The following is a 72,089-nucleotide window of genomic DNA, read 5'->3' as shown; positions in this document are numbered from 1 at the left end:
TATCACATGGCTACTCTATATCAGGGTGCATTGGACGGAGGGTGGCTGGAGTTTGATTGGGTAGCTGTGGGATAACCTGGACATGTATTCTGAAAGCATTTTTCTAAAATGAGAAAAGATCAAATTTTTAAATGATGTTTCAGATCATTTTAGATGACCTTGGAGAGGAAGATCTACACCACAAAGTATTTTGATGAAAGATCTCTGTTTTTTATTTTTTTGACAGAATGGGGAAGGGGGGTGGCATACCCAGGGATGCTTCTGGAGAAGTTGCTTGGGGCAACTTGGTAGTAGGGATGAAATGTGGGGCTCCTGTATGCAAAGCAGCTGCTCCCATCTCTTGAGCCATCTTCCCAGCCCAAAGATCTCTGATCTAAAGACTGGTGCCAGCAGGTCCATGATAAATCCTAACTTCAGAGCTGCCACAGGAAATGGGGCGATAAACTGGTATCCACATTCCAAACCGGGAATGTTTCACAAAGCAGCCTCACATTTGGGAGTATTTGATCATTCAATTCACACATGGATGTAGAAAAATTGGGTATCTCACGCAGAGAGGTAGCAACAAAGATCCAAAGGCAACTTAACAAGAAAATTGATCCACACAACTGAGTTGGGGGAGATTAGAGGGAAGAGGATTAGGGTACGAGAGGGAGGGACACAGATACACTGGTGATAAATGTGTTGTTGAAATTATGTCCATGAGAAACCATTATTCATAGCATTATAAGTCAAAAAATGATTTGGAATAAAATGTTTTTAAAAAGAAAAATTGGGCATCTCGTGCTTTCATTTCAAATTGACATCCTTCCCATTTCATCAGAAGCTTGGCTGGGGAATAGAAATAAGTGAGGTCCTTTGCAAGAAAGCATTTACTGCTCTAAGAAGGGTGGACTTTTGTGAAACCATAGAGCTCTGCACACAAGTTAAATAGTATAATAAAGGGACCCGCAACCCTGCAAGGAAAAGACAGTACATTCTGGTCTGTGTCTACCATGAAAGCCCCCAAACAGGCACAGATAAATTTCTGCTCTTCCCCTGGATATGGGGAATGCAGTGAGGAGTTACTCCATCTGCTGTGCTCTTTGACAGTACCCCTGAGACTGAACTCCTCAGAGTGTGTTCGTCACTGCACTTGAAAAACTGCTCTTTCTGGCAAGGTAGGAGAATCAAGAGTTTTAGTTAACTGTTACAAACAATATTTTAGTAATGTTAGCAGAGACAATGTGTGACTATCTCTGCTGAGATCTACCCTGCACCTATGGACGAGGATGACACTTCTGCCCCACCTCTAGAAAGTAAAAGCATCCTTGGCATTGAGTTCATTCTGATCCCTCCGATCTTCTATTTCCAGCCCTTCCTTGGGATCAAAGTCGTTGTAGTCTACAGGTCATGGTATCAATAGCCCAGATGGCTTATTAGTAGTCATAACTGCAATTATCTTTCATTCAAGAACATTTCCCAGTTTTCACCACCCAGTCACATGACCTGCAGGTTCCTCATTTGATCCTTATAAGACATTGCTGAAGGCCAGAACTGTCCCCAAATGTCAGATAAGCAAGCTGAATCTTGGAAAGGATCAAAAAATTTTCCTAAGTCTGCTTATTTGGGGCTGGAGCAATAGCACAGCGGGTAGGGCGTTTGCCTTGCATGCAGCCGACCAGGTCGGTGCAGTTTCGATTCCTTCGCCCCTCTCCAAAAGCCCAGCAAGCTACCCAGAGTATCTCACCCTCACAGCAAAGCCTGGCAAGCTCCCCGTGACGTATTTGATATGCCAAACACAGTAACAAGTGTTACAATGGAGAGATTACTGGGCCCACTCGAGCAAATCGATGAACAATGGGAGGATAGTGACAGTGCTTATTTCAGTAGCACTGTAGCACTGTCCTCCTGATGTTCATCGAATTGCTTGAGAGGGCCCAGTAACGTGTCCATTGTGAGACTTTATTGTTACTGGTTTGGCATATCAAATACATCACGGGTAGCTTGCCAGGCTTTGCTGTGCGGGTGAGATATTCTTGGTAGCTTGCCGGGCATTCTGAGAGGGGCATAGGAATTAAACTCGGATTAGCTGGGTCGGCTGCATGCATGCTTATTTTAGTAGTGGAAAGAAACCAGGTCATCTCTCCCCATGTCCAGTGTTCTCCTCCATTCTCTGAAACTGGTCAGGAGACCGCAGTCCATTTGTCCTGGATAAAACAAAGGAAATAATCCTTCCATCTCCAAGTAAGATAATTGGCTGCTTCTTAGTCTATGTCCAACATGCTCCAAATACTTCACCAATATTCTCTCTCCTGATCATCACCTTAAAAGAAAAGTAGTATTATTCATTTTATTAATTAAAAATAGAGGTACAGAATCACCCAATGACTTATTCATAGTCCCATACAAACAGTGTTGGTGCCCAGATTTTATAGGAGCTGGGGGCGGGAGGGGGGGTGTTGGAGGGCCAGGCTCCTAACCACCACAGTCAGTCCCCTCCCACATTGGGCTTGATCCTCAGCCCATTCATCAGGCAACCCAGGCCGGATCTGGAGCCCTCCAGGCTTTTGCTAGGTAGCAGGTTAGCTGATTGAATCAAGCTGAATACTTCCACCCCATCTGTTAATAGCCCTTCAGCAACGGCGCATTAGGGGCCTAAGAGCCCTTAAACCAGCAACTCAAAATCCCCTCTTTCTGCAAAATTGCTCTTTCAGATGGCGGATAAACTCCTTGAGGACACAGAGACAGATTCCTCAAACAGAGTCTCACTCGGCAATATAATTAATAAATGTCCTAGAGAGGGTCAGGGGAAAAGATTTGCTGCCGTTTTGCTGGGCACCTGGGGAGTGAAACACAAGCAATTCAAATGCATTTTTTATTTCCACTTATTGCTTTTGTCAAGAGATTCTGTATTCCATAGACCAGATGGGTTAGGACTTGTTTTTTTAAATACTTTTGTATTTTAGTGAAATAGAACTCCACCCCCTTCCACTTCCACCAAATAAAAAGAAAACTACATATAAAGAAAGAGAAAAGAAAAAATAATAATAACTCAAAGTCTCGGTTGGTCTCTTGTTGATAAATAACATGGACAAACACTTTCCATTTTTTTTAATGACTGAGTTTCGGTTATATAATGTTCCACACCTATCCTTATACCAGTGTACATTTCCCACCACCAATGTCCCCAGTTTCCCTCCTGACCCCCGCCTGCCTATGGCAGGTACTTTCTCTCTCTGTCTCTCTGTCTCGCTCTGTCTCTGTCTCTGTCTCGCTCTATCTCTGTCTATGTCTCTCTCCCTCTTGGGCGTTATGATTTACAATACAGATACTGAACAGTTATCATGTATATCTCTCTACCTACTTTCAAGACTCAGTTCTTGTCCAGAGTGATCATTTCTAATCATTATTGCCAGACTGGTCCCTTCTAGAAATCACTTTACTTTCGCCTAAAGGAACTAATGCTAAGAATCAAAGTTGGTGGAGAGAAATAAGTTTGCAATGAATTTTCCGCACCCCAACCCTCCTCTACCACAATGCATTGATATTGAAGGTGGAATTTAAGAGTTTGGAGATTTATGCCAAAGAAAGAAACTCAATCCCAATTGAAGTTTCAGTCCTTCAAGTCCCCGAGTTGAGCCTTGGGTTTTGGTGCTCTCCTTAGAGACTCCAATTGATAGCTGGTGTCCCTGCAGATACAACTTGAACTAATTCCCAGGATAATGGCTCCGACTTCCATGATTTACTAACCTCACTGCCTGTGGCCGCCCCATCAAGAGGGTTAATCCCTTAATGGTCCCTGCAGTGTGTCCGGACTGCTCTGAAAATTCCACAGCTCTCCCTGGAACACTGAGGGGCATTGAATGCCCTCCCTCCCTACCCCCACACCTTCTCACCCCACAGCCCTTATCTTATCAGGTAGCTAATTTCCACAAATTATTGTGTGATTCAGACAGAAGAATGAAATTGCTCTCAAATCGTAAATTTGTCACTTTCTAGACAGCTGCTAAATCAGGAAAATCTTGACCAAGTGGAGCTTAGTCCTGTTTTGAACAATTAAGACCCATAAATGCATCTGGCTCTCCCTCAAAGCAATGTTTATTGAGGAGAGGAAGAAAACAGTTTATGGAGAGGTTTAGCCTGCTATCCATTCTTAAGTGGACTGTAATCCTTCTTCAGGGGTAACATGACTCCCAACACATAGTCCCAAACAAAATGACTCTGTGACCCAAGGCACCCCATTCACTGGAGCTGTTCTGAGTTTGGTCTTTGCCTCCAGATGGGGATCCGCCAAGCTCCCTAAATCTCCTGACTCAGAGCTGAACGCCACTCTTAGGGTGGCAGGGAGCACAGAGCACCTGGGGTTCCAGGAGCACTGAGCCCCAGAGAGTCTGAGAGGAAATTGTCTTTTCCATGATCTATCAGAGCCCACCTGCTTCATTGCAGCTCTGCCATTGTCAGTTTGTTCCAGCCATGGTCCTCCCTCGCCTGTATCATAGTAAGAGTCTCTCAGTGGTCTCTGTCCTATTCATCTGTTCTACAACCTAAGCAGCCTAAGATATCTCTTTTAACATGTTTATATGAAGATAAAAATTAACCCCTACACACACATACACACACAAACACACACATACGCACAACATTTTTTTAAAATTTGAGACTGAGACTCCAACCCTGGAGGCATGTACTCTGTCACTGACTCATGTCATTGTCCCAAAATGAATATTAATAAAATTTTTTAAAATTATTTTTTGTTTCTGGGCACACCAACAGTGCTCAGGGCTTACTTCTAGCTCAGTGATCAGGGATCACTCTTGGTGGTGGTTGGAGGACCGTAAGGGATGCAAGGGATTGAAACCAGGTTAGCTGAGTGCCAGGATCATACGCTACTCACTGTACTAACATTCTGGCTCCCAAATATGAATACTTCAGTATGTTCGATTTGGTGACTTTTGGTGTGTATGCCAGGTTATACTCTATCTGTTTCTAAGGTGTTTTCATTTCTCTGGAGGAGACCCCTACCCACTGAGCACCCACTACTCACACTCCCCTTACCCTCATTTTCCACAACCACTCACCTGCTTTATGTCTATGGGGTCACTGCTGCTGGACCATGATGGGATCATACAATACGTAACTTTTGTTGTCAGACTTCTTTCAATTAGCACATTTTTATCTTACCCACATTCCAGCACAAATTCATTCTTTATCATTTTTATAATTGGATCATATTGCATTGTGTGCATAGGCCACATTTTATTTATTCATTCCTCAGTTGATGGACATATGGGTATTTCTTTTTGGGGGGAGATCACATCTGGCATTGCTGGCACAGAAGCACATGTGGTGTTGGGGACTGAATGCTGTATCTCACAATTGCTAGGCATGTACTCTACCACTTGATTGATATTCCTCGCTGGCTGTTTCCACCTTCAGACTATTGAACAGTGCTGCTATGAGCATTCTTTGCAAGTTTTTGTAAGAATACCTGTCTTTAATACTTTAGGTATATGTCTTGGATTGGAATTGCTGGATCCTTATCCTTCCAATTTTTAAGTCAGATTGTGTTATTCTATGCCTATATTGGGAGTCTTCTTTAGGTTGCTTTTGTTTGTTTGGGGGCCACACCTGGCAGTGCTCTTGTTTTACTCCTGGCTCTGTGCTCAGTGGTAACTGCTGGAGGTTGTGACTAGAAACCATATGTGGTGTCAAGGAGTGAATCAGAGTCGTTTGCATTCAAGGCAAGTGCCTAAATCCCTGTTCTCTCTCTCTCTCTCTCTCTCTCTCTCTCTCTCTCTCTCTCTCTCTCTCTCTCTTTCTCTCTCTCTCTCTTTCTCTCTCTCTCTCATCCAACACAAAGTACATTGGGCTATTTACTCAAACAAATATCAACTCCTTCTTTATGCTTATGTAATAGATTAACAAAAAGAGATTAAGTGATTTTTTTCATAGTTTCACACCCAGTAAGCTACACAGTAAGGATTTAAACCCAACAGAATACTTGCTCTAATGCACACTACTCTAACTACTCTATAATATTACTATTTGAATACATTGAATGAATTATTTAACACCCATAAATATTTTAGTCTCGGAGATTCAGCTTCCCATTTCAAATATCAAAATGGCTTACACATTTGCTATGGTAGGCATGGGTATTTAATCATATCTTTTGAACAGCTAGAGTTTTGAATTGTGGCAAGACAGCTATGGAAGACATAATAAAACTGACAGTGGTAGGCATGTAAAAGCAACAAGCACAACTAGAAAGTCAAAGGGCTGTTCATTCATCTCATAGATACTTGGAATGTGGGTTTGAATTTCAATGCATACATTCAAGAGCAGAAGAAGCATAACTCTTTTTTACCTGGAAGAGAAATTAATTTCTATGACATACTTGCATGTCTGCTCTGGTGACTGTTAAAGGTTCTAGCTAAGTGTTAGGGGAACACAAACTGCCAAAAATAAGGAAGATGATGTCTCTGCTATTCATAGAATATGTGTTTCCCTGTCTGCTTCAACCATCAGTGGGCACCATTAAACTCCTAGCAGCTCATCTGTGCCGTTCCACCAATGTGTCTGCCTAAAACATCACTCAACCACCCCATCCTGCATTTTTTGTCTACATAACCAAGCCCCATTTTCTTATTATTCTCTTTTCTATGAAGGAATAATTTTTTCAGAAGAAATTTCTCTTTTTAAAATTCAGTGATTTCTTCTTGGCTGTTCCATTATTTCACTCAGCCACAAACACAAATATAATTATAAATATCCCCGGGTTTTGCTAGCTGAAAACAATTCCAAAGAGGATATTTAGTTTAATAACCCATAAGTGAAAATAGTGTTCAGCATCTGTTTTACAGCAGCTATAAAGGCAGCAAGAACCCTAGGTCAGGAGAGGGTCAACACCATGTTCCTGCCCTGGGAATTTTATACCGGCTGTATATTCATCAAATCATTTCTGATTTTATGACATGTTAATAATATTTTAGGTATTCTATGTTGTTTGGTATGATTTGATAGGTTATCTTTGAGGTCTGGAGCACTCAAAATTTTGATTAAAATTAATGGTAATTAATGCCACCTCAACTCATAAGAGGTTTCATAGGAATACACTCCTTACAGATAAGGAGGGAACCTGTATACATAAAAACTCCAAAGAGGGACCACTGGCCATTTCTTCTTATCATATCTGTTTCCTGAGGAGAGAACTCAGGGACCAGTTAGGGAGGAGAGAAACAGAATGCTTGGGGGGAAAATCAAGGATAATATTTCAAAAATAGTATTCTGCCATGTATTATTGAGCATATATCGTGAGCCAGACTTTGTTGTGAGTGGTAGGGAAACAGAGCTGAACAAAAGCTACCCAGTAATACATTAGTTTTCTATTGCTGCGACTATAGCACTGTAGCACTGTCCTCCCACTGTTCATCAATTTGCTCGAGCGGGCACCAGTAACATCTCCATTGTGAGACTTGTTACTGTGTTTGGCATATCATATACGCCATGGGGAGCTTGCCAGGCTCTTCCATGCTGGCAGGATACTCTCAGTAGCTTGCTGGGCTCTCTGAGAGGGATGGAGAAATTAAACCTGGGTTGGCCACATGCAAGGCAAATGCCCTACCCAACCCACTGTGCTATCGCTCCAGCCCATTGCTGTGACAGTGATCACAAATGCAATGGTTTAAAACAATTAAAACTTAATATACCCAATTTTGCTAACATCAGTGGTTCAAAACAGCTCTCACAAGGCTGAAATTAAAGGCAGAGTTCTTTGCCTTCTAGAAGCTCCAGGGAAAAATACATTTCCATGCCTTTTCCAACTTCTAGAAACTCTGCTATATTTGTCTGCTTTCTTTATCGTATATTCTTCTTGAGTTCTGACTTGTCTTTCTTCCTCTGTCTCTTATAAAGGTTTTCACCCTGATCACTAAGTCAGTGACGGTTGGAGAGATCAATCAGGATGGGAGATGTGTGCTGAAAAGTAGATAAAGGACCAAACATCATAGCCTCTCAGTATCTGTATTGCAAACCATAATGCTCAAAAGTAGAGAGAGAGTATGGGGGAAATTGTCTACCACAGAGGCAGAGGTAGGGGTGGGATGGGGGGATAAAATATTGGGGACATTGGTGGTGGAAAATGTGCACTGGTGAAGGGATGGGTGTTTAACCATTGTATGACTGAAACTCGAACACAAAAGCTTTGTAAGTGTTGCTCAGGGTGATTCAATTTTAAAAAAAGACTTTCACCTTGATTACCCCCAATACCCTCATTCTGGGCTAGAGCGATAGCATAGTAGGTAGGGCATTTTCCTTGCACTCGGCCAACCTGGCCAACCTGGGTTTGATTCCTCTGCCCCTCTCGAAGAGCCCGGCAAGCTACCAAGAGTATTTTGCCCGCATGAAAAAACCTGGCAAGCTACCTGTGATGTATTAGATAAGCCAAACAGAGTAACAACAAGTCTCACAATGGAGATGTTACTGGGCCCACTCGAGCAAATTGGTGAACAATGAGAGGAGGGTGACAGTGACAGTGACCCTCATTTTAAAATTCTAAATGCAATCACATAGACAAAATATCTTTTGGGGGGAAATATTTCAGAATTACACATTCTAGAGATTAAGATATCTTTGGGGCATCATTATTCTGCCTAGCACAGAGGATCAAGGTTAGAAGTTCTGTGCCATAATAGGAAAAATATTGGACTGCATAATTCACATAAACAGCAAAGTTAGGGTTCAGGTGATACTCCTCTGTTTAGCCTGAAATTTGGAAGATAAGTAAGAATTTGAAATGTTGAAGAAATAGAAAAAGAAAGCTGTAGATGGAGGAAGAAGTGTTCCAAAAAATCATAGAAAAACAGGTGTAAGATGATAAACCAATTAGTCCTCAAAGTCCTTGATCTACATTTAGTTCTCTCTACTGCATTTACTTGCCTTCAGCCTCCAGACCCCATCATCTGACTCTAGATTATTGCAACAACCTCGTAATCCTTTTCTTCACCACCATTCATGAACCCTCATGTCTATATCTGTGCAGCTACTAAGAAGGCTTTTCTGAAATAAGTCTTCTCACTTCATCACCCTTGGAATTAAACCAATGTCATAAGGTTAGTAGGATTTTTAAACATTCCAGTCTTGCTCAACAACTTGCAGCTCAAAAGACTTTCCCTTGCCTTTCGTTTTTGGACCATGCCTAGTAATGCTCAGGGTTTACTCCTTGTGCTGTTTTCCTGGAGGTGTTCAAGGGATCATATATGGTGCCAGGGATTGAATCAAGGGCACTTGCATGCAAGGCAAGTAGATGTCTTATCCCCTGTATTTTCCCCCTGACCTCAAAAGACAATCTTGATTCTCTTAGATATGAACATAAGGAAGAAGAACGAGTCTAGAATTGCCACAGGCAACTTTTTGTCTGGGGGCCCCGAAAAAGAGGAGAAGGAGGTGTGAAGGGAAAGACCATGAGTTCTTGTTTAAGTATGTTGACTTGGTTCCTGTGGGAAATGTAAATGGAGATTCCTAGGGAGAAGTTGACTACAGCTATATCACTGGGTACTTGTGATGATAAAACAAAAATGATTCATGCAAAACTCTTAGCTCAGTACTGCCAAAGCCAGCATTTCTTCATAAACTTAAGATATTTTGTTATTTATTAGTTTTTAATCAGGTATGATATTTAATAAACTATGTCCTGAGACTCTCTTTGAGAGGGAAATGGAGAGAAAATGAATTAACGAAAGAACAAGAGAAAGGATGATTCTGTAATGACCTAATGTCCAAGCTCTCACTCAGAAGCCCATGAATTAACAGGGAAAGGAGGGTATGGTTTGCTTACAAAAAGAGAGACCTCAGTTAGCATTAACAAAATGCAGAGAAAATCGAACTACCCTGAGTGCACCTGCTTTTGCAGTCTCAGAGACAGGCAACCACAGAAAAGGATCATTAACTGGGGAATTGGGAATTCCCCATTCAATGTTATGAAGAGGAGGAATAGCTAGTATTATATCTAGTATTATGATGAGTAATCTTACCTCCTGGCTGATTTGTTTCTAATAGGAAGCTTGGTGATGTGAGGAGCAATTTTATCTCAACAACAGCAACCACAGCAGAGAGTTTATTCTTCTCTCTGATTCCAGTCTAGCTAGTATTACTGCCAAAGAAAGTTTTCTTTCTACACATCTGAGCACTGAGGCACTTGAAGACTAGAGGAATTTCTCCCGGTGGTTTAATTTTAGCATTTGCTCCATCAGAGGGAGAAATTAATTAGAACTTGCCCCATAGAGACAGGAATGAATTTTCCTGGGCAAGAGTACCATTTGGTACAAGGGAAAGTCTTATGATTTATGAGGCACCAGAGGCCATTTATTTCCCTTTATGTATTATTATAAATGCAGTAACTTCATAAGAGAAAAATGGAATTCAAGGAACATTTACCTCTAAATAGTTATAGCCATTCAAATTCCTGTCCAGTCTTCAGCATCAGTAGAATAACTGGGAAGTTGTGAACACAAGGTCAGAAACTGTAATGAGAAATATCTAGAATCTTGTTGGATGTTTCGGGGCTTTTTGTACGTTGTCAGAGTCTAAGACTGGAAATGTTAAAAGAATGCAAATTTTCCCACATTGAAAGGTCCTTAAAATGAGACCAGAGACATAAATATCTTAAAAACATAAATATCAAAGAAATACCCAACTCAGTTAAGCAGTAAATTTAAAGGTGTGATGTCAGTGAGCTGGGACCAGAGTTAAGAATTGGATCCCCTGAATCCAGGGAGCCTGAGATCCAGGACTAGTGGGCCCCTGCTGTCTCATGCACTGTCCTGAAGTCAGCATTCAGACTGAACCACATCAAAGGGAATCCCAAAAGTATTTTAATATAATGAAATTGTTTCCTCAGACAGTAAAGTTTTCCTTAAATTATGAACCTCCTGAGAATATTTCATGTTTCAGTATAGAAATGGTAAAATAATTAAATAAAATTATCAATGTATTGTTTATTTACATCCGTACATATTTTATATGCTAAGTGCAATATTTAAAAGAATTTGGTTTTCCAAAGCAGACAGTTTTACAGTTTATTTTAAAATGAATGACTCAATATAGATGTGAAATATTTACATTGAACTCTGATTTATTTTACAGACAAGTTTGAGTGTTTAAGCATCAAAAGATTTGTGAGTTTGATATATTTAAAAGAATTATTTAGGCTTTCAGGAAGGTTTTGTTGGTTGAATTATATATGAAAATAGATTTTTGTTAGTCTTTATATTTTTAGGGTAATTCTTTTCTGTTCAATGAGAAGCTACGAATAGTATCAAATTACATCTTCTATTCCTGGAACAAACTTTCTCGAATCATAGCACACAATGCTATTGATATGTGTTGCTTTATTCTAATTGTCACCATTTTAAATATAGTTCTTGCATATTTTCCCCATGGAAGACTAATTTAAATGATTTGTTGGTGAGAAGGCAAGAAAAAGAATACTGTGTCTTTGTCAGAGTAAAGTATCAAATTCAGCTCATACAATAATCTCAGTTAACAGGTCAACCCCTTCTTCTGGCATTTTGGATGAATTTATACAATAATGAGATTATTTATGGTGCAGTGGGAAGAGCACTGATTTGTAAAGAAAATGGGACTGTTTTGAGTGTCAGTTAGCCACTCACCAGCTATGTCCTAGCAAATTACTCCACATTTGTGACCTCAGCATTTCCTCTAGTTTAGAATCAATGAATGGGGATTTGACAGAAGCCTGGTGTATCCTGATGACATTTGGATGATGTACTGATATAAAATTTTCCTTGAAATGTGTCAGGCAACTGTGGATACATTCGTTATATTATTTTCTGGCACACAGCACTCCTGGACATTCATCTTTGCCCCTGTATTAAATTTCCCAAAACTGTGGCTTACTGCAAGAAAAATTGATTGATTTTCTCAAAGTTCTAAAGGCCAGAAGTCTGAGGAGAAAGGATATTGGCAGGACTGGATCCATTCTAGAAGTTGGACAAAAAATCTGGTCAAGGGCCTCCCCCAGGAGCTGGAGCGATAGCACAGCAGGTAGGGCATTTGCCTTGCACACGGCCGACTGGGTTCAATTCCCAGAATCCCATATAGTCCTCCAAGCACGTCCAGGAGTAATTCCTGAGTGCAGAGCCATGAGTAACCCCTGAGCATCACTGGTTGTGACCCAAAAAGAGAAAAAATAAAAAGCCTTCCCCCAGTTTCTGGAGGAGTTTGCCTGCAATCCTTGGTGTCCCTCCGCTGGGCCACACCCCAGGCTCTGCCTCGATCTTGGCATGTCTTTCCTCTCATCAGGAGACCAATCATATTGCATTCAGGACCCCAGTCTACTGGAGTATAACCTCATTTCAACTGGTTACATTTGCAGTTGACTTTATTCCAAATAAAGTCACATTCTGCAGTGCCTTGGAAGACAGAGATTCAGGCAGTGGGAGGTCTTATTTAAGCCAATATAAATACCCATATTCACTCATCTTTGGAAACCCAATTACAGGCTAGTAAAATAAGTACCTTGACTCAGGGAGATGGTACACAGAGCTGAACCTCATGCCTGATATGCCAGCAGCCCTGAACTTGATCCCCAGCACTGCACGTGTCCCTTCACCTTCAGCACTGCTGGGAGTAACCCAGCAGTGTACCCAAGCACTGCACCCTCTGGTCTGTGCAGAAAGTGGTCCTCGGCACTCCCCTGAACACTTCTTGGGAGTCCTATCCCCCAAATAGGCCATATTTGTTGCCTGTGCTTTGCAGACAATGTGACACACTCAGAAGGTGCCTGTCATAGTTCTGCCTTGGGCTGAATGACCTTGGGGAGTATGTCTAACCTTTTTGACCTCATTTTAAAAAATGTGGTCAGGACAGATGATATTGAAAGTCCCTATTAGTTAACTAGTTACATGATTTCTCAATGAAGTTTTATTTGCACAGGGAAATCGGGGATGAGCCACTGGGAAAGGATATCAGAGGCTGGGGAAAGGGTATACATTGGCATAATCAGGTGTCACGGTTGGGGAGCACCTCAGCATCACTGTAAATTGTAGTGGTTGGGAGGGGGAGGTAAGTCATTACAATTCAATTCCGGAGCAGCTCAGGCTGTGTCTATTCAGAAAGCAGCTCTAAAGGTGCTAATTGCCGATTAGTACCAGATGAACCTCTGCCCTGTGGGATTGTGCTCATTTGGAGGCCTTTACAGGCTACTTAGATTCTGAACTAGTCTCATTAAACATTGAAGTTTATCTATCACTATGTGAATGAAAGGCATTATGGAAAACGTAGGCAGATGCCTCTGAGCAGAAATCAAGAGAACAGATTCCATTTACTGAAAGTTGCCAGGCATCTGGAAGGCTCCTGCATGGCCCGTTTTATTTAATCCTTCAAACAAATCAAGCCATGTGCCAGTTCACTGTTATTGCCTCTCAGCTCCAAACTGACCCTTGAGCACCAGCTCTGCAAAGAGAGACTGGGTCTCGGACTTGCTCTTTGGCATTGAGCCCTCTGTGAAACTCTGTCAACAGAGGGCAATGGAGAGACATGGTAGGAAGAAAGCGGTCTCCTCCTAGCTCTGGTAAGATGCTTTGCTCCTGCTGTATCCATCCATGCACGAACAGGGGCAGCCATTCTTTTTTTCTTTTTTCTTTCTTTTTTTTTTAATTGAATCACCGTTAGATATAGTTACAAGTTTTTATGTGAGTTACAATCACACAATGAGCAAACACCCATCCTTCCACCAGTGCACAGTCCCCACCACCAATATCCCCATTATACCCCCACCTTTTTCACCCTCGTCCCTGCCCACCTCTTTCATTCCTTCCCTCGACAGCTGGGAAATGCTCAGTCCCAGAGTGACTCTCATCCTGCATTTGGGGCTCCAGTTTGCGTTCTCATGGTAGGTCCTGCTGGGACATCTGGAAGACAGTTTTGGTGTAAGTTTGGCTCATAGGTTTGAAGGAACCCCAAAGATCAATTTCTGGTCATAAACACCCCCCCCCCCCCCCAGCACACACTCTTTTAGAGACTGGAGAAATAGCACAGGAGTTGCAGTGTGTGTTTTGTGTGCATATCTGACCCTCTGAGTTCAATCCCCAACACTTCATGATCCCGAAGCACCACTAGACCCAAGCCCCCACTACATCTCTAGACCTATATACCTACTTGTCTAGCCTGCACTGTATGACTGAGAGTCACTGCAAGTTGCCCCGAGACCTCTGAGAAACTCTGGGGAGTCCCCCACTCACACACACACAAAATGATAAATCTACCTTCGTTGGACTGGAGTGATAGCACAGAGAGTAGGGCATTTGCCTTGCACACGGCAGGCCCTGCAGAACCGAGTTCGATTTCTCTGCCCCTCTCAGAGAGCCCGGCAAGCTACCGAGAGTATCTTGCCTGCACAGTAAAGCCTGGCAAGCTACCCATGACGTATTCGATATGACAAACACAGTAACAACAAAGTCTCACAATGGAGACGTTACTGGGCCCGCTCAAACAAATCAATGAACAATGGGAGGACAGTGCTACAGACAGTACTACCTTCGTTGCTTTTATTGGATTCCATTTGAAACATAGTCATCAGATCAGGAACATAACCTACTGTTTGGAATATATTAGTCAGTGACACATCTGGGCTGTGGCTAATTCTTACTCTAATTCCTCTGAACCTGCAAAATATGGACACCAGAGTTGGGAATGAGACCCAAGTGAGATCAGCATTTCAGGTAAAAGAAACAACTTCCCAGCATACTGTGAGCATTTAGTGGTAGTAGCTGCTATGATTTAACTTGTTGTGTCTAAAGAGAGTTGAACAGGTCCAAGAGTCAAAGGACTGAAAGCTTAGAACAAGATGTGTTCCCAAAGATACAAAGAGCAGCATGATGAGTGGCCAAGCCAGGCCTCAAAATCCAAGTATCAAACCCACACTCTAGATTTCCCCGCTTCTAATCAGCAGGAAACGGTTAATCCTTGCACCAGATTTTGCTTTCTGACCAAAGTTAAAAGAACAATCCTCAAGGAAGATCATTAATATTGGGTTTTGTTATGTTGAGGCTAATTAGGGCTCACATTGCTGTGTTCCCCAAGGGCTAAACTGAGAGGCAGCAGGAGCGTCATTTCCAGGAATATGGAAGCTGTTACATGTTGCCTCTGAGCACAACCCCAGCGGGGACCAGAGTTCCTTGGAGCTGATTGGATGTGCATCATCTAGAAATGAGGCTGAACTGAGCCAAAGTCAAATACAGGCGAGACCCTAAACTGGGACTTCAGCTTTCTCTTTAGCAAAACAAGGCATTTTAGCAGATAAGAAAAAGCTGGAGAAATTGGCAAAAATCAAATATAAGCCTCAAGCTAAATGTATTTGGAGCAGAATTTTGACCATGTATAAAGTGTGTAGACATGAATTTTTAAGTAGATCTCCCCACCCCTACCCCTGCTTTTTCCCTGCCCGTATGTTTATTTTGGCCATTTGCTCAAGATGACCATTGACATTCTTGACTTGAGAATATTTCTTGAGGAGCTGGCTCCGTTTTCGCATTTTTGGCCCTTGTTATAATCTGAAACACTCAGGATATATAAGCATAGGAAAGAAGGTGTGGGGGAGGCTGACCTATCCCTCTGTCTTATGTGGTATATTTACATAAACTCCTGATTAGTGGAGTAGAACAGCAAAAATGAAATGTGTCTATAGTCCTGGGTTTATGTCCTGTTCTTCCAGCTCCTCATGATACTGAGTAAGTCTTTTTGCCTTTCTCAATCTCTTTCATCTCTTAAAACAATAATAGCCTTTGCTTGTATCAGTCTGGATCCAATAAATGGACAGAAATCAGAAAGTGGTTTTAACAGGGATGGTTCAATTAACCTTAAAAATAAAAAGGCAGGACCAGAGTGATAGTAGAGTGGGTAAGGTGCTTGCCCTGCCTGTAGCCAACCTGGGTTTAATCCTTGACATTCCATATGGTTCCCAGGGCGCACCATGCATGATCCCTGAGTGCTGAGCCAGGAGTAACCTCTGAGCACCACCAAGTGTGCCACCCCCCAAAACCAAACAACAACAAAAAGGCATTACATTCTGATATGAGGTGAGTGACTATAAATGTGTGAATATAAATGTACTGAAGGGAACCCAGGGCTGAAGGACAGTGTACCTGAGAAAGGAAAGGCTTGAAACAAGGATGACTTCCCTGAAGTTGGGATTCATAGTGGTGGAAAAAGGTAAGATTGTAACCCCCCTGGAAGGCAGAGAACTTTGTTGGATTTTTGGTCCAAAGCTGGTACACAATTAGTGACCAGAGAATAGCCATCCTATGCACAGGTGTGCCGAAATGGGTTGGCAAAGGAAGGAGGGTTTTGGGAGTCAGCTTTCTGGCATCATGATGCTTGGCCTAGGGTTTGGGACCTCACCGAGTGGTTATAGGGCTATTCCTGGCTCTGTGCTTAGCAGTGATCTCTGGCAGTGCTCAAGGGACTGTTGGGTGTTGGGAATTTACATTGGGTTGGGCAGGATGCAAGGACATTACTTTGCTATCTGTACTATCTTTCCAGTCAGGGTTTGTGATAATGATGTTGGAAGCCCATGGGAAACAATCCGCCAGGCAATAAGCAAAGTGAGTAGCAAATGGGAACAGGGCAGTTAGGGAGACCAATGAGGAAGTAACCTTAGGAAGTAACATTAGGAAGTAACCTGCATTCTGGTTACTGAACTCCAGGTAGACTAAGGTTGCTAAGGGTCGGAGTACCCTGTACTGGATGAAATACAATGGCTGAAAATCTGGAAACAACCCAAGTGTCCGATAACATTTTTGCTGCTCTACTCCACTAATCAGGAGTTTATATAAATATACCACATAAGACAGAGGGATAGGTCAGAAATTGATCTTTGGGGTTCCTTCAAACCTGTGAGCCAAACTTGCACCAAAACTGTCTTCCAGATGTCCCAGCAGGACCTACCATGAGAACGCAAACTGGAGCCCCAAATGCAGAATGAGAGTCACTCTGGGATTGAGCATTTCCCAGCTGTCGAGGGAAGGAATGAAAGAGGTGGGCAGGGGCGGGGGTGGGAGGAAGTGAGAGACGGGATGAAGACCAAGAATGACTAGAGAGAGTAATAACGTTCTCTACATAAACAGGTGATAAAAGCTGATAACAGCAATGACAAAGTAAAAAAATAAAATAAAATAAAAACACCACTCAGAAGATTTATTGGCCGGCGAACATAGAGCTAAATCCCACAATAACTCGGGCTGATAAAAAGGAGCAGGGCACCAGCCACATAAACATGCAGGCCACTTGGAAGCTTCCGTGTATATTATGATGACACGGGTCTGTTGACACGGCACCATCCCCCTGACCCCAGGCACCAGGAGTGGTGCCTGACTCATGGGGGATGGGGGCTGGGAGGAAGCCTGGATGCAGGGCTGACACTGACGAGGAACTTTTTCAGGCAGACAAGTTATCCTTGACTGGACGCAGATGGCCCAGTGAAAAATGACATCTGCCAGCAAAGGCTGCCTTTATCAGCCGGAGGAGTGTAGCAGGGACGAGACTTCCCCACCCAGGCCGCCTGGGCGAGCCTCCGGTGTCAGCGCCATATCACGGTCTGGTCGAGTACATTCCTCTACTGCCGCCCCTGAAGCGTCCACATCACATCTTGGTTCTCCAGGAGCATCCTGGTCAGCAGGAGTTTGGTACCGGATCTGCATGCTGTTTGTGTTCCGCCCCCTGGATGAATGCTGACCAAGGAAGGGAGATCCCCCCTCATCAGGTAGAACTGGAGGCTCTGCCTGAACGGGGCCCCTTTCCATTAATCCTTCGGACCCCCCTTTGTTGTCTTCTAGCCATTGGGGAGCCCAGGGAAGGCCAAGAGATCCCCCAGTGTGTACCAGACCAGAAACTGAGTAGTGTCATGATGTTATACAAACTAAGAAGCAGTGGAACAAGCAGTGGAACGTGTCTACTTACTTATTCTTGTGGGGTAGGAGGGGCACTTTTGCGGGTGCAAAAGAGCTACACCCAGCAGTGCTCAGGGAGCCATGTAGGGTCAGAGATGGACCTGAGGACCTCACCCAGGCAAGACATGTGCTCTCACATTTGAGCCACCTCCCTGGGCTGATGACTGTGTATGAGCCAGGAACCATGCAGAACACTTGGCTGCATGACCCAGTACAAGTCTTGTGGAGTCAGTGTTATACCCACCTTAGACGAACACGCTTAGGGTTAAGCCAACCTACCCAGCCGGGGCTGGTAAATGGTAAATGCAGGAATATCAAATCAAAGTACTCCTCGCTACAGCACTTATGCTCCTCATGGGACATACATGTAGGAAAGGAGGCAAGAAGAGTGCAGTTATTCAGAGACATGGCATTAAAAGCTGCATACGGGAGCCAACTTCTATCTCAGGTTGAGCAGCATTGAGGTGACAGCTGTCACTTCCTCAGTGGGTGGAAATTTCTTGCCACTTCCCCTGTGAGTCCAGGGACAGCATTGCTCATCACCAGTCTCCCGGGTGATTGTAGTCACTGTTTGGCACTCCAATTCAGGTAAGGCAGCCAGCCACTCAGGAGTCAGCAGCCTCCGAGGCTTCCAACTGGTGAGCAGAGGCTGTGTTTGGTCCCTGTTGGGGTGCACGGGGGGGGCAATCCCTTAAAGAGTGCTCAGAAGGTCTGAGGGCCCCACTCACAATTCTCAGTTAACTGAACTGATTCAATGCCAGGCCCCAAGAATGTGGTACCTCTCACGCTCTGTGGTGCTCAGGGGACAATGTGGTGCCAGAGACTGAACCAAGGTTATCCTTCTGCAAGTCAAGTGTGTCTCATTTGGGATGGAGAAGCCAGTAGGATGCACTTTCACAGACACCATATACCATCTGGGTTCTGGGACTGAGAGCTGTTGAGAGGGGTCTCAGCCAGTTCACAGATGCCTCCCCCCTGAGGTGACTGGTAGAGGAGAGGTGCCCAGACCCCCCGTCCCTTCAGCCTGTTAACTCGGGTAGGTCAGATGAGGCAGACAGACACAAGTGTACTGATTCTAGCTCCTGTCTGCATCACTCTGGCAGCCTCCCTCTTCTCTGCGGTGAGGTTGAACCCTCACGTGGGTGGGGGTGGGTCATGGGTATGACTTTTGGAAGAACTTTGCCATGAGACCTGGCTGCTTTTTCCTGGAGTTCTGGGGGCCAAGCATCCCCTGCAGTCTATTGGACAATCCCGAATGTGCAACTGACATTCACACTGAACATCTCACTTAAGTTGTATCTGGTACTGAGAATTGGACCTCAGCAGCATATATCCACTCCATGGCTCTTCCCACAAACTTCCTCCTTTTTATTGGTTCTTTGTAGAATGCACTTGTCAGGGGTTGACTCAGCAAACAACTATTGTTTCTTACCACTAGGCTAGATTGTACTAAACGTTTTTGGGAAAGAACAGGGCTCCCAAAGTTCATTTCTCCTCAAAGGTTTCTCTCTGGGCTGCTACAAATGGTGGTAGCATGTCTCCACCTGGCGTCAGTAGGCACCATCCCTGGACACCCATGTGATGCCCAGCCCTGAGTTCAGAGGTTTCTTTATCAGGAGAGAGATGAGCTCTGTCCACTCCACTGGTGCTGGGCTATGAACAGACACCCCATTTTCTCCCCACAAGCCCTGACTAAGGGGAGAAGTTTGTTGGGGTTGGTGCTGGAAAAACCCAACTAATGTGGGTCATGTTTGTGGACCTCATGAATATGCAACAGGAGAATGTATGTCTCTCTGGCTTTTCATGTATGAATGTCAAGAGCCCAGAGACACATCTACAGAAAACACAGGATGCCTATGGAGACAAAGGGACTATCCTATCCCTGAACTGGATCGGTAAGCTCTCCCCTCCCCCCACCTCTTCAAACCAACAGCTTCCTCCTCATCCCGCTCTCTGACACTTTGCTCCTTGGGAAAGCAGGATGCTGCTTTTGCAAAGCACCCATTGACCTCGAACTTCGGAATGTTTCTCAGATTTCCCCTTTTATCACTGTCTGACTAACATTATGCGCTGTCATTTCATAAGTTCCGGTATTTAATACACTCTTGAATGGAAACATATTTTACAAACAGGCTTTACAACTGGATCCAGGGGAAGGAAATACTTTTAGCACCCGCACCTTTCATCCCCCTGGGCATCTGACCCTCATCATGGCTAGTATCTGAGCAAGCGCAGCTGCTGCCAACACACCTTGAGACAGGGACGAGGCACAGGCTGTCCAACAGGAGGGGAAGAGAGGGCTCTGAGTTGGATGACAACTGGAAATGTGCCACACTGCACTGCCAGCTCTCGGATCCTGCTGTGCTATTTTCTGAAACCTTGGTTTCTTCAGCAGTAAAGTGGCTATGGCACCCCATCAAAATTCATCTCAAACAGCACCAGTCTGTGCACCAAGATCCATGGAAAGGTGCTGGCTAATATTCTTACTCCGTAAGCACTTGAGCATCGCCTGTTTGGGAGAAGTCCTGGGAGTGGGTTTGTGTTAAGAGAGCTTGTGCAGGTTCACATGTGGGTCAGGTCCGGTTAGACAGAGCACCCCCCTTCCTGTCAGACCTCCCTGACATCCGCACTCCATTCCTCATCTGTCTCATCTTTCTTCCCAGAGTTGCCCCTCTTTCCATCCCTCCTTCCTCTTTCTTTTGGAGGGCCCTGTCGGTAGCCCTCGCATCCCCACTGTGTCAGGCAATCCTTCTCACCCAGTGTCAACACTCCCCGGGCTCCTGGGATGCATGAGGGGGAATGGTCCTTGTTTCTATAAACCCACTCACGGCATTTATCTCTGTCCCATTTCCCAGGCCTCTCTTCCAATCCTCACTGGCTCCATAAAAATATCTCATCATCTCTGAAACTCACGTGTGAATATGGTCTGTCCATACCACTCATATCTGAGATCACCTGGTCTGAAGCTTGTAGAATGGCTGATTCTCAATCTGAATTTTAAAGACACTGAGTGCCCCACCTGGGTCCTTAGGGGCTTTCCTCAGTATGGTGGGCTTCCAGATTTCTAGGAGATATCTCTTTTCTCCTATGCCATTCAGCACCTTCTTCCCTGTTTCTTGCCCCCCACCCCGTCATAATCTGAAAACAAACGAAAGCTGGATTTGGCTTGGAAAAAAAAGAGTAGTCCAGAATCCTGAACCATAACAACTTCCTCAGTTCAAGGAATAAAATTGAGTGTGGTTCTCAGCATCAGGATCATGGAAATTTATTAGCTTTGCAGAGATTTCAACCATTTGATAAACAGAAGTCAGTAGAAGCAAAGACTTAAATACAAAGGCCAAGACCTTCCCTGTTTTCTTAGGAATGTTTTTCTTATATTGGCTTTATGCATTTAATGTGAATATGTTTCTAGAAGCTACTGCCTGCTTTTAAGATTGGGAGAAAATTATCCCCAGATGAATGACTGAAGATGTGGCTAAGTGGCAGAGAAGACCCTTGGTTCAATTCCTGGCATAAGTTACTCCACTCAGCTTCCCAACCCCAGCACTGCTGCCCAAAGCAGTGACCCCAGGCCCCAGAGCATCAGCAAATGCTCACACACACACACACACACACACACACACACACACACACACACACACATACACAAAAAAATTAGGGGCTGGGGACATAGCTTAAAGGATAGTAGCTTGAACCTTGCATGAACTAGACCCAAATATATCTCAGGCATGCTTGTATCCCACCTACCAGATGATTCGCCTTTCCTCATCACCCCCAGCACAGGTCAGGGTGGCACAGACAGGCCTCATAATACCAGGAATAGCCTCTGAGCCTCTTGGATCAAAACAAGACTCCTAGGGGCTGGAGCGATAGCACAGTGGGTAGGGCGTTTGACTTGCATGTGGCTGACCCAGGTTCGATTCCGAGCATCCCATATAGTCCCCTGGGCACCGCCAGGAGCAATTCCTGCTTTGAAGCCAAGATAACCCCTGTGTATCACCGGGTGTGACCCAAAAAGCAAAAACAAACAAACAAACAAACAGGACCCCCAAACTAATAACCTAACTACCAGAAACCTGGCCCTAATGAAAACCACTGTTCTGTACTCACACATGCCCCTCCTGGAACAGCTGCCAGGCCCAGACTCGTGGCGCCAACATCCTGTAGGAGGACAAGAATCCAGAGGCCGTGGACTTTGCTTTGGTCACCAATAGGGCTGAGCAAATGGTACTTAGTAAGGACATGACATGATGAACTCTGTCCAGCTGCACAGCTGCTGCAGAAAAGAAATCGTCCCCTAAGTTCTGAGAGGGTACTTGCAGCAGAAGAGGTGGCTCAGGGCTGAATTTTCATGTAAGAGCCCCAGGTAAAAAATCTGGTACAGCAATGCCCCCCATCCCCACCCCAAGCACTACCCTGAGATACCCCTCCTATCAAAAAATGATTGCAACTGGGGCTGTTGAGAGTTGGGGGTTGGGGAGGTTGAGGTCTGTTGCAAATATGTGAATGAAGGCTAGCCCAAAGACAGGAAACTCGTGTGTGACTATGCATTAAGGGGTCCTTACCTGGGCCACTGTCCTGATGTGTGCAGTGTCCAGCACAGGAGATGGGAAGATGCCTCGTGGCTCATTCATCCTAGATAACGAGCATTTCCAGGCAGCAAGAAATATCCTGACTCATGGCCCCATGAGCCTCTGCAGCAGAGACTCGAGTCCTTTTCATGGGTGAGTCTGAACTACTTCACTACTCCAGCAGGTTCACCCGCCCCAGGTTTGTCAAGTACAAACCTCACTTTCTGAGGTCACGCTTTAGGGCTCTGACTCAGTCATGTGTCAGGCACAGCGACACAAGGAAGGAAACGTCTGAAGCTTGTTGCAAATACAGACACTCAGGTCTCTCCCCCAGCTCCCAAATCTAAGTCTTGCACTTAAGCAAATGCCTCAGCTGGTAGCTACAGATGCAAATGACAGAGAAACCCTAACATATGGAGGTATGCTTCTCTTCGAAAGCTCACATTTCCTTCAGGAGGCCTTGGTTTAAGGACAGGAGACAACGAAGCAGAGTCCAAGTCTACATCAGCAGGCAGGATTTGGTCGGCAATGTGCAGTAACTGCTGCTGCAGCCACTGAGTCTCCCTGAGCCTGAGCCCCAGAGGGGAGTGGTGGGGTTCCGTCACTGAACCCGTCACTCTAGCACACGAAGATGGGAAACACCATGTGGGGAATAGTCCCTAAAAGAGCTGGTAGCCCTGGCTCCAGTGAACACCCACTGACTAACTTTCATCCCGAATGGTCTGCAGATGGTCAAGATGGAGGGTCTCAAACACATGCCAGCAACATAGGGGTTTTCAAAAGCTCCCAGACAACAGATGTGGTCCCTGTGAGGAGGCTGGTAGTTTCTCACTGTTAACCTTAACTCTGCCCTAAGGTCTTTCTGCCGAACTGACCTATGAAGATTGTGGATACTTCTGAAGATCCCGGGGGTGGGGGTGGGGTGGAAGAGGGGGTGGAGAGAGAGAAAATGGGCAGTTTTGGTTTCTAGATGATGCCTATTAAGCCTTTGCTATGTTCCAGATACTTCCACCCCAATTATACAACCCAATTATTCTCCACTAAGGGGCAGGGATGCTCTTATTACCACTCCACAGAAGAGGACACTGCAGGTTTAGAATCTGCATTCAGGTGGGCTGGCTTTCCAAAGCCCGTGACCCTGACTGCAAAGCTAAGCACATGTGGGAGGGGGAGAAACCGTTGTCTTCCTTGAGTGGTTAAAACAATGTGGCTCTGCATTTGTTGTGAAACCTGGCTTGCTTGCTCGGACTCCCTGACGTTTGCCATGCTTGTTCTGAGCTTCTCCAGAGAAAAGCTGTCTTCTGGCAGGAAAAGATAAAAACGGCTGATACAAATGAGTCACCGCACTCACTATAATTAACAGTGATGCAAGAGCCAGATGCAAACTCAGGGGCCTCAGAATCTGACTTGAGGGTGGCCCAAACTTCAATGCACAGAGAACTCTGTGGCTGCCGCCTGCTTGGGATACCTTTCACATGAAGACATGAAACCTGGAGAGCATGCAGGCTCCAAGATAATGGAGCCAGGAGAGGCAGCACCAGATTAATCTCCTATACAACTGAAAAGCCACCCACCAGAATCAGAGTTTATAGTTCGTAGATAATGTAGACCTTGGCTTTAACTGTCAGCTGTCCTGCAAGCTAAGCAGTCTGCAATCTTCTGAGCTGATGTATAGTGACTACAGTTTTCCATTCAGTGGTATTAGGAGTTCAGCTTCTACCCTCCTTCCAGTATGAATGGTTGAACATTTCAAAAAAGTAATGCAATGAGTGCTGGTTAAAATAAATCTCAGATAGAGAATGGACCATTATGACAAAGATAGTTAGAAATGATCACTCTGGATGGGAACTGCATGCTGAAAGTAAGTAAAGAAACAAATATGATAATCTCTCAGTATCTGTGTTGCAGACCATGGTGCCCAGAAAGAGAGTGAGGGGAAGGGAGAGAGAGTGAGTGAGAGACAGAAAGAGAGAGAAAGAGAGAGAGACAGAGACAGAGACAGAGACTGGAATCACTGCTGATGGGAAATGAACATTGGTGGAAGGATGGGTGTTGGATCATTGTATGACTGAAACCTGATCATGAACAGCTTTTTAACTGTGTATCTCATGGTGAATCAATTTAAAAAAAACATAAGTAATTAAATAAAAATAAATCCCAAAGCACAATCCCCACCATGCCATTCATAGCACCCTTTTTCAACCACAGCAAAAGTACAACTACTTTACTACAGGAGATGAAGGCTGGGCTCCATGATGGTTTAAGGGATGAATCAGGAACCCTCCTGAGGGTTTACAAAGTGATCGGGACCTAGAAAGCTTTAACTAGTGGTCCTGAACATCCGTGGTACATTCTTACCTGCATAACAGAGGTTCAACTGGCTGCCAGATCTGAACACAACACAGCTGACAGAATCTTGTTACTTTCCTTTTGAATTGACTTTAATTGAGAGCAAAGTGAAAAATGCAGGTTACATTTTAGTGCTATCATCAGTACGTTGTAAGATCAACACCAAAAGAGTGATGCCTCTAACTTTTATACATTTCCTAATTTTAGTTGTCAAGGAGAAAATCATTACCAGATATATATTTACATAACAGTTTCAAGCAACAGTAAATAATAAAAACTCCCCCTTAAAAAAAAAAGCACATACACACCCAACCACCTTTAAACAATGGATTTCCTCACACTAATCTTTTTTTTTTCCACATAGATTTGCAGACCCAAAGTTTTTTTTAAGTTATTTAATAATCTTAACAGTGGAGATCCTAAACCAGTCCCTACTATTTTTTTTTGAGTCACTTTAATTTTTACAACTTGAAGCCACATAAGTAAGTGGTTCTGTACACCAGGGACGCCCCAGATGGTAAAAATGAACTCCACTTTCTCTGTGTGAGGAGCTATGTACATCTCTGAAGATAAAGAGGATCACAACTCAACAAAAGTCCAACCTAAATACAAACACAACTTCTTAGATCTTCAAACACGATTTCTTAAGAGCGCTTTGCTCATGTAACCATGGCATGAAGTGGATGGCTAAGACCCATTTACACTTCAGTACAAAGGTACTAGTTAGCTCTGAGTTGTTGTTCTTGGCTGTCTGGCAGGCAGGAGTGTTTCAGTGGCCTGGTAGCCCTGCATCCTGCCTGCAGGTCAGCAGCCAGCCTAACCTCGGCAATGTCAGCTGGCTCACCCCACGGCCTTCCTCTCTGATTTATTTCTTGCTCTTGCTGTTAGTAAATGGAAACCATGACAAAGTTTACATTAGGAGACACATACACATGCCCTGGCCTATAAATATTCTATGATGGAAAATGGTACGATGACTCCATTCCTAGTGAAAATGAGGGTAAAAGGAGGAGGAGTGAGTGGGGGAACAGTCTCCACAATAGCTCTTCTTACAGTGGGAAATACAGACCAAGTGGTGATCTGTTATTGCTGTTGTTGTAATTTTGTAACTAACCAGATATTACCAGCCACTTTTCCAGGGCCTATGAATTGGCTAAGAGCGGGCCGAGTCCCATTCCTCCAGACAGAGTGGGTGGGATCCAGTAGCACAGGCCAGTGTGGTCTCTGAAGCTGGATAAAGAGAGGCACTGCTGTTCGCTTCTCGGGAAGGTGAAAGAGGAAGGATTTGAAGTTGCCTGTGAACGCTGCTCTCTCACATCCTCTGGCCACAGGGCTGACCCGCAGCCCCTCACAGCGCCAGCTGCAGTTTGGTCATGTTCCTCTGGTGCATGTTGTGGTGGCGAACCAACTCGTCGGACCGAGCAAACTTTTTCTGACAACTGGGCCACCGGCAGCTGAAGGGTTTTTCACCTGTTGACACAAATACCCAATCAGCGACACTACAGTGGGAAGTTTGGGCACAAGTTCTACTACTAAAGGCCCCGAGTTAACTCCTCCCCAGCACTCATGCCAACTTTCTTTTCTCCCTTTTCCCTCAGCTAATGATGCTGCAGCCCTCAGGGTGGGAATCATTAAGACTCTAAGTTAAAGAGACTAAGTTAGTGGGCATGTCAGGGTAACTCATATTTAACAAGGTTGGGGGAGCCTTTGAGTCTACTGCTAGGATTGTTGTAAACTGTGGGAATGTTTCCCCTTTGCTGTCTAAATTGGGAGTCACACTTAAATAGGTGGCAAGAACTTTGGAAAATCACCTTGAATGTTATTATTAATAAAGATGGTGATGATTAATTGATCACCATTTGATAGTAGAGCCAACTGTCGTTATGTCTTCTAGGTTTTATTAGAGTTGGGCATTTTAAAACAATCAAAGATAACAGTTTGCACGATATTTGCTTCTAAGTGTTACTTAAGTCATAACCTCTGTAACACATAAGGTGGTAGCTGAGCCATTGTTTTTATGTGAGCGTGTGTGTGTTCTATTTTGGTTCTGGTGCTAGGGATCAAACCCAGAGCCTCATACATACAAAGCATACACTCTATCACTGAGTCTCAAATCTGAGTTCATTAACAAACGTGTCCAAAGAGAGAAGCTTCTCAATCCAAAGATGTCTACAAAACTCCTACCAAGCATCCTTCTTCATAGACAAGACAGCTGGTATAATAAATGGCTACTCTGAGTTAAGTCTTGCATTGGACATTTTGTATATACACATATTCTCTTATGAGAGTCAGGAAAGAGAAGCATTACCATACCCCTGCTTCAGAGGAGGCTGGCTCAGAGGAGGCTGTTCACTAGTGAGGGGAGATCTGGTCAGACTCAATTCTAACACCAACTCCAGAGCTGTGCTACTGCTACCAGCTCTTACCACAGTGAACTCTTAACTGGCTTTCTTTAATGGAAACATGCTCTGAATCACCTGGATTTGAGATTTCAGACAAAATATTTCACTCCTGTGTGTCTCAGTCTATTTATAAAATGAGCACAGGATACTCGTTCTACTCTTTTGCTGTTATTGCTGTTTGCTTGTGTGTGGGGGGGTGGGATTGGACAACACTGGACTGTGCTCACATATTGGTAGGTGTACTCTGGACCATATGTGGTGCCAGGAATTAAACTGGGATGATCACACACCAACTATCTTAATCCCTGTACTATCTCTGCAGCCCCTACCTTACTTTTCTTGTAAGAATACTATAAGGCTCAAAAAAAAGTGGGGGGGTGTTGGAGTGATATAGCACAGTGGGTAGGGCGTTTGCCCTGCACGCAGCTGACCCGAAGTCGATTCCCAGCATCCCATATGGTCCCCCGAGCACCGCCAGGAGTAATTCCTGAGTGCAGAGCCAGGAGAAACCTCTCAGCATTGCTGGGTATGACCCAAAAAGCAAAAAAAAAAAAAAAAAAATATATATATATATATATTTTAAGGCTACAAAAATGAGACCACACTAAGCCTTGGCTCTCCTTACAAAGCTAAGGGGTGGGGGGAATTCACCACAATCGAGGTGGTGCTATTTCTATCATGAATCAACCAGCCTTGTGGAGAAGTCTGTTCCTTTGACAGTGGTGTGTATGTTTCGTCTGCTTTGCTCGGAGGAAGAACTATTATCTACAAGCTGTGACGAGTGGAACAGAAACAGGACAGCTCCTGGGCTTTCACTCTGAGCAGTCTAAGAACCTATGCTAGGAAATGTGGACTCTCAGAGAAGCATTGTCTCTGGAACTGTTGCTGCTGTTCTGTAAGGTCATAATCCCAGCCATGTGGGTAACAGAAATGTGACACAATAAACTGGGTAGAGTAGGAACCTGGTGCATCTCTTTCTTTACCATTCTCATGAAGAGTTCTCGCTATTCTCTTTGCCTGCCCAGTCCAGCCCCTTCTGAACTACGCTGTTGCTTAAACTTGCCCCACATTGTCCTTTCTGTCCTTTTGAGTCTCAGCCTATTTAGCTGGTTTATACGTCTTTCCCCCTCTCTCCCATAGCAAGCCACTTTATTCAACTGTATTATTTTAAAAATAATGAAAAATAAATGTGAAGAAAAGTTTACGCACTTGTTTTACCTGTATGAGTCCTGGTGTGGGTCTTCAGGTGGTCGGACCGGGAAAACTTTCGCTGACAAGTTTTACACTGGAATGGTTTCACACCTAAATGGACAGAGAAGGTCTAGCCACGGCCCTAACAATGTGGGGGGTATCATAGGCCTGGTTCTGAGGAACGAAGCATTTCCAGCCATGGTTGCAGTGTCTACCTCTCACTTAAGTTCCCCCCAAGTTCCCAGGCCCAGCAAAACCACCTGATTCTGCACAGCCAGTTCTGCACCCTTGAAGGCTTCCTGTTGTCAGGAATTATTATTCCTTAACCATAATCACCAGCTTCTCAATGAGCTCTCAGTGGGATCTAAGACCAAAACAGTGAATCGCATGCCACAAATTGGACTTGCTCTCACCACTATGTTCCAGCCAAGGATCAGCATCACCTCAGCATCAGTTCTCAACAAACTGACAGTGGGATCTCATGGTGTGCGGGGAAGAAAATATAAGATGTTTCTCCCCTCCTGCCCTATCTCTGTATTTTCTGGTTGTGGGCTGAGTGGACCAGAAAGTTTGATGGTGGGAGAATCCAGGACCACACCCAGAAGTACCAGATGAGGGAAGAGGAATTGAATTTAGGGTTTTGCACATGTAAATCATGTGCTCTCCCACTTGAACTTTCTCCCTGCCTGCCCTTTTCCTTTTTTAATCAAGAACAATAACTTCCAGAGATTAGAGGCAAGGGATCCAAATGGTCGAATCCACGTTCAATAACAAAATCCACTGTGTTCCAGGAACATACTTGCAGTAAGGGGAAGTGAACCTACAAACCTGTATGTCTCCTTTGGTGTCTTTTGAGCTGGTCTGAACGAGAAAACCTTCGTTCACAGTCCTTGAAGTCACACTGGTATGGTTTCTCACCTTGGGGAAGACAGATTCCATTTGAAAAATGGTCCGGAACTGGGCATCTCTTCTACTAGAACTGAAAGGATCCTCAAATGCCCAGGGCACTTGGGTGAAGTTTATTAGGGGGGATACTGACCATGACAGTGTGAGGACCAGCCCACCTATGTTCATGGACAGTGGGTGTAGAGCAAGATAGGTTGAGAGGGCTAGTCCCTAAATTCACAGCAGGAATTAGCATGAATGAAAACTTTAGTGCTAGTGTCTGAAATTAGGACTAAATTCAGTTTTATCACTTGAAACTCTGCTTTTTCCTTCTCATGAATTGGGGCCAACAACCTAACAACACCAAGGATTTATGAGATTAACCATTCATGTAAAGGAATCAGCACAGTGCCTAGCACACACACATCAAAACTTGGCAGAGAATATTACTGCGAACAATAAACCAAAAAAGATTTTAGACTGAATTGAAGGCAGGATTCTGGATGTACCTTGCAGAAAACCATGAAATAAGTGTTTCATGTTTTATGGCCTAAAGATTTGGTGTTCTTTGCTACTGACTTCTCATTGCAGCATAAACATCTCCACGATTATGAGACATTCAAGTTGAACCAGAAGCCAAAATGTTTAGAAAGTTCCTCGGCATCCTTCTTATCTAAGCAAAGTCAAGTCAGGGTTGATTAAACAATCGCCTGCCTCAGAAGGGAGAAGTCCCACCCCTGTTCTCCAGTGGAGGCTTTCAGCCAAACATTGGAACTGGACTTGAGGAGTGCACTGAGCAACCTCAGTTCTTCCCTCCTTCTTAGGAGAATTCGGAGTCACGACTGCTTGGGACACAGCGCTAGCCTTCCTGGAGGTTCTTCTGCTGCCAAGAAGTCCTTAGTTACTTCTCCAGACTCTATTTCCATCCTCCATTTCCCGAGTTAATCTGCTCTCCCATAGCTCACTTGATCACTTGACTCCCTGTGACTCATCGATTTGCTCGAGCGGGCATCAGTAACGTCTCCATTTGTCCCTGTCGTGTGCTAGTGTAGCCCAATGGTGTCTGTTTGTTCTAGGAACATGAAGAGCCTCAAACCTATCGTTCAAGGTCTCTCTCATAGCTCAATGTTCCCAAAATTTGCCTTACACTCTGCTACCACCAAATGCTCTTAGTGCTCATTTTTATATTCCTACCAGTTCAAAAAGGCCTACCATACAACCTCCAAATTACACTTCCTTTGTGATGCCTTCTTGGGAACTTTATGTTCAGATGGAAAGACTTTCCTCCTCTTGATACAAAATCTATTGTAGAATCTTAAATGTGGTGGATTGCATGCAGGCCTGCCTTTCTCTATTGTCTGGATAAACTTTCGTGCAGGAGCCTACACTGAACACTGTTTCCATCTAATCCAATGTCTTATTTCAGTTTAAATTCTTTTCTCAGCCATTCTGCTTCTGCTCTGTCTTTCCTTTTTCTACCCAACCTTACCAACCCTGTGATCGTTAAGACAAACCCTTCCTCTTTACCAAAAAACCTTTTTGGATGACGTTGGCTCAAATTCATATCCTCTGGAATTTTTTACCTTTATTATCATTTAGTTTAGTGCATGAATATAATACATAATCTGTGCACTCGTAGTTTTTTTTTATCTGTGCATATCTTAGCACAAAAACAGACCAGAAATTCTTGGAGAAGATAGATTGTGGTGGGGAGTTAAAAAGCATGAATTCACCTTCCATTTTAACCTATCCAGCTGATTTTTGTTTCATGTTTGAATATTCCACAAAATAATGTATCTAAGAGAATATCTAGCACTTAGCATATATCTAATGTAAAAATACTAAATAATCATCTCTATTAGTATTATAAACAAGATTACATTATTTCAAGAATGGAGTCACAGAATTGTTAAATCCTATCCCTTACTTGTTTTGCACTTAGAAGAACTTCTAGAAGGTTCCTGTAGATCTGACATCTTGACTATCTTGTCCACTGCCTTCCCTCCACATAAACACTGCGTCCTCACTACTATCCTAAGTATCCCTTTCCCATTAAAAAGATACACAACCATATTGCCTTTGTTATTCTTCCTTGTATTATTACTAGCATAAATTTTTCCCTGTAAATTTATTTTTCAAGTGAGTACACCTGGAGACATATTTAAAAATACAGTTTTATCACTAGTTCTCTCAAACAATGAGTCCTACTGTGAGTATACTCTGGTTTGTGCTAAAATCCATTTCTGAATGCAATAACCTAGAAAAATCTAATGGTCTCAAGAGGTCTGAATGTAATTTTCTTTCTTCTCCAGCTTCCCAAAAGTCAAATCAGCAGTAACAACAGAATAATCCTAATAATCCTAATAATGAAGCTGCCCTGTTGCAGAAAAGACACGAGCTCCCTTTCAGGAAGACCCAACCACAGGGTCTTCCCTTGTGTCCACAAGGCCAAAAGGCAAACATCTGTGAAATGACTTTTCACATTTCAGGTGCCCAATAACCAGATGAGACTGATTATCACTGTCAGCAACAGAACGTTTGACATGAAGGAAAACTGGTTTTAACAGTATTCTGGATATGCACTCAGGAATTATTCCTGGCAGTGCTTAGGGGACCATATGGGATGCTGGGGACTGAACTAGGTCAGTTGCATGCAAGGCAAACACCCTACTGCTGTACTTTTGCTTCTGCTCCCATTCCATTTTAAGATCCAATATAGTTTTAACAATTATATATAAGATAGGCATTTTCATCTCGATTTACCATGTAAAGCAAATGAAGTTCAGAAAAAGGTTAAGGAACCAGCTCAATGTCTCATCTCTTGGTGGTGGAATCCAGGTTCACATATGTCTGTCAATTCTGTGAAATTCTTTTCCTACCACTCTCCTCTGCTCCTCCTGAAGACAACCAGAATATGGAACATTCCTGGAGCTTTTTTCCATCACCTTGAGACCAGATTTCTCAAAGTAGGGCCTAAGTTCCATCCCATAAATCACCTGATTTAGTGGCATGACATTAGGGAACTACTGAGCCTTCCCTGACCAAAGGCTGCCAGGACCCAGGAGGGACAGACACGCTTACCAGTGTGCTTCCGGCTATGCATCTGTAAATGGGACAGCTTGAAATATCTCTTATTGCAGCCTGGGTAAGCACACATAAAGGGGCGTTTCTCACTGGTCTCAGAGGTTGACCGCACAAGAGTTGGGGTTACTCCAGGTACACGTCGAACATCCTGCAGGTAGATCAGAAGAGAAATGGAGGTTTGACACCACACTCGAGCAATTGTGTCAGTCCTGAGAGAAAGCAAGCGTTGGAGTCTACACCCTAAAAAGGAAGGCAGACGTTCACAATAGACATACTTAGCACAGAGCAGGATGTACAATGCAGGGCACTCACAACATTACTATAGTTCAACCAGAACCAGTACTAAAAATAAAGTTTCTTTGGAGTTGCTTATCCAGAGCAGCTGGGGAAAAAACTGAAAGATTCCATAGCATAGCTTTTCCACCAGAGGCAGGAAAGTAGGGAAATTCAAGCAGGAAGTAAAATTCTATTCTGTTCCTCCCATCTGGAGACATGGCCACCAGACTTTGAATCCAATCTGCAAGTGGCGGCAGGAAATCCTACTCAGGAAAATAGTTGAGCCCCTGAGATTGGGGATTCTCTGTGAAGGGATGCTAAAACCACCAGAAACCCAAGGCATAGCCAGTGCCACCTTTTCCCAGTGACACAAGAAAACAATGTTTCAGCCTTCTATGCACTTCACATGCCCATGAGACCCTTTATCTTGTGGAAATGAATATGTGTATGGTCAGTCCTTCACCAGAAGTAACAAGAGGAAAAGAGTGTGGCAAACAACCTTCCTGCTCGGGGATCAATGATACATAGATAAGAGCAGTGCAAGCACCCAAGGGCCACTGAATCCTTACCTGGAACCACTTCTGACTTAACTTTCCTCCTGCCCGCTGAACTATTCCCACATTCCACACCACATTCTAGTTTCCATTTCAAACTGCCTTCCATTGTGAATAACTCTTCTTTGAAGGAAAAACAACACTGCAGTATAGAACCTTGTTATTAGACCGCAGATGCTCAAGGCAAATGGTAGCATGGTCAGCCAGCTGTGTTTGATGTGTATATTCCAGGAGAAATAATAGAACACAATACTACTCTGATCTGGAGTTTATCCGAAGTTGTGACCATGAATCTAACAAAATGGGCTCGGTGAAAAGGAACTTGAAACTTTTTTCCATCCTAGATGTCAATATGATATCAAATTTAGTTATCAGTCACTAGAGGACACGAATAGTTATTTGTTGGAGGACACAATGAATCAATCTTTTTGTACTCCATTAAATTTTCCTATTTCAGTAACCCTGCTTTCAGTTCTCAACAGGCAAAGACTTGAGATGGGGGAGCACAGTACTCTATGGCATGGTATTTCTGGAAACATTAATCAGAACATCTCCGAATTACTTGTCCCACAAATCACATGGGGGCTTGACTCACAGATAACTTATTTCTAGGGAACTGGCTATTCCAGTGAGAGTATCACAACGGTTACTCATGTTGCAATCACTGAGCCAAATGCTTAAGTCACCAATGCAAACTCTTAGATCCCGAGGGCCTGAAAGAGGCTCTGCATTGAAGGTCTTCATGGAGTTTCTGGAATTTTCTGCAATGTTCACCTCTTAAGTTAACTTTCTTCATCTTCCCCAAAATGTCATAGTTCTCTGACTACCTAAAGAGCAGAGTAACACAGTGGCTAAAAACAGGGGTCTTAAAGACCAAGGAAAACAGGGGTCCTAGAGACCAAAGAGATTTGTATTCTAAGTCTCCCCATACTTTTCCCTGGTTATGTGGTTTTAAACAAATCACACACCTAACTTTGGGCTTCAGTTTCCTCAGTCATAAAATGGAAGTAATAACCTTAGCACAATACTTGGGATATCCATAGTGCCTGGATATCCACACCAGTTGTAATTACTATTGGTGTGATTAGCAATAATCATCAACAAACTTCAGTAGAGAGAGACGACAATCTACCTTGGAATACTTTATAAATGCTAATCAGGTCAAGGATCCAGGTTATTCCTTCATGCCCCATTAGCCCAAACTATAGAGCTGCACACCCACCCCTTCAAGCCCAAAAAGGCAGATGAAGCATAAAATGAGGAAACTATTGAATTTCTGATGTAACACTCTAGTCTGAGTTAGGATAGGGCTGCATTTACCCTCTCACCCTGGCCTACAGAGAGGAGAAAACCACTCTCACTCCCCCGGTAAACTTGAACCCAGGAGAACAGACTTGCCAGGTCTATATGGCCCTTGGCAAAGAACTCAAGTCTTTTGAGACATGAAGGAGAGAGCCAAGCCCACAGCCTGCCAAGGTGGCAGTACTCACCTGGATACCCCTGAAGACGCCATGGGTGTGTATTCTGTACTGGGCACCGCAGAGGATGGGTGTTGTGTGGTTATCATTCTCGTACCCCGTGCTGTGGCTACAAACACAAAGAATGGAGCAGGTTCAGGAATCTTCACCAGGGCTGTTGGGAAATACGACTTAGCCCAATGGGCGCTCACAGGTCCGTGGCTCATTTCTGCCTGTCCACATCAGAAATACTTCGGAAGCATGACTATGTGAAGGGGGAGAGAATCCTCATGCCACCATCATGTAGCCTTCCGTCTTGCTCAGGTTCTGGCAGGAACCCTGTCTGATTCAAGTTCTCTGTCACACAAGCTGAGAGAAGTCCCCAGCAAGTGGTTAACCATCTACACAGTGGGGCTGACAGCTTCAACAACGTTAGAAATGAGCAGATGCCTTAGGCTTCACATTAAGTGCACAGGATTTTTGTCAGCAGCTCATGGCTCAGTTTTTACTAGATAACATCAAGGAAGTCATGACACGGAAAGGTGACTTTGTCACACACTCTGAAGTGGGAGTCATATATCAGTGGGTCCTGCTCAACTTAGCCTACATATATCTCAGTTTTGTTGTTGTTGTTGTTTTTGCTTTTTGGGTTACACCCGGCAATGCACAGGGGATACTCCTAAATTTGCACTCATGAATTACTCCTGGCGGTGCTCAGGGAACCATATGGGATACTGGGAATCAAATCCGGGTTGGCTGCATGCAAGGTAAATACTCCACCTGCTGTGCCATTGCTCCAGCCCCTATGTACCAGTGTTTGAGGTCAACTTAACTCAAGGCAGCAAACCCTAGCCACAGATGAATACTGAAGATTTTTCATCTCCAGGATGACTGCCTTATTCTAGGCCACTAGAAGCATTCAGGTGAATCTCGGACTACTCGTGAGAGTGAGGGAATATAGTAGTGTTGAAAAGAAAAACCTAGAATGGGATGGATGATTGGGTCTTCAAAAACTCTCTTATTTCAGAGAAAAAAAACTGGTGATGTGTTCTGCAGCAATTCTACATACAAACGAGACGGAGAGGATTCTTAGTCAGTTGAGTAACACATTATAATCACGTCTTGACTTATCATGAAAGAACATGAAAGTACGAAAGAACAAAGGTCTATGGATAAAGCATTACTCTTTAAAATGGTGCAGCTGCTTTGCAAAATGTGTGGCAGGCATCCCAAAAATCAGCTATCTCATTACCTTAAAACTCAGAAACTCCACATCTAAGTGTATTCCTAAGAGAAATGAAAATATTTGTTAAACAAAAACTTGTATACTGGGGCTGGAGAGATAATGCTGTGGGTGCGGAGCGTCCCTTGCAAGCGATCCACCCAGGTTCGAGTCCCAGCATCCCATATGGTTCCTCAAGCCTCACCAGGAGTGATCCCGAAACACAGAGCCAGGAGAAAACCCTGGGCACTACTGGGCATGGTGCTCATACCAAAACAAAAACATACAAGAACATGTACATCTTGATCATCATCAGTGTTTTCATATAAACCCATGTCCATCAGATAATGAATGAATTTTTTAAACCAGCTATTACAGATAATTTGGTGATAAGAAAGAATAAGTACTGATACACAGTAATGTGGGCAAACCTTGGGTGCAAACACTGTGTGAAAGAAATCAATCACAAAAGACTGCTTAATGATTGATTCCATTTATACAAAATGTCCAGAATAGGAGAATCTATAGGAACAGGAAACAGACTGGTGTTGTCAGGGAAGTTGCAGGAGAAGGAAAGTTATTGCAGAGAATGTGCTAAAATAGTGGCAATGGTCATAAAACTTTCTGTGACCATACTCAAAATATGGACTGCATGGTGTGATGACAGATATAAAGTATATAAACATGTATATGGTGAAATATATAAAGCTGCTTTTAAAAGTATCTCTGGAGAATAGAACCCAGGCACCAGCATCTTTTAGCTTTTAGGTGCAATTAACTGACTGTTGAGCTGAGTTCTGCCCTCTGTTATTCTAGAGATTCCAGGGACCCTGAGTGCATGCAGGAAGGCAGGCAGCCTGGCTGATTAACCCCCTTCATCTGAAGGTGTGGGGAAAGCCTGGGGCTGGCTCAACTCTCTCTCACCCAAAGTAGAAAATTCCTGGAAGGAAAGAGAATCTGCCCAGATGACTAAAAGGTCCACACATCTTAGGACCACAGCAGCTGTGGTATTTCATGTTTCATTCTGGCTCTAAGTTTTTTTTACAAAGAATTGCCTGTCTCCTTTGCACGAGCAATCATAGCACTTCTGGGAAAGAGGAGGGTGTTCTGTTTCCCCTAACATTTTACATAACCTGTCTCTACATCCCTCAAGTAATTTTTGACCTATCTGGTGGTGGAGGGGAAATGTTCCAAAGAGCTGAACCAAGATCAAACACGCCAAAAAAAATGGGGAAAAGGTCAACTTCAGACTACATCTGCCTTTCTGAACTGCAGAATATGCCTTCTTTCATATTAAATATATAGGCAGTGAAGTGAGAGAAGATGACAGTGGTGATGTGGCAGCAGAAAAAAAAGGATGGGACAAGAATGGTGTTGCTAGAACATTCGTAGACTCCAAATCAGTGGAGAGATGTTGCATTTACTTGGATCAGTCTTCTGTGTGTGAAGCTTAAATGTGACTTACACATTTTCTAGGACTGTGAGATTTTTTAGGTGGGTAATATAAATCTGAATTATTTAAAAGATCTGACATTAAAGTGGAAGAATTAATTACTCTTATCTGGGTAGCTCATTTCTAGATGGTCTTGTGGGCTCCTTAAAGTGGGGGAGGGTGTGGGAAATAGTCTTTCTTAGAGCAAGTCAAGTCGCAGGAAATAAAATTTTGGTATCTCTCCAATAGAGCAACAGGATCCTCACAGCCAGGTGTAAGCCAACAAGTGAAAGTAGGTAACCAACAATAAAACTGTACCTGCCAGAGAGACTACTAGTTTTTGACCATGTCCCTGAAGAAGACAGTTGAGTCTGACTATTGGTTCTGTGTCTCCATAAGATAAACACACCAGTGTAATTCCATGCTGTAAAAAAAAACCTGCAGTCGAATGCTCTTCCCAATGTCTGACCAAAACACCAAGTTCAACTCATATCATGAACTACAGATGACTCTTCAGTAAATAAAACAATTTGATGGAACCACAGACCAACAGAGGTACAAGAAAGCTACTCTGACCCCATTCAAAGCTCCTCTAATGTAACCTCAATTACTGAACAAAATAAATAGTGACTAGTTTTTAAAGCAACCCATTTGATTTAGAAAAAGCTTTAATTGTCAAGAAATGCCTTTACAAACCAAAGTAAAATCTGCCTCATATCTACCTTCTAGAAAACCAAAGCCACCTCTTCACAGCCATCTCTGTGTCTATCTTCTGCTCTATGGTAACCTGTGATTTGAGGGACAGAGACCAACTAATTGCTCTACCCATTCTTTCAATGCAGAGGGAGTGGACAAGTGGAGCACCAGGTGAATATAGTTGTCATTTTAAATCTCACCCAGGAAATAGGTAAGCCCATCAAATAGGCAGCCAATCAAAATCAATACTGGGGTTGCTGAGAGTGGGATATGACCTTAGATAAAGGGGGCCTCCAGCTCCACTCATGGTCTCTTCAAATATGCCCAGCAGACTGCAGCACCAGCCAGGGCTTGTGTACCCAGACAGATGAGTACAGGGGGCTCCATGGGTCTGGACAAGGACAGAATACAGGCAGGACTCAGACATCCAGAAATTCAGATTCAGTTGTCAGGCAGGGAGAGATAGTAAGCACAGGAGTCTCACCCACACACATGTGGCCATAACTGAAGACAAGGAAAGTCAAAACAGGATGACAGGGACTGCAGGGATACAGTGAGAGACTAAGCAACAGGTAGAGAACACAGGGATCGAGACCACATGCATGTGGCCATGGCTGAGACTAAGGAAAGCTAGAACAAGACATCAGGAAACTTGGGAGACAGTCCAGGAAAGGCGAAGGAACACGTACACAAATAGAGAGTAACACGGGGATGGCCATAATACACTGGAGGGAGGACACCTTTGGGATGGGACTAGGATGCTGCTGTACACAGGATGGGGCAGCACCAGGGACAAGATGAATGATGTTATACATGCATAAAGGAGAGGCCTGGACATTGGGGGAGGGGCCTGGATCCATCTACTTTATAATAAACTCTAACTTTTAATCTTCCAAGTGTTGTATACAAATCTTTCATACAGTTCTCAAAAAGCCACCAGTGCAGGAAAATCCACGTTTGTGCTAACACTTTCAACTTAGTGACTAAAGTAAGATGCAAAGTGCAAGGTCAAGAAACATGTCCTAGGAGAGCACTCGAGGGTCTCTCAACAATTACAATCTGAACTGATATCTAATTTCTTTACTATCCAATCCTCCTTTTCATGGTCCCCTTCATTCTGTCATGTCCTTCTGGAAGGGTAGGATTAGGTTGGATTCCAAGTTCCCAGAAGAGTACTTCTGTTAGGGGAAAGGGATAGAAGACCATATACAAACAGGAAAGATTTAGACAAAAAAATAACACCAAAAAAAAAAACCAAAATAAAATAAAAAGATTGGAGGACACATGCTTTATAAAAAGTGGTGACATTCATTCCAAATTTCCACAGCCAGCATAGTTGTCAAATACAGTGCAATCCATTATGCCCACTGACCGCCAGGGTGCAATCCTTGAGCCGAGCTTCCATTCTCATATGGACAAAACACTATGATTAGGGCACCATACAGTACATCCCTTTATAACATTTAGGTCACAGTGATCTTCTTCGGTCAGAAATACACACATCAGTAAATAATATGAAAGCAGCACTGATTGATTGAGTGCCCGAGCATGCGCGCGTGCACACACACACACACACACACACACACACACACACACGTCAATAATATTAACCCAGCATTGTTAGATCTTTCCATTCTTTCAGAAAAGTTCAGAAACTCATACCTTTGTGTTTTTAAAATATCACCTGATAAATTCTGGTAAATAACTGCGAAGTTATAAAAGCCCCATCGGATGTAACGAAGTCGGCTTCTGGTCAAAGAGTCCCCAATTTGCAACTCCAGTTGTAAAGTGAAAGATTCCACTGTTATTCTGTTGTGCCTTCACACATGATAGGAATGAGCCAAATTCTTTGGAAACCTGTCTTAGGATCTTCCCAACTCTTGAAGATGAGAAAGGATGCTCATGCAGCAGGTAGTGCCAGTGTTGCTAGCACAAAACCCAGACATTACCATCTACAAGGATCAGGGTGTCCCTCTAGGTCCACTTGATGTTTAAGTGCAGAAATTATCGGCCATGTTTACTGCACAGTCAATTCAATTGTATTTAAAAAAATGGTACACATGTAATGATTTGAAACAACACAAGTTTATTCTCTTTCGATTCTATGAAAGTAGCACTGTCCTCCCGCTGTTCATCGATTTGCTCGAGCGGGCCCAGTATCATCTCCATTGTGAGACTTGTTGTTACTGTGTTTGGCATATCAAATACGTCATGGGGAGCTTGCCAGGCTTTGCCGTGTGGGCGAGATACTCTCGGTAGCTTGCCGGGCTCTCCGAGAGGGGCGGAGGAATTGATCTAGGGGCAGTCATGTTGGCTGCATGCAAGGCAAAAATGCCTTACCCGCTGTGCTATCGCTCTAGCCCTATAGCTAAGAAATCTAAAATCAGGGCCATGGAGACAGTGCAGTGAACTGTAGCACATGCTTTGCATGCAGAAGCCTGGGTCTGAGCCAGCATCACACGTTCTCCAGACCCTGCCAGGAGCCCTGCCAGGAACAACCCTGAGCACTGAGCCAGTAGCTGCCACTAAGAGTCACAAGGTACTTTCTCCCCTCACCTCCTCCCCAAGGAAGTCTAATTTCATTGTAGTAATATGATAGAGGGGTATTTTCAGTTTCTGGAGACGGGAGAATTTCTTTCCTTTGCTTTTTTCAGCCTCTTGAACTTGTCTGCATTTTTCAGCCAGTTCTTTACATCACTTCTACCTGTTACTCCTTTCATCACATCTCCTACTGCTCTTCCTCCTGTTGCCTTCTTCTTAAAGAACTACAGCTAGGACCCATGAGATAATCCAGCATAATCTACCCATCTCAAGATCTTTTATCACATCTGCTAATTCTTTTTATTTTTTTTCCACTTAAGGGTACACCCAGTGATCCCTGAAGATCATTCTTTAGTCTACCATTTCAAAAAAAACATGTGTATTTGGTTTGTTACAGATATATTTGAAAGAACTAAATCTATATTCTTGATATCTAAATTAGCCTGAAAAGACCAATTGCAAAGAACATGAGTTCTTGAAATGAGGACCTGTGCTTCAGGCCCACTTCTTTCAAATTTCTTTGATCTAATCGTGAGTGAGTCACTTGAACCAGTACTTCTCAACCTAACTCCAACCATGGCTCTCTTCTGACCATTTTTCTTCCTGTACCATAGACTTCTACTTACACGACTTCCACCTGTGGCCCCCTCTGAATATCTTGGGGCCCACTGGGGCCCATAAGGCCCTGGATGAGAAATGCTAACTGAAACCTCTCTGAGACTGCAAACTTCCAAAGACTGAGAGTTTTAAATATAAGTCTCATAATTATTTTACAGATTTGTTTGAAAAATAAAGAGGTGAGCTATGTGAAGGGCAAAAGTTAAGTATTAGACAAAAACTATTTTTGTGGGGGCTTTTTCCTGGAGGGAAGTGGACCATACTGAATGGTGTTCAAGGCTTATTCATGGCTCTGTGCTCAGGGCTCACTACTGGTAGTGACTGGTAATGGGATCAGCTGCTGCAACCAAGGTAAGTGTCTCATTCACTGTACTTGTCTAGCCCTTTAGTGAGTAACCTTATCCAAACAAGATTCTACCTCTGGAGCAGGGAGATAGCTCAAGGGCTTCAGTATACATCTTGAAAGGTTAAGATTGGGCCTGACATCGAGGTATCAGCAGGCATAGTCCGAGGGGCCCCCAACATAAAACTGTCAAAAACTGTCATGCCCTCACCCCCAGACTGAGTATTTGCCAGGAGGGGACCATGACTCCCAGGCACTGCTGGGGTGGTCCACTTCCCACTAAATGCTTCCCTCTAAGGATATATATAGTAGGTGATCACCAAAAAATTCTTTCACATGTATCTTATGAGCTTGGTGATGGGCAGATATAAATTTCATCATTTTTCATCTGTCTCACCATTTTAGGAGTCATTAGTAAAATGACCTTAGTAAATGACTTCACCTCCCTGCTCTCAGATTCACATCCTGTGAGACTACCAGTCTTTCCCCTTCCTAAGTGGACTGGAAAAGCACGGGGCTTGGTACATACCCCCAGTAAAGCTGGCAGAGAATACTAAAGTGACTAAGAGACTGACCAGTCTGCCCTGAGTAAACAGATGGCAAGTGGCCATCTCAGATGGGTTTGAGTTCATATAAGCTCAGCTTTATTTTGGGAACCACACCGGGTAGTACCCAGGCCTAGTCTGGACTCTGTGCTCAGGGATCACTCCTGGTATAGCTTAAGGGACTATATGCAGTGCTGGGGATTGAACTGGGGTTGGCAGTATGCAAAGCAGTGCCTTACCACTATACTATTTCTCCAGCCCCTCACTTTTCTTCCTTCAAAACTAAACTATTAATTCCGGAGACTAAACCTACCATTTGGTGGGTCCGAATTGTGGGTAGGGCACTTGCCTTGCAAGTGGCTGGCCCGGATTTCATTCCTGGCATCAAATCTGGTCCCCCAAGCACTGCCAGAATGCCCTCCCACCCCCGCCAAAAAGGTAATCCAGGGGCTGGAGCGATAGCACAGCGGGCAGGGCGTTTGCCTTGCATGCGTCCGACCCAGGTGCAATTCCCAGCATCCCATATGGTCCCCCAAGCACTGCCAGGAGTAATTCCTGAGTGCAGAGCCAGGAGTAACCACTGAGCATTGCTGGGTGTGACGCAAAAAAAAAAAAAAAAAGTAATCCATTTATCCTTAGTTCCCTGCTACCATCAGAAATCCTGATTTCCAGCCCTTTTGTTCTAGGGGCATGAATGAAATATGTTAAAGGTTTAAAAATGTGATGGAGGGGCTGGAGCAATAGCACAGTGGGTAGGGCGTTTGCCTTGCACACGGCCGACCCGGATTCGACTCCCAGCATCCCATATGGTCCCCTGAGCACCGCCAGGAGTAATTCCTGAGTGCAGAGCCAGGAGTTACCTCTGTGCACTGCCGGGTGTTACCCCCCCCCCCAGAAAAAAGCAAAAAAAAATGTGATGGAAGCAGGTAGGCCAAGAGATTGTGAAGTTAGTAAGAGAAAATTTTAAATACTTCAAATTTTTAGCTCATGGTTAGACAAGTGGCTCAGTGGCAGTGTGCATGGGATTCAATCACTGGCATAGCAAAAACAATTTGATTCAAACAAAAATCACAAACTATCCCCTCTCCAGACACTCTATCATCTGTACTGAGCCACAATATTTATTGTTGGTATAAAAAGTACAAAGCAACCTGAGGGAAATGGAGCTCTTAGCCACAACAAAGCAGCTGAAACCGAGCAATTTTACACAAACAATTGTTCCTCACTGGGATAATAAACTAAGCACAAGCAGTTATCAACAGAGCATACACCTCATGACTTCACTTCTGGCAGTGGGCTGGACCATACATTTTCCTAAATAGCTTGCAAATGCAGAGAAATGTATCCTGAGAAAGTTTGCTTTTCTTCGGCAGTTTTAAGATACAAAACATGAGCCCTTAGAAAGTACGCAAAAAAGAAATATGTCCCTAATAGAACAAAAATAATGAGCCCTCTTCATGCTAAAAACCAGTATATTGGCTTTTTAAAATGTAGGAATACTGCTATTTATTCAGCCATTGATTAAGCTGATTGAATTGGGCATGAACTCCACAGTATAGTGATGTTTGACTCCAAAAAAACTTTACATTTGGAAAGCAACTTCTTTAGAAATGATTAAGTTTGATATTCCACAGGCACAAGATGATTAATAAAAAGGAACTGAGGTTCTACAGATGAGGAAAACCAGAGCTACCCTGAAATTGCTTATCAACAAAGAGGTGAGAGAGAAAGAGAGAGAGAGAGAGAGGAGAGATTAAAGAGAAGAAAAGGGAAAGAGAGGGAAGAGAGGAAAGGGAATAGATGAGAGAGATTAGAGAGACGGAGAGGAGGAACAGGAAAAGAGAGAATGAGAGGGAGGGAGAGAGATTAGAGAAAGAGAGAAGAAAGAAATGGGAAGAGAAGAGAGGGGATAAAAGAGATTACAGAGAGAAGAAGAAGAGGACAAGAGAGAGGGGCCTGGAGAAAACGTTAAAGATAATTAGTATTTGATCTGAATATTCAAAAATGGGTAATAGCTTTTCGTGTCTCTCTCCTATCTCTCAATAGCCAGGTGGGTATCCTACCCCCTAACACCCTATCTCTACCTTTGGCTTTTCACCTTTGCAGAGTTCATCAAATTAAAAGGATGCACACTGGGGCAGAAGCGATAACACAGTGGGTAGGGCGTTTGCCTTGCACACGGCTGACCCGGGTTTGATTTCCAGCATCCCAGATGGTACCCCAAGCACTGCCAGGATAATTCCTGAGTGCATGAGCCAGGAGTAATTCCTGAGCATTGCCGGGTGTGACTGAAAAAGAAAAAAAAATAAAATAAAAGGAAGCACATTAGAGACTAATCTTTACTCTAAAACATGAATCTAGAAACTGGGATTTACCCATCAACCCATATTCTTTCTCCTGCCTCGATTTCCAGACTTTTCTAGGAGATACCTCAGCATCTAACTCCTTGTGGTGTTGAAAATACGCTCCGCTGCAAACCTTGACAACCACTGTTCCTGTCTAGAGAGTTGTTGGGGAGACTGGTTGGTGGGTAGATGGATAGAGCACCAGACACACTCCCTTAGAAAAAGGGAGTTCCTTAAAGATTAATCACAAGAGATGAGGTTGATTCTGCTACTACTCCTCACTCTTACCCAAAATAAGGAACTCAAGTCTAATCAGGCCTCTATATGTAACAGACTGTTTATAAGAAACACTGGGGCTTGAGATTCCAAATTAAAAGGTAGTAATAGGACCTGGGAGAAACAGCTTAAAGGGCTGGAATGCCTCCAGCACTGCTGGTGCCCCCACAATTGCCAGGCTCGAGCATCACCTGGAATGATCCTCAGGTACTGTGGGGAAAGCTCTCACAACCTCACCACCAAAAACAATGCAAGAGAAAGGATTCTGTCAAATCCAGATTATGGGGTGTTCTTTCTGCCAATTGACTAGCTTTCTCTAGCATGTCAACAGAAGGAAGAAATAAGAGGAACAGGAGGTGGGCAGGGTTGTTGAAGAATTATAAAGAATTCTGGGAGTGGAGTGATGGCACAGTGGGCAGGGCACTTACCATGCACGAGACCGACTTGGGAGTCATCCCCAGACATCCCATGTGGTTCCCCCCTACTCCCCCAGAGTGGCAGGAGTAAGCCCTGAGTACCGCCAGGTGAGTGCCCAGATAAAAAAATAATTAAAAAAAAAAAAGAATTCAGAGAGAACCACCACCAATAAAACAAAACCCAATACAACAATATGAAGCTTCACAAAAGCTCACAAGCAGGGGGGTGACCCAGAGATATTTGCAGTTGAAGTAACAAATTCTAGAGGATTTGGGAGCAAATGACTCAAGAACTTCTTTGGGGGAGACTCAGTGGTTACACCAGAATGCTTAGATTTAAACCTTCACTGAACAAAACCTCATCTCCCTTGGTTAGAGTAATTTCAAAAATTATATTCTGATTCACTTTTAAGATCTGTCTGCCACGAGGGAACTAAAACTGTTTGGATACATTTTTTTGCACATACGTAAAAATACGGAGTTTCTATATTCTAACACCGTGACCTATGGTTCCATGCAAATATATTTAACTCTTTGCCTGAGTGTGATGAGCTAAGAGGAATATTCAAACAAATGCTGAACAAATACCAATAATGCCATGCAGCCATTCATCAATGGATATATTAAAAGACAAAGAATTATTCTGCTATTGATAATATAAAGAGCAAAATCATGCTTTTCTTTAATCCAGCATGGAGATTAAAACCTAAAGAAAGTTTTATTTTGTTTTCCTTTTCAAGTTAAATTTTATCAAGTTTGATACCAACAGCAGTACCGTTAGCTACAGTGCAAAAACTTATTTAAATAATAATAATAATAATAATAATAATAAAGCACCTCTCCTAGAAGCAGACTGGTGGGTGGGAAGCAAATGGGGGGTAGGGTAATTGGTAGAGGGAAGTGGATACAGGAGGAGGAATCTTGTTTTGAAACATTGTATCCCTGAAACCCAACCATGAATAATTTTGTAATTTAACGGTGACTAAAAAAAAACCAAGACAAAAACAACCCCCCAAACCCACCAAAAACATTTGATTATTTAAGTTTAAAAAATAACAACAGCACAAGGCTGTCATCTGACAATCCATAGGTATTCATCCCTTATTTTCTATCTACTAATCATCCAAATATCCTTATAGTCCCTCTCCCTCTTTTTGGGGGGTTACACACAGCAGAGGTCCTGGTGGGCGGGGTGGGGCGGCAATGAGGATTACTGCCTGTGTGCTCAGGAATCGCTCCTGAAAGTGTTTGGGGGGCCATTTGGGGAGCAGGAGATTGAATCCCAGTCATGCAAGGAAAATGCCCACTGTCCATCTCCCTGGTCCCACTTCACTGTTTCTGACTTCTCTATTATTTCTTGACCTCTCCTTATCCCTTTCCTCTAGTAATAGTCATCTTTTACTTTCAGATAATTACCCCCATATCCAATTCCTGCCTTTACACCCCAGGAGCAAAGATGTACCCCAGTCTAGCCAACCATATTGCATTCTATAATCACATGATTCTATCTAGGCCAATAACCAACAATCTCTCTGGTGAATTTCCATCCAGGACCCCCCCCCCCCAAATAAAATGGAAGGAAAGAAACATCTGGATTTCCCTTCCCAAGTGTCTGGTATTAAGGTGCTAGTTTATCAGAATCCCAATTGTATATTCTTAACCTGTTGGCTCTTTGGCCAGACACTGCTGTTAGCTCGCTCCATCCCCCAATATGGGTATCTACACTGGAAGATAAACTTTGCATGTAACATAGATTTGGATGTGTGAGAAATGTGAACAGAATCATTTCTTCCTCAAGTCCCACGTTCCAAAGCGTCATTCACAACAAAGTATTAAAGTATTCAAGGTGAAGGGGGGAAGGAAATCAAAGGAAATTACATTCACTGTTAAATTAAAATAATATTTGAAGAGAAGAGAGCTTGGACCACCTATAGCCATCCTCAGAGCTCACTCCTGGCTCTGTGCTCAGGAAACCAGAGCAGTAGTGGGGATCCAACCAGGTTTGGCCGCATGGAAGGCAAGCACCTTTCTTACTCCTGTAGCTTCTCTGGAAGTTATTTTCAGGCGAGAGGTACTGTTCTTAAAAAAAAATCTTGAAAAAGGAACAGGTATGTGGCTAAGTAGTAGAGCATATACCTTTATGTGTGAGAGGTTCAAGGATTGAATGAAATCCTTATAGGTCCATACACACATAATATTAAGAAAAAATAAATTCAAGAGACAGCTGACGTAGACAGAGACTTGAAAATATGCTGAGAAATGACATGTTGGTTTTTCAAGTTGTTTCTTAGAACAACTTTTTTTGTGTTGTTTTTTCATGTTGCTTTTTTTACTTTTTTCCCCCCTCGAAACTAATTTTTCAACCTCATACAATTTATTCCAAATTCCAGTTAAGGGACTGGAGAATGATTCAGTGACAAATCATCTGCTGTGCTACTCTGAGGATATAAATTGCTATTGTGTTCTTCAACAACTTCATATGTGCAATCTCCAACACTCCCCAACCAGGTATTGTGAAGCCAAAGTTGGAAACCTCTGCTGATCACTGCAATCAGCAACACAATATGTGTAAGCACCACAACTAAAAGCTACAACCCCTAACAAGCACCACAGCCAAAAGTGCAAGCTCTGTAAATAAGTGTGTGTAACCCTCAGTCATCACAACACAGAGACACTGAGGAGAAAGAGACTTTTAAAACTCGAATTAACAGTTTTCATAAGTTGTTCTTTCAAAATGATTTTAGATTTATAAAAAAATCCTAAGGTAATAAAATATTGTCAGTTCTCTATACCTCAGACCCACTTCCCTCTACTTTTAAAGTCAAATGATTCTAACGCATTATTTTTATGTGCATATCTTATCAGATTGACTAAAATAAGACTATATTAAAAATGAACCTAAAATAGATTAAAATGGACCTAAAATATTATTAAAGTGCAGAACTTAGCAAATAAAACCACACTTACCAAAAGAAGATCAAGGGTCTAAAATTTGATCTTAAAAATTTGATAGGTGCCAAGAATTGATAAAGGTAGCATGTAAAATAAATGATGAAAGGCTTAATTATTAAAAATTATTTAGGTGGGAATACTAACTTATTTTGCAGAAACAAATCAAGGTGGAATTCAGCTGTCAAATTTAGAATGAGTCAATGTAAAAAGTAAATCACAAAATATATGTACATATGCAATTTTTTAAATCTTAAGAAAATCTTAATAGCCATAATACCAAAGCAAATATAATCTAAAACTGTAAAATAAAAATTAATGGTTTTGCTATAAAAATTTATCCTCTCAAAAAAACAAACACACTAGCAGAATTAAATACAAATCAAAGAAAATATTTATTTCATAGTATGACCTACAAAGGGTTAGCATCTTAATAAGCAAGGAACTCCTGAAAATTATCACTTGATAAACCATCCGTCAGTTCCTAGTTAGCCTGCCTTCTCTTTAAAGAACCTGTAATTCTAACCCTTCCATCATCAGTTGTTTCCCCCTTAATAGTTCTCATCGGCAAACAAGTAGGTACTTCTGTAAAAATAAGAATGAACAAAGTGGGCTGGAGTGACAGAACAGAGGGTAAGGGCTTGCATGGGGTCAACCTGAATTCAATCCCCAGGTTCTCCAAGCCCTGCCAAGATTGATCCCTGAGTGCACAGCCAACAGAAAGACCTGAGCATCAATGGGTATAGCCCAAACTGTCTCCCACCCCCAGCACAAATGAAGAAACAAGTAAAGCAGAACAAAACAACACATCACCTTCCCCTGAGCTTCTATTCCCATTGACTTGGTTGACTTCCTTGCACAATTTTATAAACCAATCTCTAAGAAAGCGTCATTCCACAATGTCTCCCTTTCAGTCTCTCTCCTCCTATAATCTCTTAGACCCATTTTCTCCGTCAGGATTTTTGTCCTTGACCCTTCTTACTTCCAGAGAAAATTGCAGTTTATAGTTCGCCAGTCTTCCTAGTTATTTTTCTCTTTGTACCAAACAGATCCCAAATTTGTTTTAAAATAGTTAACTTCTTTGTGACTAGGTAACATAATACTTTTCTTCCTTATTTTTGGTACTGTATGATATTTTGAAACATTAAGCCTGTGTTAGGGGCTGGAGCAATAGCACAGTGGGTAGGGCGTTTGCCTGGCACACGGCCAACCGGGTTCTATTCCTAGCATCCATATGGTCCGCTGAACACCGCCAGGGGTAATTCCTGAGTGCAGAGCCAGGAGTAACCCCTGTGCATCACCAGGTGTGACCCAAAAAGCCCCCCCCCAAAAAAAGCCTGTGTGAGTTTTATGATCAAGGAAAAATTTCTCCTTCTTTCCTTCCTTCCTTTCTTTCTTGGTTTTGGGCCATACCTAGAGGTGCTCAAGGTTTACTACTGACTTTGTGCTCAGGGGTCATTCCTGGTGGTGCTCAGGGAATATAGGTGGTGCTGGGGATTGAACCAGAATCAGCCATATGCAAGGCAAGTCCTTAACACCTATACTATCTTTCCAACCACTGTTTTCATTTTAAGTCATTATCTTTCCTTTAAAATACTAAATTTGTAGTTCTGCCTTTTATTTATTGGACTTTTGGGTTACACCCAGCAGTGCTCAGGGGTCACTCCTTGTTGTGCTCAGGGGACCATGTGGTGTCAAGACGCTACATGTAAATCATAAACTCAGTCCATTGACTATATCTCTGCCCCAGCTTTACTATTTTAAAGAAAGAGGTAGAAATAAAGCTAAAGAAAATGAATGTGTTCTTTTTCAATTGGGAAAAATAAAACCTATAAAACATTCAGTAGCTCCTCATTACAGAGAAACATTTATTTGAATGTCTTTTTATTTGCACGGCTTCAGTATCAATGTGTGTCTAGTTAGAGGTTATGTTTTTCTTGGGTTGATCATGGGGCTGGGGGGAAATGGAGTGAACAGAGGTTCTCAGAAGGGTCAAGATGAGATCACAGATGGGATCACAGTCCTTCTTTTAGGACATGAAAGATATCCTCCACTCCCCCTGCAACACACACCCTGTACCAAGAGCCCAGACCCACCCTAACCCACTTCTTTGTCTCCTCTAAAGCCCAACCTGTCTTCATTTCCCTTCATATCACATATAGTTCCTTTCTTTTGTGCTTTTTACTTCTCCTGATCTGGGTAAAACTAACAATTCCCCTCAAAAAATAATTTATTGCTTTGGTCCTTCCTGACCCGAGACCACAAGTTGCCCCCCACGAGCATGAGCCCCTCCAGGACGGCCATGGCCCCAGAGGCACACAGACCCAATTTGGAACTCAGCAGCTTTTGGCAGAAATCCCTCCAAGGCTTACTTAGTAAAATATCAGAAATCCAAAGTCATATGCTCTGCATAACCAGCAATAGAAAACATATTATTTAACGATGCCTTTTCAGCAGGTCTGATTGTTGGGGGGAACTTCCAAATAATAATGGTGCATCTTTTATCGAAATAATGAATGTAATCAAAGTAGAGAGAGACTTAAGTGGAAATCATCTGCCTCACAGGCAGGGGGAGGGGTGGGATGGGGGTATACTGGGGTTCTTGGTGGTGAAAAATGTGCATTGGTGAAGGGATGGGTGTTTGATCACTGTATGACCGAGACTTAAACCTGAAAGCTTTGTAACTGTTCTCATGGTGATTCAATTAATAATAATAATAATTTATTGCTTCAAACAACATAGTTCAAAATGTAAATGTGGGGACCGTGGATATTTCAATAGTAAGACACTTTGTTCTTACTTGTAGGCATGAGGCTATAAATTTAATCCCTGGCACCACTCACATGCCCAAGCATCACCCAGGTTTCACTACAATTTAGGATCCTCAGGGCCACAACCAAGTGTGCCATCTCTGGCACACTGCATCCAAATTTAGTTGGGCACCTCAACTAAAGTGTGTGACTATGGCTCACTGTAACAATAAAAACAGGGGAAGGTAAAGTTTAAAAAGAAGGGGTTGGAGTGATAGCACAGTGGGTACGGCATTTGCCTTACACACAGCCGACTCGGGTTCGATTCCCAACATTCCACATGGTCCTCTGAGCACTGCCAGGAGTAATTCCTGAGAGCAGAACCAGGAGTAACCCCTGTACATCGCAAGATGTGACCCCAAAAGCAATAAAAAGAAATAAATAAAAAGAAAAGAAATGCAGGGCCTGGGCAAACTAGCAGGAGTCGGCCCCAGACCCCTGAGCATTACTGTGTGATCAGACCCAACACCACAAAAAAAAGAAAAGTAAAGAAAAATTCTTCAGTGTAGAGATTAGTCTTTAGGTTAAACACTTACTAAGACAAAGAAGTTGAGCATTTCTTCAAAAAACTTTTATGAGGATAGAAGCAGAATTTTGCACTGATACGCATTTTGTAGGAATTAGATTTAAGCTGAAGCTAATCACCTGTTAGTTTTTAAGAAGATAAATACATATTTAAGTTCAGGAAATCATCTACAAGTAGATGCAACCTAAGTTTAACAGTAATTTCATCTGAGCTCGGGGGGGGGGGGGTGGATTTTAATTTTCTTCCGACACACTTGTATTTTCTAACAGTTCTACCTTTCATGCACATTATTTACATAATTCAAGTATTAAACACTTAATGAAAAACGTGGCCAAAGAGTCAAGGGTAGAAATGTTGAGCATCCAGGAAGAAAAAAAAATGTGTCAAGGAAGGGTGAAGGAACGCACGGAAGCATCACAGCTAGTCAACTCTAAGGGAGAGTAGTCAGCTCTAAGGGAGAGGAAGAAGAGGCACAGGTCTAAATTTGTCTCTCTCTGCATCCTACAAATCCACAAGTCTAGAGCTTGATTCTAACCATCTAGCTGGCAGGAGTCGGCCAACTCAAGTTCAAAGCCAAGCAAAGAATGGTCTGGACAGCTTGATTCACATTTGGAAGGAAAAATTATAGATAACATAACTTTTTTTTTATCGATTAATCTGTTGTTGGAAGCTCTGGCATTTCATTTTAGATGAAATGAAATATTATGCAATTGTACAAAAAGATGAAACCATGCAGTTTGCTGCAATGTGGCTGGAGTTGGAGGTTATTATGAGAACTAAATCGAGAGAGAAAAACAGGGATCAGACGGTGCCAACAATCTGTGGAATACAGGAAGCCAAAACATGGGAATACCCAATATCAAATAATGACAAACCTTTGACCTTGGATTACAAAACTTATCAATATATTTTAGGGAGATCTGGAGATGAGGGATAAAGACAGGAACAGAGGTGACATCGAGTGACAGTGGTGGAGGGTCATGAGCACTTGAGGGAGGGAAGGTACAGTAACTATGTCAATTCCATAAGTTTTAACATTATTGCAACTACATTACATAAAGTATAATTAAGGAAAGAATTAAGTTAACAGAAAAGAAAGAGGAGAAGGGTAATAGTTTTTTCCTGGGGTTGGAGGGGGTCCTGGAGTTCACCCAGGTTTGTCACTATTATTTGCAGAGTAGCTGCTCTCTACCCTTGTTTGGCATCTCAAGCTCCAGAAGCCACTTAAATGTGGGCGAGCTATTTTCCAGAAGTAAATCTCTTAGACAAATACCTTATGTGCACGCTGGAGTGGAAGGTGCTGGGCTGTGTATTGGAAGGCTCAGCCAGAGGAGACAACTATCTCTTTTGGCACAGGCTCTCAGGGATGAGACCATGTCTAGCGGGGATTTTCTCCAGATTCAACAGCCTTGGCCCTACCCAAAGGCACAGCTTTGTTTTTGCCGTACATCACTCATTGAGAGTTTTTCTTTTTTTCTTTCAAGCTTCTACAGGTCAAATACTGTGTGTTCCCAACAGTCTTGGACCAGCAGAAAGACATTCATTTTGCTCAGTCCTCCTTTAACATTTCTATTGTGTTCCATTTCCCACTCCCCCTCCCAAGTCCTCAGAGAATAACTTCTTCCTTGTTTTAATAACTTGGATCACAGTCAAGGTTGATCTGTTTCTCCATTTTGCAGAATATTTTCGTCAGGAGAGACAAAACAGAGGTGAGCAGAGTAGTCGAGGCTTCTAAGCAGCCTTAGAAAATTGGCAGCCAATATGAACACACAGCAAATGTTTTTAAAGAAATAAAAAGCAGACAAAGCAAGGTACCATAAACAGAATTATACATGAAAGTGAACTGGTGCTTAAAATGATCCCCTTGCATTTTTTTCTCCCAGGGACTCACTCTAAAAACTTACTTTGGGGACCAGAAAGATAGCACACATGTAAGGCACTTGCCTCGCATGCGGCTAACCTGAGTCCCAATTCTGGTACCACATATGGTTCCCTAAGCCCTGCAAAGGGTGAGCCCTAGCACAGAACCAGGAGAAAGCCCTGAGGACTGTGGGGTGTGCCAATAAAATAAAATAAAATAAACTCTAATTTGTTTCATTTTGTTTGTGGGTGAGCAAAAGGGTCAAAGTTAAGACTTCTGTTTGTGGTCTTAACTGTTTATGATCCCAGTGGGCACTTAAGATATTCAGAAACAAGTAATAGAGCTGAAGAAGCGAGATGGCAGCTGGTGGCAAGCTACCTTTCTTTCCTGGTCTATCTTATTTTCATCTCCTTGCACCTCTGCTCTCACTAAAATTCTCTCTCTCTCTCCCCATTATGTTTAACTGCTCCATGTAGTCTGAAGAAAAGATAGCTTCATAGAAGTACTAAGGACACAAATAAATAATCCTTGTCATCTTTATTTTTCAGAATGATGTTTTCAAGCAAAGAGGACGCAAACATTTTGTGGGAGTGTAGTCTAAAGTACACGATCTTTTAAGAAAACTGCTAATGCCGTTTTTATGAGTGATACGATAAATATTCTTTCTTCCTTCAAAAACCATCATTTTTTTCTGTTGCAGGTCTACCTTGTCACCATGATTTTCTTACCACTAGTTACAAATCGTATCAAGATACTAGTAAGGAGTTAAAACAAGAGGTTATTTTTCTTTATCTTTCCTCATGGAGCTTGAGCTTGAGTCTGGCGCCTGAGACCACGGAGCGATAGTACAGCGGGTAGGGCGTTTGCCTTGCAAGTGGCCAACATGGCCAACCCGAGTTCGATTCCTCCACCCCTCTTGGAGAGCCTGGCAAGCTACCAAGAGTATCTCGCCCGCACGACAGAGCCTGGTAAGCTACCCGTGACGTATTCTATATGCCAAACACAGTAACAACAAAGTCTCACAATGGAGACGTTACTGGGCCCGCTCGAGAAAATCGATGAACAACGGGAGGACAGTGCCTTATTATTATTATCCTCACGGAATGTCTTCACTCAGATATACTTTCTGTATTAATGATGTTTTTAGACCATGACAAAAGAAAGTAAATTCAATAATACAGGTAATAATGATGCCTACCCAGATGGTCTCTCCCCTGTGGAAAAGGCAAACTTTTCCCCTCATATAATAAGACTCAAATGAACTCTGTTCTCTATAGTCTATAGGTTTGGAAGAAAATGCTAAGGAGGCACTACTTTTAAAAGCTGTAAAAGAAGCAAACTATGGTGATGACACATCATGGGTTCTGAAATCAATCTATACATCATTGATGGCACTAAAAAAAAATCCAGAATAGAGCAGTAAGTAACAGCATTACAGGACGTAGGCATGGTAAGTCTTGGAGGTGAGGGGTGTATGCGTATGTGTATTTGTGTGAGTGTATTTGTGAATGTGGATGTATCTGTGTGTGTTTGTATAATGAATATCAGTGTAAAAGGTATTTCTAATTGGCGTCACACTCTATAAAACTTCAGAACTCCCAAATTAAGAACCCCGAGACTCTGGAGTCAGCCAGAAATAAGTACATTCCAACTTGTCTGCTCTGTCACTTACTCACTCTGGAACTTGGTAAGGTGGATTGATCTCTCTAGCCTCTTCATTAGAAAGACTAATAGGACCACAGTATCTGAGGATTGTTGTGAGACCAAAAGAGGAAACATATAGAAAGACTCTCTCTTAGGGCTCAATAATATCAAAATCCCATCTTAAATAAACTCAGTCTGAATTGCATTCCTTGAGCTTTGATCATTCTATCATATTTATATATATAACTTTATGAATCAAGTATTTAATATACACATTTTTATTTCAGAAATCCTACTTTAAAAATGTAAGCACCAGTGAAAATACTTCTAGTTTTTTAGACAAGACTGAATAAATTATTCACACTGTATTCTTACAATAGGGCTTCTGACACCCCAGCAAGTGTCTACTATCAAGTTTAAAGACCTTAAAGGTATCAAAATTATCTCCATTTTAGAAAGACCCACATTAAAACATGTGCCAAGATCCCTTATCTGCAATTTTTATAATCAAGCAAGCAAAAAAAAATCCCTGTACTCCAGCATAAAAGGAATGTTTAAATTGAAACATACTGTTCAATTCATAATTATGTTCCCTATGTCCTTGGCAGTTAGTTTGTAGATAGTTACTAGGCTAAAGAGAAAAGGAAAAAAGAAAGGGATCCAGGAAAGAGAGGGTCAGGCTAACAAGACTGAAAATATAAGACAAGTTGGGAGTAAGAACAAAGGTAGAATGTTTCAAGATGTCAGCAGCCCCTTGGATGGAAGTGGGGAGAGGAAAAGTTCCAATCAACAGAAAGATTTTTAGTCTAGGGTCTAGAGAGAAAGAAGATGATGAGATTTGGACAAAACAGCATGAAAAATGTGAACTGGAGATAAAAGATATAACGGCAAGTCTTAGAAGACAAAGAAACACTTTGGTCATTAGGGAATGATCAAGAAATAAAATAAAACAGGACTGAGTCAATGAAAGAAAAAGGGATGAGAAAAGAAAGGGTGGCTAGTTCAACTGTTTGGGGGATGGGTAGGGGGAGAAACTTTCCTTTGCAAAAAGTCGAGTCATATATTTAAAGTAAAAATAAATTTTTCCCTGAAAAATTTGATGGTAAGTAGAGAAAAAAAGCAAGTTATGGTATGAACAACAACAACAAAAAACATGACTTATCAGGTAGAAATATGCGTAACACTATTATTTTAGTATTTGGTGAAATATTCATGAGGAAATGAGTAAGGTTCCTATTGCATCATTTAAAGAATTGCTTCTCATTTCCATGAAAATTGTCTTCATTTTTTGCCCACACTATGATAACAATATATAAGAGGGGTTGGGGATGGGGCTCAAGAGGCAGAGCATACACTTTGCTTGTGCAAGGCCCTGGATTTGATGCCCCACACCAGACAGTCCAGCAGCACTGCTGGGTATGGTCTTGGTGTCCTGAGAACCTCCACTTGTGGTTCCACCCTCCCACCACCTCCCCCATCAGAGTTTTAAAGGAAGAGAGGGGAAGGGATTGGGGGGGGGGGGGGGAGAAAGAGAAGTTTCAGAAGAGAAGCATTGCAACGCTCTTCCCATCTCAGGATCCACCAACTGCTACTTTGATTACCCCTTGTCAGTCCTAATCCTGCATTGCCCCAAGCACCACTCAACAAAGCCTACATCATTCACTTTGCCATTATTGCATTGTCCACTCACTTGCTCTGCCCTTCAGTCCATTTCACTGAGCTGGCGCTCCCAGCAGCAACTCTAGAAGAGAAGAAGAGGTGGGGAATGGGGAATGGAGCATGCATGGTTCTAGCAAGACCCCCTCCTAGATCCCAGAATCCAATGAGAGGGCCCTAAAAACACAGAAAGGGAAAGTTAGCTGTCTAGTCCAGATGGTTGAATTAAGGCCCCAATGCCCAGGGGGAGGTGGGGCAAAGGTGCTAATGGTGGAGTAGAAAATACCACATAAGAAGACTGGAAAGAGCTGGACTTGCAAATCAGAACTGGATGTGAAATCCCAGTTGAATGGTTTAATATAGATGTGAATCTGGAAAATGACACTTTTAGTTGATGGCTTATTTGTAAAAAAAAGCATACCAGAGTACACCCCCAAAATGTTGTTAGGAAAAGCAGGTGAGGTGACCTGGAGACTTCATGTGGGTTCCATGAGTGTGATTTTCTATTGCTGATCCCCCTGACTATTAAAAGAAGTCCCAACTGCTCATTTTCTTTCAAGTGGAAAGAACTGCTGTCTCCACCTCGGTGTGAGAGCTTGTGTTCTCTCTAGAGTAGTTCTGTACCAAGTACAAAGAAAAAACGCTGGTGAAGCAACCAGGTATAATCACATCTAACTCTAGATCATCAAGCCATCATCATTCAAATATGAATTTGGATCCTGGATTTTGTAAACCCAAAGTATTTCTTGGTAAGATAAGATAATATGGTGACTTATAATTGTGATTAACATGAAAAAAACGCAAACATTAAATGAGATTGGATGAACACAACTTTGAAGAACACTAGAATGTTCAAGAAGAAAGACATTTAACTCCAATTCCACAGACAAAAAAAAAAAAATACCCAATTTATGTTCCTGGAAATGTGATTCTGATCACAGTCCACTAACTGCACAAGGCAGGAAAGCATCTTATACAGAACCATGCCTGTTCCTCTACAACTACAGTCTCTCCATTAAGTTGCACATGCTTTTAAAATAGTTCAAACAGACATCAGTTACTATTTAATGACAATAATATTGAAAAGACCTTACCCTTTTAACGTGGCTCCTAAGTTCATCTGATTCCAGGTCATGCATTCAAGTTGGGAAGTCATTTGATATAAATTGTCACTGTTAGAAAAATACAGAGTTAGAAACACAAAACTAGAGAAATAAAAATAGGCACTGTTTCTTCCAAAAGCAATGAGTTTTTTTGGGGGGGGGGTTGGGTTTTTTTTTTGTTTTGCTTTTTGGGTCACACCTGGCGATGCACAGGGGTTACTCCTGGCTCTGCGCTCAGGAATTACTCCTGGCAGTGCTCAGGGGACCATATGGAATGCTGGGAATTGAACCCGGGTCTGCTGCATGCAAGGCAAACGCTGTGCTCCAGCCCCAAGCAATGGGTTTTTAACTCCAGCAAAAGCACCCACATTTTCCAGAATGACAAGATATGTTAGTCTGAAATGATAGTCATTCCGTCCCACTGATCTCTGCAGTTTTTCACTTTGTACACAGGAAAAAAGGGGATGTGAGAGTAAGTTGGGAGCCTTCAAAAAAAAACCCTAGTATGGCAAACATTGAAATTTCTAAAGAGGTATTAAACCTTTGAGGGGAAGAGGCTAAAGGGAGTGAAACTTTGAAAGACAACACAGGCTGGATAACTCAACATTAAAGTTAAAAGCCTGGAGCTGAAAGTAAAAAGAGATTAATTATTCGTGAAAAGGCCATTAAGTTGTTTTAATCAAAAGGATAAGTATCATGTGGATTATGAGGGCTGAGAAGTCAAAGAGTGATGGATGATGGATGGCCCAATACTCAAGGATGTGACAATGCTAAAACAAGGAGAGGATAAACTTTGTACAACTGAAGGAATCATTATCAGTGTTACAATTCTGGAATGTAGGTTTTTGAAGAAAATAAAAATGAGAAGGCCCCAAATCTTATTCAAGTTCTATGGGAGAAACAATGGCTGATCATTTAGATTAAGACCCCAAAGGATAAAAAACATACTACACCAAGTAAATCCAGAAAAAAATTGTCCTCTCTCCTTTACTTATTCCTAGAAAGCTAACAATCTCCTAAATTTCTGAGCTCCATTAGGAATAAATTTAGTCCTGAACTGAAATAGTTAATCAGGAAACTTGAGACCCAGGAGATTAATGGTTGGTCTGAGGACCCCTGGTCTAAACACATTATTGAAGAGCCATTTTCACTCTACCTTCCTAGCAGAGATGAAAAAAAGGTAAGATGCTTTCAGTATCTGCTGCAGGGTATCAGATGGCAAATCCTGGACAATGTCCATTTTGTCACAGCATTCCTTTGGGCTGCTTCATTCACTGGCAGAGGCAACACCCAAGTTTAATTTAAAGAATGCCTGCTCAGACCAACCAGCCCAGGACCTTGTGGAGGGGTGAGGGAAAACGAGGTAACTCTGGAATAAATGAGGGCTATGCTCTTTCTCGGCAGAGCTTGATAAATCATGGTCGAGTCCATCTGCCTTTCATAATAACTCGAAAAATTATTTGGAGCTCCTTAGTGGCGGGTACACAGGATAAGGAGGAAATCAGATTCCAAGAGGGAATTTTACATATGAAATGTGAAGTGACTTCAAACTTGAAGTATGTGTAGTTTCATTAGTCAGTGTATATCTGGACCCCATCATTCATCCCCGTGTCTGACTGGCTATTATGCTACTACAATATCCTACATATCAATGAAAAAAAATGATTAGTCTCTCCTGCAGCTTCCCGTGTGCCGCCGCAGCCCGTACTGGTCTGTGCCACTATGTTTCGTAATTCCACGAATTCTTGCTGTAAGACCAGTGTAATTAATTCCTGAAGGACCCCAATTTTTATTAGAAGTGCCAGCCTGCTACATTTAACATGGGAGAGTTTCTTGAACTTTCTTTGGGCTGACAGTTCATTAATAAGCAGTCTCCTCCACACTCTCTACTGGTTTTTGTTCTCTTGCGCCTTTTCATCAAGCAATCCATTTATTAATCTTACCATTAATCTCAGCCAACAGGCATTGTATTCCCCAGGCAGCTCTGAATTTTTGTCACTAATTTTTTAAAAATTGCTCACAAACTAAAATCACTCAGCCTCATCTGACAATTTTTCTGGGCTATACCTGGAGGTGGGATTTCTCTGAAATTATTTTATCCTTGCATAAAATGAGGAGAATCATAATTTTCAAGAGAGCTAAGAAACAAACTGAGTGCACACCCAGTAAATACTATAACCATAACTGTGGAATCACAAAGTTAAAGGAAAATGTCCCAGGTATTCCTAAGAGTACACAAAGTAGTAACCTAAATAGAAAGTATTTTAAGGGCATTTTTTTACCCCCTCAAAAAATGAAAGCGTTTTCTCAATATATGATGTAAGTGACTGTAATTGTATATGTGTGAATACTTGTCAGGCATTTGAAATGTGAAGAATGCCACACACAGAAATAAGATTTTAGCTATACTGAGTCAAACAAAATTTTTAAATGAATGTCACTGTAGCTTATATATATATTTTTTAATGTAGCTTTTCAAAGGCTAGAGCCATAGCACAGCGGTAGGGCGTTTGCCTTGCACGCATCCAGCCCGGTCAAGCCGGGTTCAATTCCTCCGCCCCTCTCGGAGAGCCCGGCAAGCTACCAAGAGTATCTCGCCCACATGGCAAAGCCTCAAAGCCTGGCAAGCTACCCGTGACGCATTTGATACGCCAAACACAGTAACAATAAGTCTTAAAATGGAGATGTTACTGGGCCCGCTTGAGCAAATCAATGAACAACGGGAGGGCAGTGTATGTATAAAAGTGGTTTTTCAAATTTCGTATGTGGCTTGCATTTCTTCCCACTGGGAAGTACTGCTTTGTGAGTTTTAGAACCTTGAGAAAATCAACTTGGCTCTCTGAGTCTGTTTTTCTCATCTGTCAAATAAAATGTTAATCCCTATCAGTTTGATTTTACAGGGATGCTATGAGCCCCAATAATAGTTCTTTGAAGACAACCCAGACAACCTGCTTTGTTCTTTCATCATCTATGAGATTTCATGCTCATCCCCAGAATTTATCTGTAACTGTGTGAGGTAGGTATAATTGTGATCTCTATCTATCACAGGGTGACTAAGGCACACTTCATTTTTCACTTTTGGGTTTTGGGCTATACCCGTTGGTGCTGGGACTCAAAGGACCATATGGGATTCCAGGGATTCAATAAGGGTCAGCCGAGTACCTGGCACACTGATTACTAGCTGTACTATCTCTCCAGTGTCATCTTTGATATTTTGAGAGGGGGATGGTGCTATACCCAGTTGTGCTCAGGTTACTCCTAGCACTAGGTTCAGTCAGGGATCACACCTGTCAGGGTTTGAGGGACCATACAGGATGCCAGGGATGGAACCCCAAGTGGGCACTTGCAAGACAAGCACTCTTCCTATTCAACTATTTCTCCAGTCCCTCTCATTGCCATTTTAATAATAATAACGACATCTAATAATGAGGACGGGAATCCAGAGGGGGAAGTAAATATGCTCCAGGAAGTACTTATAATCTATGCTGTTTCCAAAAAGTAACAAAATGCAAGATGCTCAACACATTCTGTTCGGTTCACTAAACAGAAAGAGCCAAGGCCCTCGTAGTCACCTCCATCCTTAATTCTACATTCTAGTGGTATGATAGTACCTCACTCTGTGATGTGGTGGGATGGGCCAATCAGGAAGGACTTTTAGAAAATCCCCAAGCTACTAACTAGGTTTCCTGAGGCTGTGACAGGATCTAAGCACAATTCTAACCACATCCTGCCTTGTGCTGGCTGAGGCTCCGCAGAGACTCAATCAGTTGGCTTGGCTGGCACGGTCTTTCAACTGGAAGTCCATGACAGCAATGACAATAACTGCTGCTGGGGAGAGGACACAATGTGAACTTGAGCTAAAAATACTGAGCCCAAGCATGTTTGAGCTCAATCTCTTTGGGCAATCAGTCAACCCCCAGCTCTCTTCATGAAAGCTCAAGGAAAGAAGCAGCATGTTCAAGGAATCGATGGCCTCTGGCAAATAAAGCATCTAATTATTAAATCACCACTGTAGGTGTCAACTGCCTCATTCCCGGAGGAGATCAGATAAGCAGGTGGCCTGGCTCACAGAGGCTTGCAATGGTCACGTAGACACGTCAGCTCCAAATGTCTGACTCTGTCTGTTCGGAAGTGAACTCTGGAATTACAGGCTGTCAAAATAGATTCCAAAAGTCCTTTCTATTTTTTTAAGTAGATCTTTTTCATTTAAGAAAAAAAAAAGCCACTTGTTTCCTATGTAATAAGAAATGTTTGAAGTTGGAAGCAAGGCAGAGAGGAAAGAAAACTGCACTAACTGGGATTAATGCAAGTTGGAGTAAAATAAAAGGAAGTCAGTCCTAGCAAAAGGGGGAACTTAAAAGGAAATCAGTAGTAGATCATATAGAGTTTGTTTTGGCCTGGACTGCAGTATTACTGAGTGCTCGACCTCTACACAAAAAGAAAGGAAGAAAAAAATCCTCAGCTATTATCTGGATGAGCACTCCTCCACTTTTCAAACCCATGAGTAATTCAAGTACATTTTCTTTCCTTTCTTTTTTTTTCAGTGTGTTTACTATATTCAGCATAACAAGGCAGAACAGTTCATCCTACCAGTGGAAAGAGCCATCAAACATGGTTGAGATTCAGTTTTACCTCTGCCATGTAGTTGGCAGCTGGCAAAAGAGCATCCTAACAGGAGAGTAAAAAGCTTCTTCTTGCTCTGCTCTATCAAACAAAAAAGAAAGAAAGAAAGAAGAAAAAAGGCAAAAACATAACAAAGTCAAGCCCCTGAAATATAGGTCTAGCTGGCATAAGGAATCAAAATTCATATCTTTCCAGTTTGGCTGTAATATCTCTGCCCCTAACCAACAAAGAGAGCTCTGTGGCTTTACCTCTACCTGATAACCAAAACTCAGCACCGGCTGCAGCCAGATGTCCACACAGCCCTTTTCCTGCACTTTCCTTTCGGAGGCTCCTTGGAGGCTGCCTATTGAGAAATTTCTGCCCAGCAGGCCATGGTGAATAATTATTTTACAGTCAGTCTCTTGGTATTGTAATTTCTCGCGAGCTCACCAGTTAACCGAAGAAAACCCCACTGGGGATTCAACTTCTATTAATAAACACTTTGGTCAGCACAAAAGTTGCCGGAATATTTGAAACAAGATTTTTCCCCGTCCCTGGAGACAAGTACAATTCCAAAGCCTGGGGCTTGGCTAACTCTGCCCACCAGCCTGGAAACCATTTGAGGCTTTCTGCCCTTCCTGCCCAACAATGTGAGAGACAAACATTAGGATAGTCTAAAGGTAAAGTGTGCAGAGATAACAAAGGAAAGAGGCATGGTAATTATGCTTTTATTTCCCTGACTGTGAACTGTGACTGTGATTTATCCCTCTGTTGCAGGTCAACCTAAAGGGTGGAACAGGCGCTTCCCACTGAGTCCAGTTCCTCACAATATTCAGGATGCAAAGAAAGTTTCTCTCATGGGAGAGACAATCCACTTGAAAGAAACTCCACCTTTAACTTTTCCACTTGGGAAACATCCACATTCACTTGAAGATATCCAAATCAGTAGCAACTGCTTTTCAAATTGAAGTTATTTTACCTGCTGAAGGGCAAAAGGCAACAATCCTCACTTAAATTGGTAGCACAGTTGCTAAAGAAGAGTATGCAAACCAGGTGCCAAGAACGAGATGCTACAGGGATAAGCTCTTGCCTCCTGTGCAGCTGGTCCTTGTTCAAATCCCACACCACATATGGTCCCCTGAGCACTACCAGGAGAGATTCCTGAGCATAGAGCCAGGAGTACAGCTTGGTGTGGCCCAAGAGCAAACAAAATAAGAATATGCACACCTAATAAAATAACATATGAGAGGGATATGGTACAAAGAAGTAATAATATGTAATCCCAATAAAATAACAAAGCAAAGGAGAAAATACTAGACTGTCTACAAAAGCAGAATTGTCCCAGGAAGTCTTTTTTTAAACACAGCACAAAATAGCTGGGAGAATCAACTTGTGAAAAGGGTCCAGGAGGGGGCTGGAGGTTCCAAGGAGATAAGCAAACAATGGAGCAGAGAAGCCTGTGGAAGAGAGGGAAGTCAAGAGGCCCCAGTAGCTGCCTGTTTGAGGCAGAAATCAGGGGGAAACATGCTTAGTGAGGGGACCTTCACTATTCTCTCCTCCAAAACCTCCCTTCCCTGGGACTATGCCTCAGAATAAGTACAAACCAAGGTGGCCCTGGAATCAGTCATTTTTCCTAGAATTGGATGTACAAGGAGCAGGGGGTTGACCCTGCCCAGATTAAACCTCACTGCAGTAGTTCAAATCCAGAGGAGAAGCCAAATAAGATGGAACTCTGAAAGACTGTGTCTTGTGATTAAGACTTGGGGAGAGAGCTTAGATAAGACAAGTCACTAGGACAAACACTACTGCTTTCTGGAAAACTAAGAGTAAAATAATGAAGAATGGGGATTCACTCACACCCACGGGAAAGAAAGGCTTTTCTCTATTGAGACTTAGGTCAATGCCACCTTGGGAAAGAGAAGGGAATTTACGTACTGCATCAGGGTGCAGTGGGTAGCAAGATGGATTCCGGAGCTTTGCTACCTAAATTTGAACACCAGTTCTGTCCCTACCATGTCCCATGGGCAAGTTTACCTCTCAAAACCTCACTTTTCCCCTCTGTTAAGTGGAGGTGTTAATTCTGTGTATATCAAAGAGTCCTTCTTGGGATTAAATAAGGCTATTTAATCAGTTAGTACCGAGAGTGATGTCTGGCGTGAAGTGATCCCACAAAAGCATTTTATTATTGATCAACTGAACACTGGCATGGGCTGTGTGAAAGATATTTCAGATAGAGGACAATGAGTAGCCAGGAACCTGCCGGTCAGAGCACAGACGGACTCTTATGTCAAAAAGATGAGATCGCATGCTGGTTCTGATTCTCAGGTCTGTGTGACTTGAACCAATTACTTGGAGTTTCTGAACGTATTTCTTGTTCAATAAAGCTGAGATTAAAATATCTACTTTTTAGAACAGTTAAGAGCTAGAATTAATGCTCAAAGAGACACTTAGTGCAGGGCTCAACCTGCAATAAATGTGGTGTGCATGCAATAAAACTGAGTTATGCTATTACAGGAGCCCTTGCTGTGTTCCTGCTCTCATCACGGGGTTCCATAAGGCAGGATTCCACATCTGGTTTCAGAAGCCTTAGTGACCTACAGACAAAACTACCTATACCTTCAACTATATGGGGTATGAAGGGTGGGCAAAACTAACCCTTAATACCTCCAATAAGCTTATTGGGACAGTCTCTACACACTCCTGCCCATATCACATGCAAATGTACATGACTTTAGTTCCCTAGCTGTGTTACTTAGGATAGAGGAGAGAATTGTGCGATTCTCTGAACAAGAGAATTTCCTCCCAGCAAACTCACAGAGTGTGCCAACTCTACCTTTGAGCTGAGCTAGGAAGGGAGATTAGATCCAAGACTGGGGAGGCAGGAGATTTGGGAGAGTAGTGGGAAAGTGACCTGGCAGGATTCAACAAGGCAAACTCAGCACAGGAACGTCTTTCTCAGTGTTCCTAATTTTGGACACACACACACACAAAAGGGAAAGTAGAAGCATGACTATATAGCTGAAATTCCGAGGTTAAGCCATGAGTTGATTCTAGTCTAGTCCTAATTCTTGATTTTTTTTCTTACATTTCATTCACAAAAGCTTCAAAAATTCCTTTCAGAATCAAAGAAAATAACATAAGGGCAGTCATACTGATGACTATCTCAGTTTAAAACATCCTTTACCTATCCAGCATCTGGCCTTTGAAAATATGCTTAGAGGAACTGGAGAGATAGTACACCAGGGTAGGGCACTTGCTATTTACCCAGCTGACCTGGGTTCGATTCCGGTACCCCATAAGGTCCCCTAAGCCCGCTAAGAGTTATTTCTGAGAAAAGAGTCAGGAGTAAGCTTTGAACATTGCCAGAAGTGGTCCCAAAACAACGCTCCCCAAAAATGTGATTAGAAGAATTGTAAATTTAAGATAGGTGAACTTTTCAAGGCCCCATAGATCACAAATTGGGGTGGGGATGAGGAGAAAACTTCCTATAAGGGTCACAAATTCTTTTGGAGAAGATAGAACTGTTTGGAAAATGTTTTGTAGAGAGGGGTGAGGGCATTCCCCGCCCCTGACTTTCAAATAAAAATGAGCACCAACAAAAGTTGCAATAGGTAGAGAGAAAAAAAGCAAGGATAACAATTGTTTCTGGAAGGTGATCCTGACAATATTGCTGTATTCAACTAGAAGACAGATTACAAAGTTTGTAAAAACACAACCAATTTTTCCTGCTTCCACAGTAAACACTGAATCTAGCCCCATGAGAGACACAGATGAGCTTGGTGGGGAGAAGAGTTATTAAGGTATTGATGGTCAGAAACACTTTATTTCTCCTTCCTTACTGCAGACTCTTCCATGCCTCCTTCCTACTGAGCCCCAATGACTGGGAGAGGGAGACAAGAGCATGTCTGCCAATCTCTGCAGTACCAGACTCCTCCTCCTCCTCCTCCTCCTCCTCCTCCTCCTCCTGACTACCCCAAAGGGCTATCCAGACCCACATCAATAACATCCATTCCTGCTCAGGCTTTCCTGGGGTGCCAGAGCAGGAATGGAGGAAGGAGTGGGCCAAACTCACCACAGGGGGGTACCTTTCTACTAGCACTGACTGCTCCCTGAGAAGGCAAGGGTTGACTCAGCTGCCACAGATCTGCTCGGAAAGCAGAGTCACTGTGACGTGGCCTTCGGGTGGTGAATTCTGCACCCAATCCAGTGAGTGTGAAAGGAGCTATTCCTGCCTCAGTGCTGGGGGTCCCCCCAGAGGTGCTAAGGAACTACTAGGTGCCAGGGATGGAACAGGCTCTCCTGCATGCAAAGCATAATTCAAGGCCTCTGAAATTATTTCCCAGGGCCCACACATTCCAGTGACTTCCAGTGACTGCCCAGGGTGGGCAGGCTGGAGGTAGAACTCTGGGTCAGTGGGGGCAAAGCTAATAAGGAAAGGAGAGTGGGCACGCCTGATCGCTTCCACGCGATCTGTGCAACCGGTGTGCATTTCTTAACAATTCTCCACTAAAAGGAGCGGTGGAGAGGAGGCGAACGTTTTCATTAGATTAGGGTTTTCAGATGTTTTTCCACAAAGTCTGCGCGAGCCTCAGGCATAGAGAAGGACAAAGGGCACGGCACAAGTACCCCGGGGCCCCCCCGGAAGCCGCAGCCTAGTCGGATCCCCTGCTGCAATAAGGCTCGCGCTCCCGGGTTGAGGATGCATCTCAGGAGCTGCGTCCCCTCCTCCACCTGCGGGCCCAGAGGTCTCCCAGGCGCACTGGCTCCCCCACCCAATCTCCCCGGGCAGGCGCTTTTCCTTCCTTCATTACCTCACTACCTCCTTCCCTTGACGTCAGCCCCGGGTCCTCGCGAGGAGGGGAGGGCGGCAGGGGATGAGTTTGGGGGCAGTCGGTATCAGGATCCTCGCAGCACCGGGGGTGGGGGTGAGGGGCGATGAGGTCATGCGCGCCCAATCCGGGGCCCCCAGGGCCGGCTTCCCTGCCCCCGCCCCACCTCCCGCCCGGCGCGGGCCGGTGTGCAAGCCGGTTACTAAGCAACCCTATCGGAGACGCGGGATGCTGGCCAAGTTCACCCAAAGTTGAAGAATAAATTTGGGGGAAGAGAAGGTGGGGGGGATGGAGCGAGAGCCGAGAAAGGGCGCACGGGGGCAGAGAGAAAAATAAATAAAAGAGCCTGGAAACAAAAAAGGAAAAAAAAAGAAGCTGGTTTTCCGCTTTCCGGGAACAGGAAAAAGGGATTAGGCCGGGCTGGAGCGATCTCCCCGTGGGGTATCGCTGCACCCCGATGCCTCCGCAGCGCGCAGCCCGCTGCAGGGTGAGGTGCACCCTGTGTGTGGCCGCGCGCAGAAAACGACGCCCACAGAACGTTGCTGCAGCACTGGGCAGGAGTGACGAGAAGGCTGCACCCGAGTGTTCGTGCCCTCGAAGTGGCCCGGGATGTCAGAGGGAGGGGAGGGCTTTTAGCGGTAAGAAGAATCCACAGACTGTGGAACCCGAGATTAATCTAGCTCAAGCCCCCCATCCCACTCCCGCGGCTCCTACAATCCTTTCCTCTACGGCTGCAAACGGTTCCTCGTCCTCTTTTTATATTCAAAATAAGACACGTGACGTCGGGGGCAAAAGCGAGCTCAGGTACCGAGAGAGGGGCGTTCATTTGTTTTCCGCAGCAGCAAAGCGCAAATGGAATCCTTTGCCTCCAGGACTCCGTGCGCCTGCGGCCCCGCGTCGGACGTTCGAGCACCGCCCCGGGAGTCCCGCGCGCGCGCCCAGCGCCTTCCTACCTGCTATAGGGCGTCCTCAGCAGCAGGGCCTGGCTGCCGGTGCAGCTGTCGGTGGGCGTGTGGCAGCCGTAGACTGGGGGCGGCACCGAGTACTGCTGTTCACCTGCCGAGAGTCGGGGAGAGCTCGCGTGAGCACCGCCCTAGCTCCAGGGTGCGAGGCCACTGTCTGGAGTGGAGAGCAGGGCCCGGGAGCAGCGGGCTCGCGTCGCGCTGCGGGGGCAGAGGGGCCTGGACGCCATGTAGAAAGTGGGTCCGGACACTATCAGCGAGACAAGCTTCTTTCTTCCTTTATTGGCCTTCGGCAGCCCCCGCCCAGCACCGCTAGAAAAAGACCCTAGGGTTCTCGTAGACGCGGCCAAGTTCCTGAATATGTTCTTGGGGCAAAAGGAAGGGAGGCAATCTTTAAAACCAAGAGATCTCGAGCAAATTGTTTCTTTTTTTCTTTTTGGTTTGAGGACCGCAGCTCCGGCGCTCAGGACTCGGAGCTCTGCGCTCAGGGGCGCGTATGGGATAATTCCAGAGATGGAACCCGGCTTGGCCACTGCAAGGCAAGGGCCCTAATAGCTATACGACCTCTGTGCCCCTTTGGGCAAATTAGTTTTAATCCTCCCCCGCTCTTTCTTCTCCTCTCCCCAATTTGAAGTGGGCTGGAAATCCCTCAGGTGACTAGGAAATGTGGAAGAAGGGGAGAAGGGCCCCTACGTTGGTCCGCCTGCTCACCCAGAGAGCCCTGCTGACTCATGGGGTCTTCGTGCTTGAAGGAGTGGTTGGGGAACTGTGCCGCATGGTGCGAGGGCGTGTGGCCATAGCTGGGAGTCCCATCGAAGGTGACCGTGCTGTATCCTGAGGGTGGAGAGAGAGAGAGAGAGAGAGAGAGAGAGAGAGAGAGAGAGAGAGAGAGAGAGAGAGAGAGAGAGAGAGAGAGGATCAGAAGGGAGACAGGAAAAGAGGATCAGAATCAGGAACCAGGTAGGAGCGTGCAGGGCCCCAGCCTTCTGGTCCCCTGGAGCCCATCGTTATCCTGCTCTGACCGCTGCCAGGATGTTGGCAAGGAGGCCAGGGCCCAAGCCCCTGACGGGGTGACCTCCGGACACTCCGGACAGGCTCCCCACCCTTTCCCCGGTAAACTCTCACCTCCCCATCGTTCCCCAAGTTATTTACGTCCCTGTTTCCCAGCCTCTGCCGCCGCTGCTGCTCCGAAGCCCTGGGCCAGTGGAGGATGAACACCGGCAGCCGCCGCGGGGTGGAGAAAGTTCCTCTGCCCCCAAAACAAACCCCGCGGCTCTCGCGCCCGGGCAGCGCGGCTGAGCGAAATGAATCTGCTCGGCTGACCCCGAGCTGACTCGCAGCCGTAAATCAGGGGCCCGCGCACCAACTTTCATTAATTACTCCGAGCCAGTTAAAGGGCATGGGCTTGAAATGGGGAGAGTAATTACCCAGTAATGCTATCTGTCTGAGGCGGCGCGACTCGACACCACGACACCCAAGACCCTCGGGAAAGGGAAAAAATGGGGGGAGCCCTTCCGGTTGGGCCCGGAGCCGCGACCCTTCTCCTCCCCCATATCGACCCACCTCGCACCCAGCGCATCAACTCTGACCGCTGCGGTGGGGGTAACTTCCTCCTGGCTTGGGCTGGGAAGGCTGTTTCTTTGGCAGTGTACCCAGAACTGTTCCCCGCCCCTTTCTCTCGATGCAAGGCCCTCTGCCTCAGTTTCCCTGCCGAGAACCCCCGGGTAGTATCGCTGGTGCTCTTTCCCAACTCAGCAGTGGAGCGGAGGTGGATGCGGCACAGCCAGCCGTGGAGGAAAACTATGATTATAGGGGTTTACATTGCTTTAAGCGTGTACCCACCTCTACTGGATTCTGGAAAACTGTGACCCCAAGGAAAAGTCCTCCTCCCCTTTCAGGCTACCAAAGGATGAGTCGTGGGAAGCCAGTACAGAGGTAGGGGGGCATCCCTTCTACACACAGGCTCTTGGGGAAGCTCTGACCTCAAGTTCAAGAGGTGAAAAAGATCTGCACCCTTATGCTCACATCTAACGACTCCCTGCGACTCCCTGCAAAGTCCCCGCGTAGGCCAAAACCCCACCACTGCACTGGGTGTCTAAAGGCCCCCTCAATCTTCAGGAATAGGACAAATCAAATGTGCTCCCCCCGTACACACTAGGTTGGATTTGCACTTTGCAACAAGTGTGCAGGGGGTTTCTGTTGGATAAGACCTTCCATCTCTAAAACCACCACGCCTCCAAAACAAAAACAAACAATTTTAAAAAGCACCTCAACCCAGTGCAGATTCCCTCTGCACACCAGGGCAGCACGGTGTATGTGCTGGGTAACAATTGCGGGACTATATTGAGAAGACCCTGTCTTCTCATGCATTGCCCAGCTCTGCAGGTTGACGATTTAGAAAGCCATCAGTCCCTCGGGACTTGACATGACCCCCCTCTCCCCCACCCCCAGGCTTGCATTTCTCGCCTGCTAAGTGGGCGAGATAACCCCTACCCTCCGATTGGCTTTCCTGCAAGTGAACAAGTTCGGCTTCTCAGGGCAGACGCCCCTCCCGGCTGCACCTACCCACCAGTTTGCAAACGAAATTTGGTCGTGAGCACCTATTTTTGCAGAGACAAGACCTAATTTCAAAAGGGCTCTTTTCCCCCTTTTCAAAACGGGGTGGGAGAGAATAGCAAGAAACGACAAATAAATGGTTTGTCTATAAAGGAACCCTTCTCCATTCCCGCCCGGCTCCTTGTGAGCCAGCTGTGGCCCCTTGCTGTTCCTGGAGATGCGCCCCAACTTTGTGGGTGCGTTCAGCAGCTCCCTGTCCCACTCCTTGCCAGGACACGCAGACTCCGGTGGCCCGGGCTGCGCAGTCCCGGGAGGGGCAGTGGTGAAAGCGCAGGCGGAGGGAGGGTTTCTTTTAATTAGGAGCTTATCGGCCGCGGGGCTGATTAGAGCGCGCGCTCCTCGGGCCCTGCGCTAGGCCAGGCGGGCTGCGGGGGAGGAACAGCTGCGAGCCGAGAGGGGCAGCTTGTTCAAAGGCTCCTTGTATACCGGCCTTACTGGGGGCGGCTCTAGCGGCCAAGGTAGCGTCTTTCCCACGCTTAGTCTAAGCCGGGGAAGGGAGTGCAACCTTGACCGCACCAGAGGCGAGACACGTTCTGCGGCTCCTTCTTCCGCCCGCGGAAACGCAGCACGGGAACCGCCTGGCCCAGGCGGGTCTCCAGGGAGCTTAAGGGGTGGAGTGGACTGCAGCCTCAGTCCGGAAGGTGGTCCACATTGAAAATGTTGATTCCGCTGTAGCGGCTGAAGAACAGTGTATCTTCCTCCCTACCCCCCACCCCCACCCCCAAGAGATACCCTCTCCAAAGCCACCCAAGGAATGGGGCTGCCCTTGGTCTTTTGCCAAGTTGGTCTCCCCACCTGACCCTGGAGGGGCTTAGTGATATCAAGGCCTCGTCCTGCTCCAAAGTTCTGACTGTCATGAGGGCAGGGGAAGCAAAGGCTGACAAGTCATCTTGACAAGTCATTCTTTTTTCTTCTTCCCAAACCCCGCATTTACTTGGGTAGTCTGCGGATACCCAATTTATCGCTTCCTCTTCTGCCGTGGCAACCCTCCTCAACCCTCAAACGAAAGTACAAGAGATTCAGTGTCCACAGCCAGCCAGCTAGCCAGAGGAACTCATTCCCAAAGGGAGGCTAAAATCCCTAGCAGGTAGCAACAGTCATTCTGGATTCGAATCCCAACTTTGTCACAGCCAGAGAGCCTCTGAAATGCTTTGATTTCCTGCTGATCTTGGGCAGTGCATTTCTTTCATAGCTGATGCTCATTAATGTCTTAATAATCAACCTCCAGAGGCTGGCAAAGAGAAGGTGATCACTATATGTTTGTTGAAAGAATGTTTAGAAGATTTGGGTGTAGTTCTTTCCTCTAGTCTTAACAAAATAAGGTGTAAAGCCTGGGGTGACAGTGAAGGAGTCCCCTGACACCCAACATGTGGTTCCTAG

The 72,089-nt window shown here is 43.9% G+C and overlaps 1 protein-coding gene across 2 annotated transcripts; it reads right to left on the bottom strand.

The window, feature by feature from the left end:
• Positions 1-24,974: 24,974 nt before the first annotated feature.
• On the bottom strand, positions 24,975-70,816 carry WT1 (WT1 transcription factor). 2 transcript variants are annotated; one of them, XM_056136494.1, is made up of 10 exons: positions 70,807-70,816; positions 68,805-68,927; positions 68,085-68,187; positions 57,692-57,769; positions 56,632-56,682; positions 34,751-34,847; positions 32,428-32,578; positions 29,290-29,379; positions 28,489-28,572; positions 24,975-26,338 (listed from the first exon to the last, which is right to left on the bottom strand). In XM_056136494.1, exons 1-10 carry the CDS (start codon positions 70,814-70,816, stop codon positions 26,217-26,219), a joined length of 909 nt encoding a protein of 302 aa, XP_055992469.1. In that variant the 3' UTR covers positions 24,975-26,216. The 2 variants fall into 2 exon arrangements, with proteins under 2 accessions (XP_055992469.1, XP_055992478.1); XM_056136503.1 differs by lacking the exon at positions 56,632-56,682 and having other exon boundaries at positions 28,480-28,572.
• Positions 70,817-72,089: the final 1,273 nt, after the last annotated feature.

Source organism: Sorex fumeus, unplaced genomic scaffold (assembly GCF_029834395.1).
Source record: "Sorex fumeus unplaced genomic scaffold, SorFum_2.1 ptg000007l, whole genome shotgun sequence".
Lineage (NCBI taxonomy): Eukaryota > Metazoa > Chordata > Mammalia > Eulipotyphla > Soricidae > Sorex > Sorex fumeus.
This window is presented reverse-complemented; position numbering and strand designations above follow the sequence as displayed.

Coding starts and splice junctions, on each gene's coding strand:
- WT1 (XM_056136494.1), bottom strand. Junction 34,848..56,631: donor TGGACTGAAGGGCAGAGCAA/GTGAGTGGACAA, acceptor TTGTGTTTGTAG/CCACAGCACGGGGTACGAGA. Junction 29,380..32,427: donor GCATAGCCGGAAGCACACTG/GTAAGCGTGTCT, acceptor GTCTTCCCCAAG/GTGAGAAACCATACCAGTGT.